The sequence below is a fragment of the Amborella trichopoda genome, chromosome 4 (genome assembly GCF_054954075.1).
Source record: "Amborella trichopoda isolate Santa Cruz 75 chromosome 4, AtrichopodaSantaCruz75HAP2 v2.0, whole genome shotgun sequence".
Lineage (NCBI taxonomy): Eukaryota > Viridiplantae > Streptophyta > Magnoliopsida > Amborellales > Amborellaceae > Amborella > Amborella trichopoda.
The window spans coordinates 57,646,171-57,718,259 of NC_142339.1; the positions used below are offsets into that span (position 1 = coordinate 57,646,171).

The 72,089-nt window shown below is 35.6% G+C and overlaps 3 protein-coding genes and 1 long non-coding RNA gene across 8 annotated transcripts in view; 3 read left to right on the forward strand and 1 right to left on the reverse strand.

The window, feature by feature from the left end:
* The window catches only part of LOC18422434 (tubulin alpha chain), a 3,145-nt gene extending 1,693 nt beyond the window's left edge, over window positions 1-1,452 (forward strand). Inside the window, exons 3-4 of the mRNA XM_006827106.4 lie at window positions 1-276; window positions 584-1,452. The exon at window positions 1-276 is cut by the window's left edge and continues 95 nt beyond it. Of these exons, the coding sequence (XP_006827169.1) occupies window positions 1-276; window positions 584-1,237 (930 nt within the window). The 3' untranslated portion in view covers window positions 1,238-1,452. The remainder of the gene's footprint in view (window positions 277-583) is intronic.
* A 16,810-nt stretch (window positions 1,453-18,262) lies between these two features.
* On the reverse strand, window positions 18,263-21,266 carry LOC148782634 (uncharacterized). Its single transcript, XR_016055051.1, has 2 exons — window positions 20,835-21,266; window positions 18,263-18,790 (listed from the first exon to the last, which is right to left on the reverse strand). It is a non-coding gene; the product is annotated as an uncharacterized LOC148782634 (long non-coding RNA).
* Window positions 21,267-30,009: 8,743 nt separating this feature from the next.
* On the forward strand, window positions 30,010-32,595 carry LOC18422435 (F-box/kelch-repeat protein At1g26930). Its single transcript, XM_006827107.4, has 2 exons — window positions 30,010-30,193; window positions 30,609-32,595. The coding sequence occupies exon 2, from the start codon at window positions 30,889-30,891 to the stop codon at window positions 32,215-32,217; it is 1,329 nt and encodes a 442-aa protein (XP_006827170.1). The 5' UTR covers window positions 30,010-30,193; window positions 30,609-30,888; the 3' UTR covers window positions 32,218-32,595.
* Window positions 32,596-43,757: 11,162 nt separating this feature from the next.
* On the forward strand, window positions 43,758-55,997 carry MAG2 (RINT-1 / TIP-1 family). Of its 5 annotated transcripts, none has more exons than XM_006827108.4 (4): window positions 43,783-44,566; window positions 45,112-45,219; window positions 53,643-53,746; window positions 53,827-55,997. In XM_006827108.4, the coding sequence occupies exons 1-4, from the start codon at window positions 44,272-44,274 to the stop codon at window positions 55,780-55,782; spliced, it is 2,463 nt and encodes an 820-aa protein (XP_006827171.1). In that variant the 5' UTR covers window positions 43,783-44,271; the 3' UTR covers window positions 55,783-55,997. The 5 variants fall into 5 exon arrangements, with proteins under 5 accessions (XP_020521561.1, XP_006827171.1, XP_020521563.1 ...); XM_020665904.2 differs by lacking the exon at window positions 45,112-45,219 and adding an exon at window positions 51,223-51,295 and having other exon boundaries at window positions 44,425-44,566; XM_020665909.2 differs by lacking the exon at window positions 43,783-44,566 and adding an exon at window positions 51,223-51,295.
* Window positions 55,998-72,089: the final 16,092 nt, after the last annotated feature.

Here is a 72,089-nt window from a genome sequence, read left to right on the forward strand (position 1 = left end):
GGTGGTGGAACTGGTTCTGGGCTTGGTTCCCTTTTGCTAGAAAGACTTTCTGTGGATTACGGAAAGAAATCAAAGCTCGGGTTCACTGTTTATCCATCTCCTCAGGTCTCAACTTCAGTTGTGGAGCCTTATAACAGTGTGCTCTCCACGCACTCTCTTCTTGAGCACACCGATGTTGCGGTGCTTCTGGACAATGAGGCCATTTATGACATTTGCAGAAGGTCTTTGGATATAGAGCGACCCACTTACACTAACCTTAACAGGCTAGTGTCTCAGGTAATCATTGTAACAAAAATATAGAAATGTGTCCCCTTATTTCTGTATTTCTTAGCTTTATATACTGTAATAAGTACCCATTTTATCATACTGGGTGATACACACGTACATTTTTAAACTATGTTTGTCTGCCAATTGTTGCTCCTGCAATTGCCTTGTCCCTCATTCTAAGTCATCTTTTTATTGTTACTGTCTCTCTTTCCTTCGTATGTCTGTTCTCTTTTCTTTATTACTAGATCTCTCTGTTTCATGTTCTCTTTTATTTGCTCCTAAATTCAATTTATAAAATTTGTATGTGCTCTTTCAGGTCATCTCTTCCCTTACTGCCTCTCTCCGATTTGATGGTGCTCTTAATGTTGATGTTACTGAGTTCCAAACCAACCTTGTCCCCTACCCTCGAATCCACTTCATGCTCTCCTCCTATGCCCCTGTTATCTCTGCTGAAAAGGCCTATCATGAACAACTCTCAGTTGCTGAGATCACCAACAGTGCTTTTGAGCCCTCTTCGATGATGGCCAAGTGTGACCCTCGCCATGGCAAATACATGGCCTGTTGCCTCATGTATCGTGGAGACGTTGTCCCCAAGGACGTCAATGCAGCTGTTGCCACCATCAAAACCAAGAGGACCATTCAATTTGTGGATTGGTGTCCTACTGGATTCAAGTGTGGGATAAACTACCAGCCACCCACTGTTGTTCCAGGTGGTGATTTGGCCAAGGTTCAGAGAGCTGTTTGCATGATCTCGAACTCAACTAGTGTTGCTGAAGTGTTTTCTAGGATTGATCACAAATTTGATCTGATGTATGCTAAGAGGGCATTTGTACACTGGTATGTTGGTGAGGGGATGGAAGAGGGGGAATTTTCTGAGGCTCGCGAGGATTTGGCAGCTTTGGAGAAGGATTATGAGGAGGTTGGGGCTGAGAGTGCAGAGGGTGAGGAAGATGAGGGTGATGAGTATTAAGTAATAGTGCTTGGTTTTGGACAGAGGTGTTGTGGCTTTAGAGAGATGGTAGTTTTTGTTTCTGCTTTGTTTGGTTTGTACTTGTTTTTTTTGCCAATAGTCTCATTGCTGATGGGCTATGGTTGAGAAATGGTTTGTTATGTGTTAGAGATAAATGGTGTTTCTTGGATTACTGGTAACAATACTTGAATATAACTTGATCTATTGTTATGTTATCTGTGTTTATGCCTTCTTGCCTTTTGTGCAAGTGCTATTTATGTGGTTTGGATTTTACTTTTGCACTGATTGTGCGAACCTGTGCTTCTGATCCATGTAAACTAACAAACTCTGCATACATATAAGTTGTGAGAAGATCATAAGCAATTTATTCATGTGCATGCTTTAAGCCTACATCTGTAATACATATGGTAATCTGCTTTTCTCACAGCCCTTCTTCGGTTCCTTTTTTTTTTCTTGGAGTAGGAGGGTGCTGCTGATTTTCTGGAGCATGACGCAATACTAGTTATCAAAGTTGCTTTATGGAACTTATGCTCTGCTTCTATATTACACACGTTAGGTTCAAACTTTTCCTCTGTAGCTTATTTTAAGTTTGAAAGTTTATATAAGGTTGCAACTTGAGCATGAGTTCCCAAGCTGGGAAAAGTTGGTTCAATTCTGAGTTTTGTGCTTGCATTGGTTTTATTGTGAAAGATAAATTGAGGTATACTCAATGGGATAAAAAGGACGTCTCCAAAACTCAGAGTGATTTTTTTTACCACTCATATGGTCTGAGCAACACCAGAGAAAACCTTGGCAAATATAGCACCATCCGTTTTAGGAGTTCATGATATGGGATGGCCAGCCCAACACGACAATGTTCTTATGAAAGGAATTTTGAATTTGCAAAGGTCTTCAAAATTCTTACAGTTGTACAATGCCTGTTGTGGAATAATGACTGTCAACACGACAATGTTCTTATGGAAGGAATTTTGAATTTGCAAAGGTCATCAAAATTCTTACAGTTGTACAATGTCTGTCATGGAATAAAACTATTTTACAGTTTTCTATGGTAATTATGTTGTTATTGAAAACTGTTATGGTTACGGTTAGGATAGGGACAAAAGATGGACGTACTTTTATGTCCATGTAAATCACATAATACTGATGCAGGAGGAATTGAATTAGGAGACCGGAAATTGTACTATCCCGAGGTTGATCAAATAGTGAAAGTATTGCTAGTGTGATGTGCAGTTATTGGCAACCATACTTAAGGGATTGGACGGGCCGGATGTTGAGCTATCCAGTCATCTGGTTAAAGATCCGGATAGCTGTTATTCGCCGAACATATGTAAAATGGAAAGCTTGCTTTGAATAACATATGATGACAATAACCTCTCGTGTGTCTTTCTTAGTGTGTTTCCTAAGCACCATCACCGCACATCACCTAAAAAAGGACAAAACAATGAGGTCTCTGTCTGGATCAGAATACCTAAAGGAAGGCCAAAAGATCTTACCCATTGTAAGAAAAGCCATTTTAAACTTCATAATTGGACATCCTGATTTTATGACCAGTTTTGAGTTCAGATAAATGCAGTCAAATGCATTTAGTTTTTCTCCATATCCACTAAAATGTGAAGACAGAAAATCTACAGGCCATGTAAACTAACAAACTCTGCATACATATAAGTTGTGAGAAGATCATAAGCAATTTATTCATGTGCATGCTTTAAGCCTACATCTGTAATACATATGGTAATCTGCTTTTCTCAAAGCCCTTCTTCGGTTCCTTTTTTTTTTCTTGGAGTAGGAGGGTGCTGCTGATTTTCTGGAGCATGACGCAATACTAGTTATCAAAGTTGCTTTATGGAACTTATGCTCTGCTTCTATGTTACACACGTTAGGTTCAAACTTTTCCTCTGTAGCTTATTTTAAGTTTGAAAGTTTATATAAGGTTGCAACCTTAAAATGTAGAATTAAAGATGCATCTCAAAAATCCATCGGAAAAAGGTGTTTTACTATTAAAAACCCTCTAATTGATCATCTCGACATCAAAATGTATGAATATGAAAAATAAGGATTTTGGGTCCTACAAATAGTGCATCTTGCAACACATTATCCACACCGTCCATTTTCGAGATTTTCATATATTTATAGATCTACTTGATTTTAAACATTTTTAGAGTTTAAATTTTATAATATGATATGAAAATGGATTTTGAGATAATCCTAACACCTAAAATACATATTATAATAAAATTTGGAGGTGCACCTTAATTGTATTGTTTACGGTTGCCACCTTATAGAAACCACACCCTTTAAGCTTTCCATTTTTTTTGAGGAATTTCTATTCCACTGATCACCATGAAAAAAGTTATTAATTACATGTTAGGGAACATATGACTTTAAAATCAAGTTTTCCACTTTTTTGAGAAATTTTTATTCCATTGATCACCATTAATGTAGTTACTAATTACATGTTAGGGAACATGTATCTTTTAAAACAAGTATTTCAAGGCATGGTACTCTTCTTAAATTCCTTTTCTATAAATCATTTAGGTGGATGTGCTAGTTTATATTATAGCTGATAATTTGCTTTTGATTCTCATGAAGCTCGATAAAATGAGCCAAATTATTCGAGCATATTTCCAAGACATCCTCTAATGATACCACCTACTAAGAAAGAGCTGATTAAATTAAACACATACTGCAAGGAAGGGCAATACTTTGTGCTTAGGATTGCCGAGCTGGCTGTTCTGGATTGGAATGGTTGGGTGGTTAAAATACTGGATCAAAGGGTTTTCCCCTTTCATGAGGGCTCTATTCTCTAACTTGAGCACTTTTCAAGCTTCAATTGATGGCCAACCAATCCCTATAGATAACACTTTTAATCAGCCGAAGAAGGAATATAAACAATGGAGACTTTGTACTCAGCAAATGCAGTAACAAGCTCGGATGCCTACAATCAGATGCCAACAAATAAACCTATCGTCCATTTAACCAACATCAGCAATGTACAATCCTCATTTTGAATTATTTGTTCGCAATCACATTTAGAAGTTACTGATCACATTTTATCTTTTTCACACCACAGTCTTTCTATTAGCGAACTACATCAGATCAAAGGAAAACAAGGCATATCCACTAACCAAAGGCCTCATTAAGAGAATTAATACTGCATACATCTAAGGGATAGTGATTAAACAAATTATAACATACTAATTATCGCAACCCAATTGATCAAACTGAAGATCCTATTTTATGAGGTTCAATGGTTTAAAACAAGTCATTTTGGTAGTTGGAGTAATGTATTAAGAAATTATATAACCTATCGCTAAGAATATAATTAATGGGAGTTCTCATGTAATGCGAAGAGGTTGAGTTCTTATAGATTTTAACGAGTTCATTACCTATTGTGCATCAAGGATTATAATACATAAAAACTCGTAATAATCTCACCTGTATAAGTGTGTATGTCAAGGACACTTCTATATCTATATCTGGAGAATTTATTAACCAAGGTATAGGAAAATAACCTAACAGAATGCAAAGTTAGTAGAAAATACAAAAGTGCTGAAAGATGTGAGAGCTATGCAATAGGTTCGTCAACGAAAAATTGGTCATTTTCTGATAGACATTGGCCATAATGCTAATAGTTTAAGTCTGAAAGACTCCTTTCGCCGTGCACAAACTTTTCCTAGTATACCCAGGTATACATATTTTTAATATTTAAAACTATTATGAAATAAGGAGGATTCTAGAAATTACTTCAAAACAATTAAAAATAATCAGACTAATTATTGTAAATGTTTCTGATAGACATTGGAGTTCAGAAAAAAAAACTTCTAAAAATTTTGGAGTTACTAAGAAGGAGACCTATTCGAAACTTTGGGTGTTGTTTCAGACTAGTAAAGAATTTTGTAAAAAGTCGAGAGTTTTTAAGTTTGGGAGTTTTTGGTGGTTCTTGTGTGAGTAAAGGTGTGTAGAACATGCCAAATATGTTTGATCTGTGCTGGTTAAAGTAGAACTGCAAAATATGTACATTAGACTATTGGGGAGAGAGGACATTGGGTAAATATGACAATTACTCATCCTAACTGGGGAAAGTTGAATGGTGCTTTCCAATGGTGCAAATTGTTGTATCAGTGTGTGCAAAGCGGCTGAGAGGACAACAGCATTATTTGCTCATAACCAGTGATTTAAATTTTGTACAGAATCTCCGGAATCAGATCGGAATCAAGAGGTGGGCAATTCGATTTACGAATCACCCCATTTTTTTTCTTTGAGCAATCCGATTTAAGAAGCATCAGAATCACCCCATTTTTTTTCTTTCTTTTGTTACTTGTTAGTTTTAGCTTGACCCTAGACCTGAGTTGGACCAAGTTAATCAGAATCGGACCCCTCACAATTACGGGCTTGATTCCAATTTTGCCCTGCCATAAGTATTCTACCCTTGTAAGTAGTTGAGTTATCATTTAGCCATTATCAATGCAAACTTAGACCAGAGTAATAAAATACTCTCTCTTTTACATGCAATGAACTTGTCTCAAAATCTCCTGCCATTCACTTTCATTTTTTCTTTTCAAATCCTTGTTTCAACCCTTTTTACAATATTCCTCTGAGTAAGGAATAAGAAGTATTTCATGATCATCTATTTTGAACATGGATTGTCAAAGTGATTTGAATAAATCTATTACGTATATTAGAATAAATCTATTACGTATTATTCCTTCCTCTTAGATCTCTTGAAGATGCAGCAGATTGCAAGCAATGTCTGCTTGGGGAAACAACTAGCCTATTTGTTTATAAAGTAGAGTTCATCCTCGCTGTGCAGTAGTCTAGCAGCCAGTGAAGATTCAAATCGCGTTTTCCCTAGATTTATGAGGATTTTTTGCATGAAACTTGGTAGAAACGTTCCTCATATGATCGCCTACAAGCTAAACATGACTTAAAGGGTTATCATTGCTTGGATTAAAAGCCATGAGACCTATGATAATCTGGTGAGCTGAAGAAAATAAAGAACAATAGTGGGTCAACTTGGATGCAGTATATTACGCTCATTAGTAATCCTTTTGACATGAATTTATGTAATTGGATTCCTATTTGAGTCCTTTAGAAGTGCACAAAATTTTAGCTCAAAAAAGGAACTGGCATCTAAAAGTTACATAATCTGCAGTGAAGTGTGTTCATATATGATGAGCTCGGCTACCAGTCTAGGCAGAAAACAACCAACCTGAGATACTCTCGGTATAACTCCCATCCTGGTAGATTTACTTATTTTAAAACTGAATTGAAACTTATCCTAACATGATCTAGTGTGATAAGGGTATGCTCACCAATTGATTTAAGATAAAATCCTCTTGAATCATGTTCATCATCTAGAGCCTCTATAGCTCTACATTTGTGAAAGTGTTGTAGGGGACTGAAATGAGAGACTGGAGTGAGTGAGAGGATTGTGTGTGGGATTCTAGAATTACTTTGACATCCTAAGTGGAGCCAAGAGTGATGATATCCCACTCTGAAACTCCAGGGATGTCAAAGGCATAATAGAGAGAATCTTGAAGTGAGATTTGACTTGAAGCCTAAACCAAAGAGAGGGAGATTGGACCATCGTCCCTGCATCATATACAGGCATAGGGCCATTATTCTCTAGATGTTCTTCTGTTTTTGTCTAAAGTTTGTAATGGTGTTCAAGATTTCATATAGGTTTGATGAACATAAAACGAGTAGCTTAAGCTTCTGGAACTCCTCTCATATCCATTGTTTAACAGAAACTTTTTCACCATTCATGTGGTTAAAGGATGAGTTTTGTTATCTATTTCTGATTCGTATTCTCTGGTTATCATTTCACAATATGAGTCATAATCTTAACATGAGCACACTTGGGGCAAACACATCCTATGCCTTTGTGAATAAACTTTAGATGATAAACAACTCGTATGTTTCCCCATGTGTGTATGTTTATACATATACACTCGTGTGGTACATAGTTAGATAACCAAGATAGAAAATTGCCATGCGCCGTAGTTCAAAGCTTATCAGCCCCTAAGCTCATCAGTGGTTCTGAACAGAACATTGCCCAAAAACTGGTTGCAAAAGTTGAATTCCAGTTCTACTTTCACATAATGTAACTAACAAGTGAAAAAAGAAAGTTGTATTAGTTTGTTGTCCTTAACCTCTCCCGCCCCAATTATGTCTACCACTAAGCGAAAGCCTAACGGAATCGATTGTGTTTGGATTGTAACAGGACACACATGAAAGGCGTAAATGGTTGAAATCAGTTACCCGGATCACTAGGTTGCCTGATAGAAACTGATCCATAACCCTGATATGAGTTACAAAGCTAGAAAAGCTGAACCAATTAAATAGCTAAAGAAAATTGTTTCATGCGGCGGGGACTGCATTTCTACATTTGCAATCCCCGAGGTATAAAGCATCCATCTTAAAGATGGATGCAAATAGGTGGTCTTAAAAATAATTGAAACTAACGGTGCAAATGTTTTTTTTAATAGAATTATTATTTTTAATTTTCAAAAATTATTTATTTTCATATTCATGATTTCCATGTAAGAGATTACATAGCTTTAAAAATTAGGTCCAAAAATCCTTCTTAGAAATAGATTTTTTTTTTTTTGGGTCATAGTAGGACCAGATTGGAACGCACTCAAGACATCAAGTCATCCCACGCCTTGAGCCCTTTCCTATTAATTGAAGCAGAGTTTTTGTATCTTCTTGTATGCCTAAAGATATTTATCAAAGGGTTTGTATAGAATCCACATCATGTAGGCACCCAAATGGTGAAAATGCACCTTCGAATGATTTAGATCAAAGGGAAAGAATTTGTGGTATTTTAGTTTTAAATTTTTTTACAATTAATATAAAATTTTGAGTTTTCACACTTTTCAATCAGGTCGATATTGTCATGGATGAGGAGCAAGACAAGAAATGAAAAAAATTGAAATGAATACATTCGATAGAACTTAAGTGTGGCTCCAATAGGCAATAAGATGAGCGAAAATAGACTTAAGTGGGCTGATCATATACAACACAAACCCAATACAACACATATTAGGATGTGCAAGTTAATTCAAGTGGAAGACTCAAAAAGTACAAGGGTGTATTTTCAAATTAATTAGGCTAAAAGCATACATTCTTGGATGAATTTTTAATTTTTTTTATTCATTGGAATGAAAAGAATGTAAGTTTAAAACTGGAAAAAATTTAGGAAAAATATCTCTTTATCCCCTATTTTTAACTTCCATATCTCAAGAGACCCAAGAATTTAAAATATTACGTGTAAGCAAAAAGTCTCCATATTTTCCATCTTACTACCCCCTTGACCTTTTTTACTATAAATTTTTTACTCAAACAAAAACTAAAATGGCACCCTATTCAAACTCCAACTCTCTCTCTTGAAAACTCCATCTCTCTCTCTCTCTTTCTCTCTGTCTCTTCGTTTCTCGGTGAGTTTACCAGCCAAGGGGTTTAGCTTGAGCTCAAACACGAGCACACCTTCTTATGTGTGTGAGAGACATAGAGTTTTAGAGAGAGAGATGGAGTTTGAGTTTTAAGGAGAGAGATAGAGTTTGGAGAGAGGAAAACGATGATGTGGGAGAGAGAGATGGAATTTGGGCTTTAGAAAGAAATGCAGTTTTGAGAGAGAGAGACAATGATGTAAGAGAGATGGAGTTTTAGAGAGAAAGAGATATAGAGTCATTTCATAAGTTGTTAAGGTCAATAATACATGGTCAAAAATGTTTAAGGGGTTGAAAGATAGAAAAGATGGAGTCATTTGGCTTACAAGTAATATTTTTATTTTTTAGGTCTAATGAGATATAGAAGTTAAAAATAAGGGATAATGATATTTTCTCAAAAATTTATACAAAGCCGAGGCTCTAAACAATCAAATTAGAGCCCACCTCAAATTTCAAGTTTTCATAGATATGATCGATCCATACTATTTTTGAAGCTTTAAATTTTATAATCAGATATGGAAATATATTTTAAGGCCATCACAAAGATTATTAGTATTGAAACCACATTTGATGACACTATTTTGAAGGTGGGTTCTAATTTGATTGTTTTGAGCCTCGGCTCTATACAAACCAAACCCTTTAAAAATTGGGATCAAACAAATAGTAATAACATAGTTTTTGAAGATTGTTTCATTACATTACTAAACAACTGATGCATGAAATCATTCCCCAATTTTATAAGGATAGTTTCACAATTTACTTATTATAAATTATTTTTTATAAGTGTATGATGATGAAAAGTATAGACATACTAAATTTGAGATTAATATGATATATTAAAAAAATGAAAAAATTAAAATAAACTTTATGCTCTAAAAAAAAAGACTTAAATGTAAAATATATAAAAAAATAAGATTATTTTTAAATAGAAAAATTAAAAAAAATATCTGTAAATTTCCTTATTAGAATACGATCAAGTAACTTTTACTTTGAATATATGACTCATCTAATGAGAACCAAAAAAGAGGTGTCATTCTCCTATTTAAAAGGACTATTGTGCCCCTCAATTCATTTTGAGATGATCATGAAGACAAAGAAACACGTAAGGAGCCATATTTGCAAATCTTTGCGGCCCTACACCTTTGATTGGACTAGTTTCATTTCAATTTAATTGGTTTAGAAGCCTTTAGATGTCTTAATATTAGAATCTATAATAGATAGGGAAAGCTTAGGAGACCCATTATTTCATATTTAGATTCATATTTTAGAACTAAAATATCAATATTGCACTTCCATTCTGGGAAAATTGGCTCCTTCTAATTATTTCTTCTTTCTTGTTTTTCTCTAATATTACTCCAAACCAAGATTTTTAATTGCTAGCTTTTATTTGGGTTTTTTGACCCTAAAGTTAGTCAAAGACAGTGTGGTAAATCTTCATGAAGTAAAAAATTTGACACAAAATGCCCTTGCCCACTATAGTCAGTCATTTATGGTGCATGATTACTTTTCGTCATTTGCTAGGAACACTAGCCAAAATGTTGTACCATAAAGTGGGAGTTGACAATGAACCAAATTTGCCTGAACAATTGCATTAACAATTGCATCCAGGTTGGATCTGATGTGCTAATATTAACTCAAAACCAAATAAACCTAATTTTTTTTTTTTTTTTTTAATGGTAACCAAGCGAACCTAATTATCCACCAAAACTTCCAGTTTCTCACCCAAAACCAGTACACAATATTCGTTTGTTCCAATTTAAACAAGTGTTTCAAAGAATCAGAATCAGGTTCTGACTCTGAAGGGGTCTAATACTGAGCGCCCGAACTCTATCCCCCCATCTGATTCGGGCGAGTCAGAGTCGGATCAGCCTATTTAGCTGATCACGAGAAAACAGATAAATTTGGTCCACTTCAGGTTTTTTCGGCCAGATATAGCTAGTTTCCCGATCCAATTCGACGTGATTCTCGAGCCGCAATTTTTGAAACACTAGTTCAAACACATGAAAAAATGGAATAGTAGTCTACCAAATTTTAGGGTCACTCTTTTGGCCGGCACACCGAATTTTGTGGATACCTACTCACCAAAAAAAAAAAAAAAAAAGTGAAATTGAAGACCTTGTTCCATACCATTAGCATTAGTCGTGGTGGCTGTTAGTGTTGCATTCATCTTTATGGCATCTTTAGTGTGAGGCTATCATTATCATTTACTGACGATCGCATCAAAGGTTTAGTCAAAAAGAGAAATTTTGATCAAAGTTGTCAAATATCGAATGTGACATTTCCCTAACATTTGAATTCTCTTTACTCATTTTACATTTTCCTAACGATTGATTAGACTTTCTTGTGAATGGCCTACAAGTGTCAAACTCCTTGGTGGTCAAATCTGGACCGTCCGTTGGTGTGTGGGATAAGGCTCTTTTTTCCCATGTAGAGTAGGGGGTTTTCTCTCTCTAAAGAGTGTGATGGAGCATGAGAATAGGATTAGAAGGCTAGATGGCCGCTTCCCTTACTGAATCCACCCGCCTTTTTCTCCTTTAACAATTCAATTCTCATATCCTGTCTCTTTCTTCGACTACCCAAAATGCTCTTTTGATTATTACATGCATTTACAAAATGACCAGGCCATCCTTTTTTCTCATTCGAACAGCTCTCTCTCTCTCTCTCTCACTAGGTACCTGCCTCACCACTCCTACCTTGGCTGCTATTAAGAATCTATACATGCCTTTTTAGATGTTACATGGCTACTCTCTCTCTCTCCTCCAATGGGTACCCCGACACTTTAGTCATCACATTGTGGTCTCCGTTCTCAATACAAGGGGGCAACTGGATGGGTTTAAAAATTGGATCCATATTCGTACACATCATGTCCTCAGTCTACTTGTCGAGTCTTGGGTTTGTTACAGTCTACTTGTCGAGTCTTGGGTTTGTTAGGGTCCATTGCTACTCTATAACTATGAGCTTCTTTTTGTTTTTATTTATTTATTTATTTATTTATCATTATATACCTATATTAACAAAATCACAATCACCCATCATTAAATTTCAAACCATTTAATTTGTCATTTAATAGCTAATGACGACTATGAATTCTTATGACGACTATGAATTCTTATTGTATATGATCCTTAATGCATCCAAACAAACAGGGTTTAAAATAAAATATTTTATCTCCAATGGTTTAACTGTACAGGTCGGATCCGGCCAGACACAGGTTCTAATAGTGTTTGGATCTAGGTTTTGAACTTGGACCCGACCCGACCTGTCTGTCGGTTAAAAATTGGACCCATACCTGGACTCAAGGTTAGGTCTACCTATCGGATCCCGGGACTAATCGAGTCTATTACCACCCTTAATTCCTACCGACACCACCCAACTAACACTTTAAAAAAACTAACTCCTAAACTATTTGAGAAAACCGGTAGGGCAAGTCTTACCCACTGAATTACCCAAAAAAAAAAATTCATTGCTAATCTGTTTGCATACTACATTTCTTCTCTATCTCTCTGTCTCAATGCATGTTTTTTTTTACACACTGCATAGCTACTCTCTCTCTCTTTTTTACAATACTTCTTCCAAGTTATCTCCATGGCCCTTTGCTTCTAAAATTGGCTAAACAGCCTTCCACCCTTGGCTTCATCTACAGTTTTGTTCATTCTCATTTATAATTTCGCATCCACTACTTTAGCTTTACTTCTTTTCACGTTGTACTTTTCTTTAAATCGAAAATTATGTTTGTTCTCATATTTCCTTTTCTCTTTTCTTTAGTATTTTTCTCTTTGCTTTTCCTTTACCCTTTTTTCTTTTTTCCCGTGTAAGGACGGCAAAATGTGTTTAAAAAATTAACTCCCTCGTGAATAAATTGGGCTCTTTTGCCATCTCTATAAAATGATTAACTTTTGTGTCTTTACTCCACCAAAAGTATGACACAACTGAATTAAACCGAGAGAGAGAGAGAGATTTCCTATTGGGGTGTTTGGCTCCTCTTTTAAACGTGTATATCATGTCTAATGCAATGGAGAGATAGAGTACCATTGGAGTGGGGGTGTAGGGGAAGGGGGGAAGAGAGAGATAATTATTTGGGTTTAAGTACACGCTCTATTTCAGGGTGGTGGGTGTCATAACATGATTTTTTATGAGCTTTACTCTAACCAGATTCGAAGTTAGTGTGGTTTTTACAAGGTACCTAGGTTTATTTATTTATTAGTATTATGTTTATAATGTGCTTATAACTTAAATAATTAGTATGACGTGTTGATTATTGATGTCTTGTATTCTGAGAAAACAGATCTATCAAGGTGGAGTAAAAAAGACGACTCGATATATATTGTTGTGATGGATTTTTTTTATAGTTAAGGGAAAAAATCATATCTCTTTATAATCAGAGAGAACAAAGATACGTGAAGAAGAGAGCTATTATAACCTATTTTTCATTGCCATTAAAGAAGCTTTCATTTCCCGTGGACGTAGACACGTTGCCGAACCACTTATATCTTTACATTGTGGTTGGTTGTTTTTTTCTTTTGTGTTTGTTTCTTCTTTTTTGTTTTCGTGGATTGCTTTTAGGCTTTTCTACATGATGTACGTCCAAATCCTGCCATAAGATTCAGTTTTGGAATTGTAAACTCTTAGGATGTCTTGAAATTGTATTTACATCCCTAATTAAGAAATTTAAAGCTCTAAAATGTTGAGAATCACGCAGATCTCTAAACACTTGAAAATCTCAAAATGGATGGTTCAAATAATGTGTTACGAGATGTACTCTTTTTAATATTTGAGTTCCTATTTTTTGTGTGACCATATGTCTCGAGGTCGTGATAATCAATTTGAGGGTTTTTCAACATCATAATAATATTTACCTATAGATTTTTGAAATGTGTATCAGTATATTTTTTCTAAATATTTAGGGTTTACTATACGAATCATAGTCTGTCATTCAATGCTATCAAGAGTCATATAGTCAATAAGGCCATAAGTCGCCATATATTGTTCTCACTACTTTCAACCATATCATTTTAGCCCTACACCTTATCCTTATTTAGCCTTCCACTTAAACCAACTCGCACTTACTAACAAGTGTTGTATTGGGTCTGCTCTACATATGACCAGTCTACCAAAATCTAGTTCCTCTCATCTTGTCACATTACATAAGATGCATATCTACATGATATAAGGTTGACACCTTATATAAACTTCCTCCTCTAAGTTAACATTCAAAAAAATGAAAATCCTAATTTGGGGTGTTTTCCTCTTGTTTGTTTTTTTTTTTTTTTTTTTTTAACTGCGTCGAATATGTCTAATGCAATGGAATTTCCCCATATGCGCATAGAGAGATGTCTTCTTCCTCAATTGTGGGCTTATGTGGAAACTAATGGAATATATCGAAGAAAAAGAGAGACTTCATGATGTAAATTGGTATTGGCTTCTCTCCCAAACCGACAAGAATATGTCCACATATCATAGAGAGAGAATGGGTCTTCCTCAAGACGATCAAATAATTCTAAATCATTGTCATTGTAGATCGGATCAAACGTATCGGTACTGGATATAAAAAGAAACTCTACATGAAAGGTTTTAGAGAGAGATGGCAAAACTAATGGTATTTGACTCTTGGCAATCTAGAGAGAGAGAGAGAGTGAGCCATGTAAAATGGTAGTGGCTTCTCTTGTAATTCAATGAGAATATGTTCCAAATTCCAGAGAAAGAGAAAGAGAGAGAAGAGAGAAGAGGAGGGTGTTTTCATTATAAGAATTGGTATTGGCTTCTCGTGTAAAACCAGTAGAATATGTCCGGATACCGTTATTAGAGAGAGAAAATATTGGAATGCTTTCGTCCAGATTGGTTTTGGCTTTCCTCCTTCTATGTGAACGTGGTACGCCCACGTTTCACAAACTTCTAGAAAGGAACAGAGAAAAATCGTTAATATTTTTTCTCTTACGCTTGAGGGAGAAGGATATAAAGATAGAGAGTCGTACAGGCCTTGCTCAGTACCAGTATTCTATGTTTTCTCGAATTGACCAGCGTACATTTGCCTATCTTAATATTCCTTATAGGAGAAAGAGAAAAGGTACTTTATAGAGAGAAAGGATAGAGAGACAAAACGGACACAGAGAGATAAGTTATACCTCAATGAGGAGGTAGAGAGGGGAAACCTTAGAGAGGGATATCCAGGGTCCAAGACATTGTAGTGTGAGAAAACCTACACTAGAGAGAGAAAACCTTCACTTTAGAGAGAGAAAGAAACTAACACCTAACAAAAGACAGATAATAGAGTTTTTGGAAGTTGGAAAAACTTTCCAATTAATCATCTCAACCTGGAGAGATAAGATTATAAAAGAAGACATGAATTTTAGGTCTTAAAAATAATATATTTTGTAATAAGTTATATGAATTATTTATCTTCAGGATTTTCAAGTATTTATAGATATACTCGCACTATATTGTTTTTAAAATTTTCAATTTCATTTTCGAATTGAACATGGATTTTCAGGTCATTGTAAGGTATTAACACCGAAACTAAATCTTCCAAGCAAAATTTTTGGTGCAACTTACTTGCAGTATATATAAGAGGAGCACTTTATACTTATTATCATCATCATTATAGCTTTTTTCCAATTAATTGAAGTTGGCTACATAAATCCCGGACTTTTATTATGCTCTATTAAAGGTTATACCTTCAAATTATACCATAAATCCCCATATCTTTTTAGGCTACGTCCAACCAAGTCTTTTCGGGCATACCCTTTGCCCTTTTTAGCCCTTCCACTTGAAGTAACTTGCTCTTCCTAACTATTGTTGTACTTGGTTGACGCCACACATGTCCAGTCAATCTAAATCTACTATCTCTCATATTATCGCCTATTGGTGTCACACCTAAATTATCCTGATTGGATTCATTTCAAATTCTATCCCTTCTTGTCTTGTCACTCATTCATCTCATCTCGACTATACTCATTCTATGGGTATATTGTTTTTTGTACGTCCAACATTCTACCCCATAGAGCAAAGCCGGTCTCATAGTTATCCTATGAACTTGTCTTTCAGCTTCATTGGTATGCGGCCGTCACATAAAGTTTCAATTGTACATCTCCACTTCGCCCGTCCAGCTCTAATTCGGTATACGACATCTTCCTCAATCTATTCGTTTTCCTGGACTATCGACACAAGATATCGAAAGTACGATCTTAACTACTTCATCATCTCTACTTCTATTATTATTAAAATTATATTTCATGTACTCTATGTGAATCTGGCTAATTTTTTTTAAAAAAATAGATTTTAGGGCATCCCTCCAAATTTCTAACTTTGTGATGATGTTGTTTTGGGTCTCATAGATCAAAACTAAGTCATCTGCGAATAATATGCACCACGGTACGTCATTTTTTAGGTGCCTAGTTAAGTCGTCCATAATTAAGACAAAGATGTACATGCTTAATGTTGACCCTTGATATAGACCTATTGTTACTGAAAACACATTTGTCTTTTCACTAGTTGTTCGTACACTAGTTTGTGTTTCATCGTACATATCTCTCACTAAGTCGATGTAGTGTCTAGAGACTCATTTTTTTTCCAACACCTGTCAAATCAAATCTCGAGCCACTCTATCATAAGCTTTCTCTAAATCAATAAAGACCATATGGAGGTTTTTTCCGTTCGCCCAAACTTCTCAATCAGTTGTCTAAATAGAAAAATAGCTTCAGTTGTTGATTTCTCTGACATAAAACCAAATTGGTTTTCAAATACACTTGTTTCATGCCTTAATCGTTGTTCAATCACTCTCTCCCAGAGCTTGATCACTCGATAGTTTGCACATTTTGTTTTGTTTCTTTTATTCTTGTAAATAAATATTACAATACTTTTCTTCCACTCGTCCAACATTTTCTTTGTTCTCAACACTTTCTACTTATTTTACCCTTTAACAAAAAAGGGGAAAAAAAAAACTTACTATAAAGAGAGAGGGCGAGGGATGAGTGAGGAGAGAGAAGATCCATACATTATAGGAATGTTTAAAACTCTAGATGGACATGGTGAATCGGCCATCCAAGAAACTGGTTTGGTTATGCAAAGCACCCATTTTCGGCAATCCAGGCGAGAAAATCAGCTAATAAAAAGTACAAAAATTGAGGATATAAAAAATTAAAAAAATAAAATAAAATGTAGGGTAAGATAGGGATGCAAAACTGGACTAGATCCGTTAGAGAATTGGGCATCCTATTTTCAATAAAAATGTAGGGTTTGATAGGATCATTACTCTATTTAAAAAAGCAAAACCAAAACAGCAACACCTATTCAAGTTAGATGAGGCGATTCATGGTATAAGACCATAGAGGAAGAGAGAGAAACGTATATCGTAGAGAGAGAGAGAGAGAGAGAGAGAGAGTGTGTTTGTCTTCATGATTGCAGCAAAGGAAAGGAGAGGAAATTGGTATTGGTTGGGCCCCGTTTCTCACTCCTCCTCATCATCCTCCAATAATTGGGTGCCTTTCTCGCTCATCGCCCAACCCCGCTCTCTCGCCGTCCCCCAAATCGCCCCGTGTCGCACACTAGATCCCCTCAATGAGTACCCCCACGTCAATGTCAAATACAACCCAACTCAAAACCCCAAAATACGCCCCTACCCCTCAAAGCAAACCAGGGTTAAAACTTGTAAGTCAAAATGACGTCCCTACCCTAACCAAGGTTGAAAATCACACCCCTACCCTTCACCCGAAGTCAAAATGACGATTCTACCCTTCCTCCCACTCTTGATTACCTTTCTTGAAGGATTTTGCCCCTCCTCCTCCCACTCTTGACTCTCGACACCTTTCTCCCACTTCAATAACCGGCCACATGAAGGGACAGCTTTTGGACACGTGTCCTCCATCGGATGGCCCAAAAACCTCCAATTATTTGTTTTTTAAGGCTTAGTGCACGCCAGAATCTTTCCTGGTGGGGTGGGGTGGCGTTGCTTCGTTTTGAAGCTCCATTCGTTGCTTAATTAAAGGGGGTTACTCTAGCCACCCATTGTCTTAGTAATAAAAATAAAAAAGAAAATGGTGTGATAGAGCTGCAGCTCTATCAAAATAAGTGAAGCTTCACTTCATAACTCATCAAAAATTGTATTTCAAGCATTGGAAGACCTTTACGTGGATCATCTCGACTTGAACGTTATGGTTGTGAAGAAAAATTAAGATTTCAAACTCTAAAAATTATGTATAATGTAATAAATTATTTAAAACACTAAAATAGATGTTAACAAATATATAAGATACGTACTCTTTTTTCTTTCTTTTTATTTTTATTTTTATTTTTATTTTTATTTTTATTTTTATTTTTTTGACAATGTTAAGAACTTTTATTAAATATGTAGTTATAAAGCATCATGTTATAAAGAGGATATTAAAGCACTAGAAATGAGCAAGGTGCCCAATTTTGCAAGACTATCAGCATCGTCATTGGCTTCACGATGATATGGGAGAAGGATATCTGAAGCCCTAGTGTAGCACAGTGATAGAATATTTTTTACCCAAAAACATGGAGAGATTAAGGTATTATTTGTTCATATTTACACCATTTGATAACGTTAAAGGAATCCCCCTCAACAAAAACATCTCATATTGTTTATTTGCAGACAATGATTTCCAATCCTTGCAAGAGAGAGAAAATTTCAGCCTGATTAGCCGAAATGTTACACAAGGTCCCACATAAGAAAAGATAACCGTCCCTTCATGGTTTCGAATCAGTCTGCCCACTCTTGCAAGACCTAGATTGCCTAAGGAACTTCTATCAAAATTAATAGGCAATTTCCAAATAGAGTAAGGATGACAAATGTGGAGAAGGAAAATATTAGGTTCCTCAGATTAACATAAATGCGAGCTCATGAAGCTCCTTGACCTTCACAAGTAGAAGAAAACCAATCCCATAAAGATGGTAAAATTCGATCTTTAACACCATCCATGTCCAAAGAAATCCCATCAAAAGCTCTCTTGTTGTGCTCCCACCAAATCTGCCGAATGATAAATAACACCGTTCTTCGGAAAGCCAGCAGGATTTGGACGATTTATAATGCCCTCATATAGCATAATAAATAGTCTCAATTTACTGAATGCCCAAAGCCAAATACTTGCTGCAAAATGGCAATGCAAAAAAAGTGATTGCCAGATTCTTCATCATTCTTGCATATCAGGCAAATATTAAGCAAAACATTATCCCTCTTTTGAATATCATCTATCGTGAGGTATTTATCTTTTAAATTTTATTGTCAGTGTTGAAAATTGATTTTAAAGCCATCGAGAAGATTTTTATTGTTGAAAGTGCTTTCTGGACGAGGATTCGAAGTGCAGCCTTATTTTGTTTTCATAAAACTTAGGCTTTATAAAAACTTCATAAAAAAAAATACATGATTGACGGACTTCCCTAATAATTCCACCCCTATTGCGTCCTGGGTCCATCTAGGTCGGCTACAATCCATTTGGAAATGAGTTACAATTACACCTGAGCTATGAGCTAGACCTAAATCAGTCCGGCCGGGGTCAAGATCTAAGTTGGGTTGGGACCTGACCTAACCCAAATTTGTCTATGATGGAAAGGACCTGACCCGGGTGAGGTTCATGTCAAATAGACCTGAATCTGTCCTCTAGGGTCCATTTTATGGGTCTCAACCAACCCCTTTGACACCCCTACCCCAATGTGACTGGAGTTGGCCCACAACTTGACTTGACCCAAATTTGTCCAAGATGGAAAAGGACCTGAACCCGTTGAGGTTCATGTCAAATGAACCTAAACCCGATCTCTAAGTTCCATTTTATGGGTTGATCAGACCCATTTGACACCCCTACTACAATGCAACTAAAGTTGGGTGTATTACAGAAAGGACGATTTTTGTTGCCAAACTACGAAACTCACCTTGTTCTTAAACTAATGGGCTCAATTTAGTAACTTGTTTTTAGCAGCGGTTTATGTTTTAGATCATTTGCTTTTTAGTATAGGGCAAGCTTTTTATGTTTCCCCTAAAGCATAAAACTTATATACTTCCTCTTATCCTACCGTCCATTTTGAATGGAGGGTTAAGATTGTCTCAATCACAATGTTGCATCTCTACACTATTTTTTTTTTAATTTTTTTTAGAAACTATTTTGACACAAAATTTTGGACATCCATCCCTCTATTAAACTTGTACTAGAGAGAAAATATATACAAAAAATATTTTCAATAAAATAAAATAAACAAAATACCCTTGAAAGTTTCAAAGGGTATTTGGTCATTACATTTTATAGGTGTGCCCCAATGAGAAAATGGCAGGTACCAAATTTCATAGTCATACAATTTGTATAAAAAAACAAAAAATAAAATACTTTGAGACGTCGGATCTAAGATCAAACGGTGAGTGGCCCTCTTGATCAAAATTGGTCGGCTGGATGGTAGGGGAAACATAGAACTTCTATACTGTATGAGAAGTATAGAAACCTTTCCCTTTAGTACAAGCGGGTGCCAATTACTTTAGCCATCGGATATGAACTCCAACAGCTTGGGTATGTCACACAATTTAAGAAATTTTAATTTGAGTTTTGTGCCTAATAAATCAAACAACCATCTGCCCAATTTTGCATCTAACAATCACTAATGATTATGACATTTTTGTAATAAAAATTAAAGTCATATTATTTTTTATGCTAATAATATCCACCCAAAATTATGACAGCATGGGGGAGGCTAAATAGTTGAAGATTATATTGTTACCCCCATTTTGGGGCTGAATTAAAAAATTCTGGGTGAAATGCTAAGAACATGGATAGTGAAAATCACCCATTTCATTTAAGGAAAAAGTTTATATAAGGTCGATGCTCTAAACGACGAAAATAAGATGCACTTCCAAAATTCACTAAAAGAAGTGGTTTGGATGCCGAAAAAATCTCAAATCCAAGCATCTTGACCATGATATACATACATGATTATATAAAAAAAATGAACTTCAAATCTTGAAAATAATATATCTTGTGATGCATTATTTAGGCTGTCAATTTTCAAGTGTTCATATATCTGGTTGGTCTACACTATTTTTTAAGTTTCAAATTTCATAAATATAAAATAAAAATAAATTTTCAGGCTACCGTAGATACTATTAGTACCTAAACGACATCGTTTTGACACTATTTGCAGTTTCGCCTTACCTTGATTGTTTAGGGCCGCAGCCTTACACAAATTATAGCCCTCCTAGTAAACTTATTTATTACGTAGGCTTTGAAGAGGGACGATCCTGGCCGCACGTTTAGCACTTGGCGTATCCAGCTGTTTTAAATCCAACATCCTCTTTTTTCCTTCTCTTTCTTCAATTTAATATATTTTTTCTATTAGGGGGGAAAGCATCGTGGCTTTTCGGAGGGGCGGTTCGCATTAGCGCGCACGTGCGCCGACACCTGGCGCACATTCCTAAGGCGGTGTCGCATTAAAAAAGAGGGTCACGCACATACGCCCCATGATAGCCATTGGTGCGCATCAGTGACGGTGTCAGGTCTCTCGTTCTAGAGAGAGAAAGAGGGGTTCTAGAGAGAGAGAGAGGGAGAATTATATCGATGGAGAGAGAGAGAGAGAGAAAGGTGACGTGTCGCTGGTTGTGATGCTTAGTTCGCAACAGTGTTGATGCTGAGTTCCCAATGGCTTTGTGATGCTTAAGTTTTGCTTTATAAAGAAAGACTTTTAGAGAGAGAAAGAGGGGCGCGTGTGATTTGGTTTGATGGAGAGAGGCGGGGTGGTGGGAACGAGATGACGTGCTAATTCAAATTGCAGTATTGTTTAGGTTTTTCCTGATGGGGAAACGTCTTTAAGAGAGAGAGTGCGAATTTATTGATGGGGAGATGTAGAGAGAGAGAGGGGAGCGATGTTTCGTGTCAATGTTTTTCGCTTGCTCAGTTCCCTACTTCTCTCTTAATTTCAAAAAAGAAAGAGAAAAAGAAAGATCATTAAAGAGAGAAAAGGGATCTTAAAACTTTATGGTGGATGATGCATTTCATTGTATTTTTTAGAGAGAGAAAGAGGACTTTCATTGTAGAGAAATGTGAGGGGTGGGTATATGACGTGCCAATGCTTGTGGTGGTTAGTTTTATATAATAAAGAAGGAAATGCCATTGAGACTTTGGAATGAGAAGAGAGGCCTTTAGTGTGAGAAAGGGAAGTGTGATTTCAATGGGTAGAGAGAGATGGTGTGATCTCATGGGTTTAAGAGAGAGCGTGCGTAAATTTCATTTCGGAATGTCATAAATAAAGAGAGAAGAGAGACGTGCATGGCTTCTTTTCGTGGGGAAAGAGAGGGATAGGACGAGGTGATTTATGTGAGAAAAAAGATAAAGAGCGAGAAGACGTGCTAAATTTAGAGTGAGAAAAGACGTGGGTGACTACTGACTAGTCTGGAGAGAGTAAGGAAGATGTGCTTGACTCGCTTTAGAGAGAGAAATAGAACACGTGCGGGACTCGTTTTAGAGAGAAGACGTGCGTGACTAATATTTAAGGGGGGGGCGACTTTTTCCATCAATAACCAAAAGCGGGTCCTCGAGGCAAAGTGGCTTCGCTCTCGAGACCACTGTTATCGAAACGGCTAAATAACGATCCACTAACGCCGTTATTTATTGTTTTATTTTTATTTTATTTTAACCTTTTTCCTCTTTTTGGGTCAATCCGTCGTTATGAGTTTTCCGAGGCCTGTTTGGAATCCGGTTTCGGTTTAAGAAAGAGTACGAATTCGAATTCCTCGTTTTGGCTTAACTCTCCAACATTCAACCTTGTTTTTTTTCGAATTATCGAAACTGCCCCTCACCAGAGCCGTATTTAATTTAATTCGGCTATTTATGGGCATTTTTCTGAGCAGTGAGACGTGTTTGACCAGCTGGATGGACAAGACAAATGTCAGATGAACGGCTATGATTTGCATTAAGAGATTGATGGACGGTTCAGAGATAAAAGGACAAATTTGACTTTGGAGAATCTGGGCCGTCCAACACGGTTAAGCGTTACTATACGGCAACTTAATCGTATATCAACAGTCAGACCACCTCTGTTTGATTGGACGTTTCCGATTTTGTTTCATACGAGTAAATGGCTCGGATCTTAAGTTAATTGGTTTATTAAGTTGTTAATTATTGTACTCACAGTGTTAATTTTTTTTTTTTGCTTAGTACGTGCTCCCGCGAGGACCAAAAAATCCATTTACTCCTTGCACTAATGTCATACGGTGATTTTTTTCTTTGAAATTCTGAATCGCACCCTGTGAATCTTCTCACGAGTGTCTTTTTTTTTTTTTTTTCCCAGAGAGAAGGGATTTTCATAATTGAACACCTGACAATCCAAAATTTGGACACTTTGTGTCAATGTTTTAAAGCCCAAATCAGTCCCTCCCTTGGATATCGATCAGCTAAATGAAAACAACTTTGAAGGAAAAAGTTCATACAGAGCCGAGGCTCAAAATAATCAAATTAGAGCCCACCTCAAAAGTTTCACTAGAGTAGGTTATTTTGATATCTAAATATATTAAAATTGATCATCTCGACATCAAGATACATAGACATGAAAACAATGGATATCAAGTTTTAGAAATATTACAATTTGTAGCGTATTTTTTAACCTTTAATTTTCAAGATTTTTAAGTTTTCATATATCTGCTCGATCTGTACTATTTTTTAAGTTTTAAATTTTATAATTAAACTATCACAAAGATTTCCAATATTGAAACCACATTTATTGATACTATTTGAAAGTGTGCTTTACTTTGATTGTTTAGAGCCTCGGCTCTATACATACCAAACCCAAATTTAAATAATAAAAAAAAAAAAAAATGGTAAAACAATAAAAACTTGCATGGCTCCATGAAAAATATTTGGATTTTATGATTTAGAGTTTAAATAATAATAAAAATATTAAACAAGGGCATTCGAGTTAAATTGAAAAATTAGACGCACTTCATGACACTTAGAACGGAATTAGCCCAATCAGCATTCAATTGAATCGAGAAGGACGATTTTTAAAACACAGCTCCACGAGCAATTCAGAGCGTGATCTTCAAACTAATTGAGGAAGCTCATTCGAGTTTTTCTATATTTCTAGGCATTACGACTAGATAGATCGAGTAGGTTTGCCCAAGGGAACAAATATACAATTAGGCCGAGGGATCACATAATTTTTCATAATTATTTTTTCTAGTAGAGAGACAAATACGACATTCAACCAAACTGACATACGTTACATGTGGAAAACACAAATAAGGCAGGGAGAATTGCAGAGAAGACTGTAGTTGTGTACTATTGTGGCCTGTATAAATAAAATGTTTAAAGTACAGGTGTAATAGTAAAGTATGGGATAAAAAATTGAGCTTATGGACAAATCCCATAGCATAATGTATCACAAGCAAGACAAATGGTTGGGAATATTTAAAGGCTAAGAGGTTGTAGAATGATTATAATGCGAGCGTGGGCATGCGTGCTTTAGAGAGAGAAAGAGTCATAGAGAGAGAATTCTACAAAAAAAACATTGTGAGAGAGAAAGAAAGGGGTAGGGCTATTTCTACATAAATGATCCGGCTATTTTAAGCAATTGTTCTAGCTTTCTATACTGCCGTTTTTAAGAGAGAAAGAGGGGGAGGGAGTGTTAAATTGGCGCATTTACTATGCTCCCCCCAGGAGCATATACTGTTCATTTACACCCTCGGCAGAAAACCTACTTGGGAGGATTTTTTGGATATAAAATTTTGATAACTACTCAAGAATCACTAGCTGATTAAAGAGAAAATTTGAATATTCATTTTTTTAGTTCTAACACTTGGATCTCAACCTCAAAAAAGTAGATGGTCCTGGTTCAATATTGGGACATCATCTTCTTCTTTTTTTAAGTGCACAGACATTTTCTGTTTTTGAGGTTAGTCTATGTGTTGATAATGTTATTTACCTAAATTTTCATATCTTAAAATTACTCCTAAATTAGATTAGAGAAAGTATAGAATAAAACCATTTACTTTAGTACAAGGTGGTCACACTAATTTTGACCATCGGATGTGAAATTGGGTAGCACAATTATTCCACTAAACAAGCTCAAACTTCAAAATAAATTTCTCAGAGTTTTATGCAATATTCAAGCTGTCAAATTTCATATAGGGCGATTGTAAGTAATTGCGACCACCTTTTTTACAAGAAAAAACCAGCAATAATTACTAATTATGAACACCCTATATCAAAGAAATATGATCTCATTGAATACAATCCAATTAGATTTTTACCCGAGAAGTAGATGGGCATATGCTATCGGGAGCATTTGGCTTACGAGAGAGAAAGGAGGGGGAGAAAGAAAGCCCCCTCGGAGGTCGGGGGGAGGGACTATTTTCTATGAGAGTGAGAGGGCATAGCGGTCCATGGAATGGCTAATCCCGAGGGACCATGAGACAAGAATGTATCATAGAGATCATAAATTTCAAATCTAGCGACATAGAAGGATTCAATATCTCTCTGTTAAAATGCAACTAAGGAATTTAATAACTTTGCATCATATATAAAATTAGGTATTGGCCACTTGGGCTTAGTGGTTTGGGCATAAGGGACCCAGCACTAACATACTAAAGTTAAATCCGGGTTTACCCACCCAAAAAATCATAGAAAAGAAGAAAAGGAGGAAGAATATGAAGTGTACCCTCCATTTCATACAACAAAAAAGAAGGATGCTTAAAGCCTAAACCTTAGGAATGAATACTTCATGGTTCTAAACCAAAAGCAAAAAATAAAATGCCCCCATCGCTATCAAGATTATTCGAAATTAACAACTATGCACTCAATTTTGCAAAATTGACAAACCCTGATATGACTTGAAAATTGGTTCTGTAGAACTTTTTACAAAGTGCACCTTAGTTTGGCGGTGGAAAATATCACTAGGGCATAATGGATATTTTTTCGAGTGTTTAAAAAGAGAAACTTGGGCTCGAACCACCACGGACCGGGGTCCGAGTCCCCTCGGTAAGAAGTTGGGTGAGATTGAATTAAGTAAGACTGATTTAAGTTTAAAAGGGTAACTTGAACTATTTAATATCTTACTCATATATTTTGATCTAATTTTGCTCGTCATTCTTTCAATCATATTTTAAATAGCTCGTCAAATGACACGCCATATAAGTTTTGAAATTTATCAAAATTCACCTCGACTAAAATGTTAAATAATAGGAAAGTTATCAATTTACCCTTGAGAGGTCAACAATTCAAGGCTTTACCTATGCCATTTGATTTAATTTCAAAATAATGTTTGATTTAATTTCAAAATAATGTAAAAAAATAGATGAGCTTGTGTTGAAATAGTTGTAAATGGGTAAATTGTTAATTAATTTCATATCTTATGGGAATTCTGTTAAATTCCCTTAAATAATTCAAATATTATTTATATTTTGATAAGTTTCCTGCTTAAAAATTTGAGATACATTATTTTGATATTTTATACATCTAAAACTATTCCAACTCATTATCATGTGTATTTTAATGGATATTTTGAAATAAAATCAAATAATATGGGTAAAGTGATAAATTGTCTCTCTCTCATGGATATTTTGAGAAATTGCTTTACAATTTATAAAATAAGGTTCTTCAAAAGATTTGAGGATCTTTTTCAAAATTATTTGACTTCTAATTCTGATTCATTAAACGATTATTGAGTAAGCTCGATGATTTTTTAACATTGCTTAGAATTATAACCTCTCTCCCCGAGAACAAAGGCCAGTTATAGTGTCACACGGTGTGAAATGGCGTTGGAGATATGCTGTACAAAATGCGTTTAGCTTTTCATTAGTTGCGCATAACGTGATAATTCATATTGGCTCAAAGGCTTCTTAACCAATAAACCCTAACTGATCATATCACACCACCGCCTTTTACACTTTAACTAGCACACGTGTCCCTCAGTTGTAAACTTCCAAAAAGGCGAAGGAATTTGAGCCGTCCATTCACGATTTTGAAGCTCTCATATCATATGGAGCACGTGCCTGACTGGAGTTTAATATAAAACCCTATTATTTACTTTTAATTAATTACTTCTAATTAACTGAACACCAACCTTTCTCAACCGCTTTTGAGATCTGTCTTTTACCCAAAAAGAGGAGGCTAAACCTGTCATTTGAGAACAATCCAATGTATTTAATCCTTGATAGCTTGTGAAAGAAGCAAAGCAATCTTAAGCCATCAATTCACCGGATGTCAACACAATGGCACTTTAGATAAGAGAAGTAGGGGGCATTGAAGAGGGGACTAAGACTCTAGGGATCCCTATCAAATTTTCAAAATGCCTATTCATCGTTATCTTTTTAACATGTGTGTTCACCTCAAAATATATTTTTTTTAAAAATTGTTATTGTTGTTTTTTTTTTTATTTTTGGTATTTAAGGTCTAGTGAAGAGGAACTAGCCATGAATCTTTAGGGCAAGGGTTAAACCCAATCTTAAATTGACATGCCATAGGCTAGGGTTTAAAAGTTCAAAACTGAAGGAGCCGCTTGACTTTATAAATCCACGATTAAAATACTTTTTAAATCCACGATTAAAATACTATAGAGAAAATGAAATACCATTGTAATCTGTCTTCCTCGGCTTCACACCCATGTCGACTATTCAACTGAGCTCTCGTTGGATGCTAAGCCACCAGAACCAAAAGAACATGCGAAAAGGAGACCCCTCTTTGCTCCTCCCACCCTTCTATCTCTCTCATTTAACCACCCCTCCATGCCAAGGCTGGCAATGGGTATCGCAGCCCGGCTAGGCCCGGATCTAAAAAACTAGTGCATAGGACACAAATTGTAGCCTAAGCCCAGTTTGGTCTGCCCGGTCCTGCCCTAAAAGAATAAGGGATGGGTCAGGCGCCCAACCTGGCCGTTGCCAGCCCTAGGAAAGCATGGAAGGTTGTAATCTTGGCAATGGGTATCGCAGCCCGGCTAGGCCCGGATCTAAAAAAAACTAGTACATTGGACACAAATTGCACCCTAAGCCGAGTTTGGCCTGCCCGATCCTTCCCTGTAGGCCAGCCCTATAAGAAAAAGGGCTGGTTCAGGCCCCGAACCTGGCCTTTGCCAGTGCAATCCGTGAGCAGGAAAGCATCGAAGGTTGAGATTACAACGACATTAATGATGGTTAAAAGGAAAACAGGACAAAGCGGTTAATTCTCGAGACTCAGCTTGTGTATTCTCGAAACTTTACTGTACTTCCCTTGGATATATCAGTAATTCTCATATTCAAATGGATATGCATCACGTCTTGAGGGTATGTCGGTAATTAATGCTATGTTACTATGTATTGGTACTTCACTCTAGGGGGAAAGTACGATGACTTCGAGTAAAGAATGATGTTCTTTCTCTCCATCTCTTCCTCATGAATCCAAAAACACAACAAATCTTATTTTATTTCAGAACTTTAAAAATAATATATTTTTTTTAAAAAAATTATCTTATTGAAATATAGATGATAGATGAATTGTTTGAATATTTTTTATATCTTTTTTTGAATTTCTGAATACCATTAAAATACAGTGACCATGAGGTGAAACAGTTGAAAGGGGTAAATTACTAAATTGTTGAAAAATTAGATATCTATTAATAATATTTTATTTATATATTAATTAAACAAATATATATTGTATTTTAATTTTAGTTTTTTTTCCTTTCCATCATATTAACCTTGATTTTGAGGCCTTTATATTTCTCACCATTGCATTCTTGCAAAAATATAAAAAAGTACTTTTTAAAATAAGAGCTGAAAGAAACCATAGGCACGGGATACCCATTTAGTTGTTGCTTTCGATTGACTTATTCTTTATATTTTTTTTATAAGTACATGATGTCGAGAAGTATAGACACTCGAAATTTAAATCAAGTCCAATGAATAGAAAAGCTAAAATTAAAAGACTCAAGCATAAAATATCAACTACAAAGAACTACATAGAAATGCCGATAACTGAATGGAACTTTTTATAAATTTCTACGATAAACGGTATTGAAGGCCCCGGTTTAATGATAAGTATAAAACTCTTATTTTAGATAAAAAAATGAGAATTGATTCTGTAGGACTCTCTCACACTTATATAAGTAAGACTCAAAAGATCACCATTAAATATGACACGGTTCTATAGAAAAGTCAAATCTCGATAATTTTTTAAAAATTTATACGAATTTTAATGATAATCCGTTAGGATCCTACACACACAAGTGGAAGGGCCCTATAGGATATCTATTTTCTTGGTTTACCTTTGTTTTTTAGTTTTACTACGAGGCTATAAAGCATAAATTAACGCCAAAGGTGAGGACAAATATAGCCAAATTTCCTGTCGTTTTACTAAAGCATGGGTAAATCCGTCTTTGACTAAGATATTACAAGTAAAAAAGAGGTTTTAATTCTCTCTAACCTCGTGCGGTCTTCTTAACCTGTCACCGCTCAGCCTTCAAAAAGACTTAAATACCCCACCATCAGACACCGTTCCATTGGACAGACTGTGTAAGTGCTTAAAACCCAACAAGTTCCCATTTGATAGCTGGATTAAACTAATTTCGGGATAGCATACATAAGTCCTAGGCTCGTTCTGCTATAAAACCTTATTTTATGTATACATATATTTATGTTTATTTAATATTTAGGGCTAGATCCTCACCCTAGAAGTATCCCATTGTAATTTTTATTTTATTTAATATTTTTGAATTACCAATCGATCCAAACCTAATCTAAATTGTCAATCTAGCAATCCAATCGTGATTTATGGCTTAACGATATGTCCCACCCAATAATTTTAAAAATGGATCATTGACCAGGATCAAATATTGTAAAAACCAGTCCAAATTGCCATTTTATCGTGTGGAGAAAAGAGCGAACCGGTGAAAAAGCAAGTGCAAAAACAATGAACCGATAAAAAAACGGTTGGGATCGGTGAATCGATATTTTGCTGTAGCAAAACGATGTTTTTATTATAGAAAAACACCATTTTACAGTAGCAAATTACCGGTTCTCTTTCAAACCCAGACGATTTCTTATATATTAATTGAATCGACATGGTGTGATTGATTTTTGAGTTGGACCGATCGATTCCGAACGAACCCGACATTTTTTAAATCACTGGTCTCACCGATTGAAACACTCACAGGTCGACGATAATGCAGGGCAAAAGCGTCACTTGGTCGGGTTTCGTGGGGTAAAATTGTCCGAGAGTTTGGTGTTCTGTTGAGTCTCGGCCAAGCTAGCCCCTAGCGGTCGTGGTTTCCGGTTCTTGCCGGTTAACGGTGACGGAAAGGGCTGTACACCGGTGGGGTCCACGGCCCCAAGGGATAAAGGCCGCTTCCTCAAAGCGCAAAAGCTCCGGCTTTGGGCTTGGTTTTTTTTTTTTTCTCTTTCTTCGTAGAGGCGGAGAAGACGCAGGAGCGAAAGACTTCCTCCCACCCTCTCCCTCTCTCTCTAAAAAAAATTCTCCTTCTCTCTCAAGAATCCTATCTCATTTTTCTCTCCTCTTTCTCTCTCAACCATCAAGGGACTGAAAAAAGACCAGTAAGTTTCTCTCTCGCTCTGTTTTAACTATCTCTTGGAGCATTTATTTTCTTGAGATCTCTCTCCCTCTCTGTTTCAGTCGCTATTGTTTTTTTGATGATTCTCGCATGAAATCTTCAATGGAGTTGCAAAATCGCGCCTAATTTTTGAAAGTCCCATGCCCTAGATTATCTTCGTTCACTCTGTTTGTCTCTTTAAATCTCCATTTTGTTGTATAAATACTGAGGATTAAGTATTGTGTCTGGCTCTGGCTATGGATCTTGGGGCCCTGATCATTGGGCGATTCTCTGTGTATTTTTAGGTTTTTTTTTTTTTTTTGGTTCGATAAGGATTGGATTGGTTTTTTCCTGTACTGTTTATGGTTTTGGTTCGCTGTTCATCTTTACCGGATCGATTGATTTCTGTGGTGAATCAGAAGCTTGGTTCATGTGACGTTGCAGAGGATTGAGTTGGATCAGTGTCAAGATTGGGAGATCTGCCTTTGATTGGAAGCTCTGGTTTGATATTTCGAAGAATTAGGGTTTTTTCTGGGGAAGGTGGTGAGTCTATGACTCGTGTAGTTGGGGTTTCCATTTCCTGTGTTTGAGAGATTGTCAACTTTTGTTCTGGATATAGGTTCTTCGTGGGTATCTCTTAAGATAGATTGCTCCTCAGTTGTTCTTCATACTGCCTTTTAGAGAGAGAGATTTGGAGTCATGTTAGAGGGTCAGTCCTGCTTAGTTTCTAGGGTTTTGCCAGGATCTTGTGAGCAAGAGTCCAAGTGGTATTACATGTACCCAATCGAGGTCCAAAAGGGCAACAAGCGTTCTCTCTCTATGGAGGAGTCTAATGGAACAAACAAGAGATCAAACAGTAGCAACTTGTCTCCACGTAAAATCCCTAGAGAGAGAAACTCTCTTTTTGATGAGACCCCAAGCGATCAGGATGATCATCAGGGCCAAGGGGAAGACTCAAATTACCGGGGCTTAGGTCGAGACATGGTGATCGATTGCTTTATCCGGTGCTCTCGATCCGACTATGGCTCAATTGCCTTGCTTAATAGGGCCTTTCGCTTGCTGGTGCAAAGTGGTAAGCTTTACCAGCTGAGACGAAAGATGGGTGTCATGGAGCACTGGATCTACTTCTCTTGTAGCTTAGCAGAATGGGAAGCGTATGACCCAAATAGCACAAGGTGGATGCATCTCCCTCCTATGCCATCTAATGAATGTTTTAAGCTCTCTGATAAGGAATCTTTAGCAGTGGGCACTGAGCTTCTAGTTTTTGGCAAAGACATACTCTCCTTCACAACGTGGAGGTATAGTATATTGAGAAATAATTGGACCCCAGCTGTTCCAATGGAGTCCCCAAGGTGTCTTTTTGGCTCAGCAAGCCAAGGCGTGATAGCCATTGTTGCAGGGGGTTGTGATATTCAAGGTAAGATCTTGGATTCAGCTGAGCTTTACAATTCAGAGAATGGGTCATGGGAAACTTTACCCAAGATGAATTCTCCAAGGAAAATGTGCAGTGGATTTTTCATGGATGATAAATTCTATGTAATTGGGGGTAGAAAGGTTCAAGGAGAGAATCAAGTGGCTCATTCTAGTGCAAACCCCCAAGCTCAACAGCATCTCACTTCAGGTGAAGAGTTCAATTTAGAGACTAGAACATGGAGGACTATACCCAATATGTTTCCAAGAAGAGGTGAATTCGCCCATGCTCCACCCCTTGTTGCAGTGGTCCACAATGAGCTTTATGCGGCAGACCATGAAGCGAATGAGGTTATGAAATATGATAAGGAGAATAATACTTGGAGTGTCTTGGGGAAATTGCCTGAAAGGGCAGCCTCAGTTAATGGTTGGGGTTTGGCTTTCAAGGCCTGTGGTGGTCAAGTAATTGTTATTGGGGGTTATAAGGGAACAGCAGGTGGGACTGTAGAACTATATTCTTGGGTTCCAAAAGAGGGGCCTCCGACTTGGAGATTGCTTGCAAGTAAGCAGCTTAATGCCGGGACCTTTGTTTATAACTGTGCAGTGATGGGTTGCTGAGCTCTCTCTTTCAAAGGTTCGATAATGGGTGGTAAAGCCTCGAGGCTTGCATGAGGGATTTGAAGCTGCTCTGGAATTGGATGTACAGAGCAAAAGGGGTGTAGAGTCTGAGGAGAATGGGTAACCTCTTTTTTTCTTTCTTTTTTTTTTTTTTTTGGAATTTTCCCATTTGGGGTGCTCAAGATTTGATGGAATGTTTTTTTCTTCTGAGGAAATCTTGAGCCAAAAGGTTTCTTTCTTGGGATGTAAGTTGTGAACATAAAGAATTTCTACTGGGCCTTGTGTTTGGCTTTGTTTATTCGGTGCATTACAGGATAGTAGATTAGAAATGCCTGAATGCTTCTTAGTACATCAATAAGATTTTTTGGGGTATGGATCTATGGGTTGCTTTCAGTATGTTTTGCTCTCATTGTACTCAACTGCACCAATTGTTTTGGATGGCATATGTGCACTCAGTGTTACTTTTTTATGTTATATTTAAACTGTGACTCTCTGTTGAAGATTATCATTTTTTGCACTTTCTTTGTGACATTTTTTACGGAAAGCATATTTGCCCCTTACTAAATTTTGTTTCAAATGGGAACTATGATAATGCAGATCTGATTGCAATCAGATAAAAAAATATCCCAAATCAAGGAAGCTCCTATGTCTATAGCTAGTATTCGTCTGGTCGATAGTTAGTAGAAATGCTATATTATGATTCACATTATGAGTAGCTAACTGCCCAGAGAGTAAAGGAATTTGCACCAAAATTGTGCAGGCATCTGGGCTCCTGAGATACCCAAAAATTCCCCGTGTAACTTAAGATTTATGATGAGTACTTTTGCAACATGCATATTCTGTATGGTCTTGAAAGCATGGAGCTGTGGCATGTTGATCGTCTGTATAATTGTATTGCTTTGGCGGATTTATTCCTATAAGATATATAAAAGGAGAGAACTGGATTTAATATCATGCCGGATTGTTATGATTGGAATCAAATCTGTTTTTGGAATCATAAGTTTAGGTTGGTAATTCTGATGATTTGGCCCTAGTTTTAACTTCTGCAACTGGTCTTGGGTTTTTAGGACGGAAGCTATCTAGTAAGAATTACTAGAAACTTAGAGTTGAAAATGTTAGGAGTAATTATTGAGTATTGCTTGAATCTTGTGTTATCACCTTTAAATCTATCATTAAACTCTTGTCAACGATGTCGGTGGCGAAAGGAAACAGATAACGTAAATTTCATTGAACGAACTGAAGTAGTTGTGGGTTACAGGCAAGTGTAAAACAATAAGAGAGGCCAATTTTTAGGAAACACCGAACTCCTCTTCGGCAGAAAGCCATGTTTTATTGATTCAGAAGTTTTGAATCGCGGGAAGGGTCCATAGATGATAGTAAAAGATGAGTAAAATCCTCAGTTATCACCTGCTTTTTCTACCCTAACAACAATGATCACAGAGACCCATGTCATGAATTTGATATGGGAGTTACTTTTATGATTTCATAAACCCCATAAGTCATAGAAATGAAATTACAGTTCTATATAACAAATTTACTGGAGTTAAATCCTGAGTGTTTAATCATATGCTTCTTCTAATCTTAAACAGCTAGGAATTTCAGGGTATTAAAGTTAGATGGATCCATATCATGAAATTTTACCTTGAAGTTTCTCTTTGGGCCCCTATAAGAACCTGTGCTTTATTTGGAGTTTATTTTTGGGCCTCTTTAGAGCCTCTAAGTCTATGTTGCCAACTGTGTTGACTCTTGGCCGGTGCCTGCACGTTTAATATGGCTTTCTGAGTGGGTTGGAAGACCCATTTAGATATAGAGCACTATTTTAAAACACGGTTTGGCCCGTCACTTTTTACTTAATTTTCTTTGTTGATGTGATCAAGGATTAAGTCAAGCAAGGCGTGCCACTTGGTGTCAACTTAGGCTGTCTTTTTGCCCTGAAATCCGCCTTTAGTTTCCATAAGATTGGCTTATCTACTGTGTTTTCCCATGGATTTGTCTTTCCCAACTTGTCATTGTCTGATCTAATTGTTAAAGTATAACTTAATAGCTTTATATTCTGTAAGTAGGTGGGTCAAACCAAGAAGGTGGGTCGTATTGGTTTTATCTTATCAATTTATAATTGACTTCTACAGTGTAGCCCAAGGTCCTTTTCAGGGGCAAGCTGGCTGGATATATGTGTATTTTGACAGCTATCTCATTTGTCATAAGTTTGCAATAAGATAAAATCTTTCATAAGTCTGCCGGCACTTGCATCTGCCCTGGTTTTCAAGGGTTTGAGGGTCCAATTCCCATCCCTAATATCTGCAGATCCATATATGTGAATTTGGAGTTCCGAAAATAGTGCAGATCCGATGATTTGAAAATTAAAATAAACGGGCCATGAAAGCGGGTACAAAATGAATTTTGTGTGGACCCACCCCTCAATGTTGCTTTTGTTTCTTTCTTTTCCCTCCTGATTCATGATGGATGAAGCTTCTCTCTACAATAGGTCCGTCCCAGGACGAGCTTGAACCCTACCTTCTAGAAAATCTATATCACTAATTGTTTTTTAAATTGATCTCATTTAAGGGAAAAAATCTTCATAACTGTGAGGATTACGTATTCATTGTAGTGCATCAGTGTGGTGGTTGAATTTGGAATCTCCACTTCTAGTGATCGTCTTTTTGTCTTAGGGAAAGTGGAATTAGTGGATTATTTTTTAATGAAATCGATTCCTTTTCGTGATATACTATACCTCCGCTTGGCTTTAGTCTGTACCCACAATAATGATGAAGCTTACAGTTTGGTGGTTGGATTTAGCTAATTTTGGCACGAGTGCATCTTATTGTTTCTCGAGAAATGTGGTTTGCATTTTATCTATTGATCTGAATTTTTTGAGCTATTAGAGAGCGAGATTTTTTTGGAGGAGAAATTACTATGCTTCTTGGCAAACCATATAAGGCGATGGAAGTTGACGGCATTAGAGCTTGGTAAATTTACTAATTTGTCATTTAGTTTTCAATATGAATATAGGAAGATAATCAACCGTGAGTTTTTTGCTTATGCATTATTGAGCGAGATCTGAATCATCATTCATGTTTTCAAAAACACTTACTCCACCGAGAAGTATGATATTTTGCCTACTAAAAATTTGCTAGTCGACTCTGAATCCCCCTGGTAAAGCTCAGAATAGAGGGCCTGATTGATCCGATTATCTAGAATCGGGCCTTTCAAATGTTTACCAAAAGGTTCTCGAGTCCTGCAAGTGATTTTTTGTTTTCTCAAAGGGCGATTCCTAAGGCCCGGAATCGGTGAGACTACTCGGGGATTCACAGTCCGACCGAGGAATCGTTGGGACTGCCCGTGCCTATTAAATTACCATTATAATTTTATGAAGAATGCGAAATTTCAACCTCGTTATTTGTCCAAATTTTCGGTCATTTTAGCCGAAACATCCTAATAAACGTTCAAGATTTCGGTTTCGCTCGGTTGTTAAGTGTCATTAACTTTATCCATTTAACGGGACTTATTAATGTGGGTGCATCACGCGTGACCTCAGCCGTCTGATTTCTTATCAGCTTAAAACCTGGCGTTCATTCCATTAATTACTCATTAAATTTACCAACGTCAATTATGGCGTTCAATGCCCCAGTCAAGAGTTTTGACAGATTCCCAAATCAGTTATACGGATGAATCTGATTACTAGCATTTGCAGCGTGTGAGAAATAAATAGTAACATTGGAGTTATAGCTCGTATGAATGAAAGTAAAGTAATATCGGTTTACTTGAATTTTTAAATAAATGTGGTTCGTCTGAGTACGAGCTGGTTCGTTGAGGGAACAGGCCAGCTCCTGATGGGAATGAACTGGTCCATTGATTTTTGTTTCGAATCCAAATCAACATTTTTTAAAACCTTGATCCGGCAATGTTGTTTTATTATTTTAGATTGTGAATATTCAAAGTTAAGCCTTGATGTGTCCCTTTTCTCTATTTTATCTTGTAAAATCGTCACTATTTTGGATTTTCAAATTTCGAAATCATATTTTGAATTTAAATTTTTATTTTTTTGACAAAATTTCAAGGCTTTATTGATAATTTAGGATCTCGAATGTCAAAAGTCACATTGATTTTGTAATTAGGACTTGACTTCATATATTAAAGATTCAAAGTCGAATGAGACTTCAGATCAAGATCTGAAGTCATAACATGTATTTGTTACTTGAGAACTTTCAAGTCTTGAATATCCAAAATGGTGGTAAATTAAGAAGAGAAGTGATCCTATAGGACCCTCCCCCACTTATGTGTGTAGGACCCTAAAGGATCGCCATTAAATTTGATATGGATCTATAGAAAAGTCAAATCCTATACCCATGTGATAATTTTTTTAGAGATCCGCACCAATTTTAATGGTGATCTTTTGGAGTCCTATACACATGGGTAGAAAATGGTCTTATAGGATCATTACTCAATTGAGAATAAGGAATAAGAAATGAAGATACACACATGGGTGGGGAAGGGTCTTATAGGATCATTACTCAATTGAAAATAAAGAATAAGAAATGAAAAAAAAAAATGCTGCTTAAATAGAAGTTTTTTTTTTTTTTTGTAACTTATTCTTTTTCATTTTTGGTTGAATCACCGACTTGGCCGATCTTCATCTGGAGGGCCGATCCACTCGTAGATGCATTTTTTAAACACTAATACTAGCAAACATGCATTAAAAAGCCACAAGATTAAAGGCGAAATATTTAATTGCATTCACAATTTCATTTAGGGATTGATGCCCTATCATATATATTGACTATTGATGGTTCATCATGATGCGGTAAGCATGGGATAAGAAAATCCAATTTTTATCATAACATGTAATTTTGGCATGAATAGTTTTTAAGATTATCTGAAAGTCTATTTTTATATCTAATTATAAAATTTTAAACTTCAAAAATAGTTAAAATCCAATAGATCTATAAACATATGAAAATCTTGAAAATGGGTGGTCTAGATAATGTGTTGTAAGATGCACTATTTATGGGATTCAAAATATATATATTTTATATATATATATTCATACATCTCGATGTCGAAATGCTTCAGGGGTTTCCAACATTAAAACAACCTTTTCCGACGGATTTTTGAGGTGCATCTTTCACTCTACATTTTGATATTGCAACATTATATAATTTTTTTTCTTTCTTATATTCAACAATCTCACTTGTCTTTTAAAGCAGAAAACATGTAAAACGTTATAAGAAGTGCAAAATAGATAGTACTTGGTCATTTGCGGGACATAGATAAGAGGTGGAAATTTATTCCAAATTAAAGCTGAAAAGATTCACTACTGATATTAGTTTTGTAATTGATGAAAAAAATGATGAAGGCCCTATCCTCAGTATCTTTATCTACTATTTATTGGCTTTTTCTCCCTTCTCTCTATTTTTTTCCCCCAAATTTCTAGCAGATTTTCAGCCTGATTTTTCACAGTTCTTATGCTGCTTTTGAGCCTAAAAATGGAGATATCCAAAGTTGCAAAATGCAAACCCTAGATTTGTTACATATATATTTCTATTTATGATTTTCGATAGTTTTTAATGAACTTTTTGATTTTATATACAAATGTCAAAAACATATTATAACCAGTCGAACCACCGAGTCATGTGGTTTTTATGAGACCGCCCCCTCACCAATTCGGATCCTCATAAATTTGGTCTTTAATCACTTTACGTTTCCTGCGGACATTTGCTAATACAGCTTAATTGCAGGCAAAAGTCATAAGCTATAGTTTATCAGAGGCCAAAATGAGAAAAAATTGTAAATCAAGGCAAAAGCAATGAGACTATTAGTTTATTGAAGGGGAGGTGTCATGTCTGAGTAAACCTACACCAAAACAGTGACTGTTAGCTTAATCGCAACCGAAACGAATGCGATCTTTTAAGCTTCGAATATTAAGAAGTTTTAGTGCCAATCCTGGGAAACAGACTCCTGGTTTCTTTGGAAGTTCGAAGTTAGTATAAATCCTTAATTGTCCGAGAGCTAAATCTTGCTTTTACCATAGTAAGTAATCGCTTTCTCAACCACAGTTTGAGCAACAACTCTATGGTTGAGAAAGTTGCAGCAAAGACGAATATTTACTGAGTGCAAACTTTGCTCGTATACGCAACGTGAACACTGCAACGACCAGATCATTGAACTCGAGCATCTCTACAAACAAAACAACAAACAAAGAGGTTTTCAAGCTTTATCTTCCATAAACAAAATTGACCGTGCCTCAAATGTGGACTCTAAGACATGTAAAGCTTGTGTTGTTATCAAGGTATTAATGTGTATCGACTTAGTTTCTCTAAGTTGCAAGTTATCACAAATGGATGGTCTAGTTCACATACAAATGCTATAATTCACCAGTAAACATTATTTGATATCTCGTCTTGATTGGATAGTTTGAGAGAATTTGTAAGATTTTAGTTTGATTTCTTTATATGCATTCTCATCCTCACCAACCTACAAAAAATATTTAGAGACAATCAATGTTTAAAAGAATTAAACAATAAAATAACTAGGGGTGGCAATGGACTTGACCAAACCTCTGACCCAACAAGTGGACCCGACCTCAGGTCCGGGTATGGGTCCAAATTTTGAACCGAATAGGTTGGGTCCGGTCCGGCCGGACCTGATCTGAATAATATGGGTATGTATTATGTAGGTATTCATAAATGTTGCCAATTCGTTTGTTTTTTAGGAATTTCCAGCCATTACGTGAAACAGTAAGGAATGTCGGTATTTATAAATGTTGTGCAATACTGTAAATGTTGCCAATAATTGGGTATATGATGGTAAGAAAAAAGGAAAAAAAGAAAAAAAAAAAAAGAAATGCTCATAGTCATAGGGTGGCAATGGACATGACTAGACCTAGGACCTGACAGATCTGGGTATGGGTCCAAATTTTAGACCCAAAAGGTTGGGTCTAGGTCCAACACCTGGACCCAAATACTATTCGGGTCCGAATCCAACCGAACCTGACCTGTACCATACCCGATACCACCCTAAAAATAACCACCTCATAAACTTTGAGGGGTATTTTGCTTATTTTAAAATTTTACTAATTATACTTTTATGATGCTCCCCAATACAATGAAAGTAGCCTCAACCTTTCATCTCTATCTGGTATTTCTAAGAAAAAAAATTAGGCAAATGAAAAGGGGTGAGAGCAAATGAGAAATTTGGGTTTCTCATTCTTGAGAAATTTATAGCTCTATGGGGAATTGGGATGGAGGGTGAAAGTCGAAATTTCTCTTGTCTAGAAATGTAGACTTCTAGTTCCCCTCTTTCACTAAGGTCTTTAGTTGCCAAACTACGAATTTCTACAATGATCTAGAAATTTCAATTTTTGGTGTTGGATTTTTTTGTTGCAAAATAACCTTAAAATAATAATAAGAGTATTTATTTATGATATAAGAATGTCATAATCACCCTTAGCTATTAGATGAGAAACTTAAAGATAAAGTAATAAATAATGACGAAGCTCATAGTCAAAACAAATTTTCTCGAACACAACCCTAAGGGTCAAATTTCAAATTTGATTGCCATTGGTTAATTGTGGCCTTCTCGTACACCTAAGTCTAAAAACGGGGACATGACATTGAAGGAGCCTGCCTTGAGTCAAACCAAATCCTGCTCTATGGTACACAAGAAATATAACTTAGGGCCCGTTTGGCTCATTGGATTCACATCTCCCGGAGTCATTTTTTCTGGAAAAGCTAGGCCAATCGTGTTTGGTTCGTTTAAAATTGACATTTCCGTTGGAATTGAGATTTTCATAAGATTTCTGAATGTTCATTTTAAGCCTAAACTTATATTATATTATTACATCAACATTACATATTTTGTTGTTAACACACGACCAATAAAATAGATTCCATTTATATTATTATTTAAAATAATATTTATTCAAATAAATATTAAATGATTATTATTTCAATAATAAATACTTTAAATAGTAATAAAAATAAGAATATAATAAATACTATAATAATACAATATTATAATTTTAGAAAGTTAACAAATATTATAACAAAATACACATCATGTTAATGCTGACGAGATAATATAATATAATAGTAATATAATGACACTACATGCTATTAGTATAGTATAATATTAATATATGCCAAAAAGTATAATGCTTCTATGGAAGTATGCTATCTATTTACTCCGTCATATAACACCAAATCTAGAAGTAATTGTAGGATCCCAAAATTTGAAGATGTATCCTTTTCGATTTCGTAGACTAAACTCAATAAATTTTTGTTTACAAAAAGTTTCTAAATAGCACTCTCTACGCAAAAAAATAATGTCTCAAACTTGAACAGAGACCGTCCAATTTTATGACAAGGAGCCTAATAACTAGAATGAAAAACATATCATGAGACCATTTATCTTTAGTACAAGATGGTCATAATTAATTTTGACCATTGGATGTGAAATCAGATGGTTGCATTTATTCCATTGACCAAGTTCAAACTTCAAAAGAAACTTTCTTGAATTTTGTGACACACACAAGCTATTGGATTTCACATCGGATGGTTGTAAGTCATTGTGACCTCCGTGTATTAAAGATAAATGGTCTGATGTATATACTCCTTAATTAGAACACTTAAAATTCAAAAATTCTCTTTTCAAATAGAAAAAAATCCTCCTAAGTAGGTCATCTAGCCGAGGGAATAGATGTATAGTACACTCCTACATGGAGTATAATATTATAGTATTATAATATCATATTATAATATTATGATACTAATATTGAGGATGATCATGATATTTTATAGTAAGTATTTATTAAATTAAATATTTAAATGATATTTTTCCAATATAAATACTAGTAATAATAATAATATAATAATAGCACAATAATAATAATAATAACGACAACATCAATACAATATGAATACTATAGTCATATAATATTATCATTAATGTAATAATTATAGAATATTATAATATCATAATTTCAGTATTAATATAATATTATGATATTAATATAATATAATATTCTTCTTTTTTTTTTATTTCCTAAAAGATGATAGAAATTGTGACCCGATAGAACCTCTCTTTTCTCAATAAATAACTAGATCTTTGGTTAGAATAAAATTCAATTTAATTAAAATAAATATTAGTAGTATATTTTAATTAAAAGACATACAAACACCTGTACACACTTGCATATCGATTAATTAATTATTATTAATAAAATAATTACAGTCTTATTAATATATACCCATACAACTATAGTTATAATTTGATTAAATTACAACAATATTGTATTGCATTATTATAAGGAAAATTGTTTTATACGGGCTGGACCTCATTTTTACAATATGCGATCTAGAGGTACAAATAGGTAGTCCATTTAAAAACAAGCGTAACTAACGGTCCAAATGTTTTCTTAATATAGTTATTATTTCTAGTTTTCAATTATTTTTTTTTCCATAGTCGTGATCTCCAAGTTAAAGATTATATCTTATCTAAAAATTAAGATCAAATAATATTTTAAAAAATATTTATTGCCAAGCCCGCATTTCTACAATATGCAGGCTGGATGCATAGAAATTGTGTCATTATAATTAGATTAAATCATTATGATACTTTTATAATTATTATATAATACTTATTATGATATTATCATCATCATTAGAGCCGTTTGCCAACTATTTAGGGTCGGCTACGCGAATCTTATGATGTAATTTTGTTTTATCAAGGGCCATACCCTCAGGAAGGCCATAAGTCGTTATAACTTTTCTTACTACTTCCGACCATGTTCTTTTGAGCTTATTTCCTGTCTTTTTTTAGCCTTCCACTCGAACCAACTTGTACATCCTAATAAGTATTGTGCTGGGTCTCACTCCACATGGGTAGCCTACCTAAGTCTCTTTTCTTTCATCTATCGCCTATTAAAATCAAACGAAAATTATTGTATCATAGTATTTTATTATGATATAATAATGATAATGCATACAATTGAAATATAATATTAAGAAATCTAAATTATAATTACAAATTTTATAACTATACAAGTAATTATAATTGTATTAGTTTATTTATATTATATAATAACATAATGGATTTTGCTAAGGTATTCCTGGAGTATTTTTTTAATGTATTCAAAATTTTTAGATACTCATTACCTTTGTTTTATAATACAAAATCTTACATGTAAGGGCATTTTTTATTGTTAAGAAATGTATGATATTTTTTATTGTTAAGAAATGTATGATAGATATTTATATAAGAAACTAGTGACATTTTATTAGAGGTTAAAAAATAATTAATATTCCATGTGGGTGATTTCACACCTTAGATAGATGATGTCATTATTTACTATAGTTAATAAATATTTTTATTTCTATAAAAAAATTTTAATTTATCATTGATTAATTATCTAAAATACCTTAGATAAAAAAAACTGCTACATTTTGGAGTAAGGATATCAATTGTCAAAAATATTAAGTATAGTAAGAAATTACTCTATGTGTAAAAGTAACATAACAAAACCCTAATATAATTATCACGGAACTGTTATTTTACAACAATGATAACTTTGTATAGTTGTGTATTAAAAATTGTATAATAATTTAGTACTAAATAGATTGGTCCTTATCTTTTGTAATATTTTTGAATGTTTCACTCTAGTAGTCTCCTTCTTTAATTCCCCCTAATGAAATATGCCATTTTTTTTTTCGAAATTTAGAAGTAAATATGCTTTAGACAAATTGATCTACTACGCGGAACATATGTAAATATGTTGGTTATACAAAATCATGAGGTGCCCTTTGGTTATTATAGGAATAATGCCAAATAACTCCATTTATTTTGTGTACAATGGGACCGCAATCATTTTTAAGTAAAATCAAGCAGCAAGAGATGCACCACAGGATCAGTTTGAGAATCTAAAAGAATATCTCGAGTTTTGTAACATACTTTTAGCAACACAATTTGACATATGATGGTTAGAGGTGATTGAAATCTTCTTGCACCATAAATAATTTGCCTCATGTCACACATTCTCTCGTAGCAAACCATTTCAAAATAGAAATGACTTATAGAAGGCATTAAACTTACACTATAAAAGTAAGACATCTCAAAACCCACCAAAACAGTTGTTCCTCCATTCGGAAACTCATCCTGAACTCGAGATGAATGGATATGAAAAAGAGAAAGTATAAAAAGAGACCACCTACTTTTAGCATAAGGATATTACAACCACTCATGTTCATCATATTGCAAATTGGATGGTTGTGAGCATGTCTTTCATTAGTATCAAAGTTTAAAGAATTTTTTTTTTAACTTTATGATATACACCAAATCATCTAACTTGACATCGAATGGTTAGAAACAATTGTGGCCGTCTTGTAATAAAGATAAACAATCTAAAAAAACAAATTTAAAAATCCTATAAAATTGGACTATCTCTTTTTAATATTATTAAATACTTTAAAAATTTGCTCAATCCACGTCATGCGTTGTACTTTAATTTTCATAATTAGTCATTATTGGAAAAAAATAAATTTATAATTAGTGCTGAAGTTTAATCGTCATCTTAACTCTCAGCTCTCAGCTCTCAACATTTGCATAAACCGCACTCTAACATTTGCATAAACCGCACTCTATAAATTTCAAAAATTTGGAATGTTACGTTCATTTTCAGCAAAGAGAAATAAACTGCACATGAATATGGCAGGTCGAATCTTTCCCACATTATGCGCTATTTAGTCAAGTTTTATAGCTGTGCATTAGCAGAAGAGGCTAGCAAATTTGGCCCTAATTTCCTCGTATTTTAGGGTTTATCCAAATCAAGGTAATAGTGTCAAACTTCAAGTGAATCTAAGGTCTTCAATGGAGGTGTATAGCCCTTGAAGTTGCCAGATTTAGCCATAGCTTGGTCATTTTAGGGCTTTTTAGTGGAGTCCATTTTGTAGTGGATCAATAATCAGTTAATTCAACGGAATCAGTTAGGGAATTTCAGAGTTTCCCATTTGATTCTTCAAATCCTTGATCTCCAGGCCTTTTTTGAGATTTAATGGCTTAAATATGGAAGAAAATGTTCGTTCGCCTGGATCATTGGACCTGTCTCCTTCTCTGATCAAGTTCTTAGACAAGAATTTTAAGAAGAAAGAGGATTTGTTAAAAGCTGGGGAATTAGCTCTAAAATTGACCGAAGAGTGCTCGGATTTGGATAAAGTTTTAGCAGATTTGGAGCAGAGGTTTATAACAAGTATAGAGTCTTGGATTTCTCATTATGATCGAACTCAAATTGCTTGTAGTGAAATTAAGCTCAAACTTTACGAGATTGGAGCATCAAATTGTGTCCCTAGCCCTTCTTCAGGTAAGGAAAATCATCCATTTATGAATTGAAGCATAATTTGAGCTCAGCTTAAAGATTTAGATTGCATGAAAGTAGACAGTGAACTAGTGATTATCAATGTCAAGACATTTTTTTATGAGATATCTCTGTAGAGATCCCTTTAGTGCAAATTGTGAAGAATGTACTGGTAAATTTGTCAATGAAGAGAAATGATGTTTGTTACAGAGGCATTGAATTGTGTTTAAACCAGATGGAAAGAAAAAGTTCAAAATTTAGATCATAGTATAGATAACCTTCTAAAATAATTTGTAAAACGTTACCAGGATTCATACTTCATTTGTGATAAAATGAAATGAATTCCATTGAACATTTTATTATTCTCATAATCTCACAAATGTGGCTATCCCATTAATTTCAAGAGATATCATCAGTCAATTGTTCAACTTCTTGTTGCAATAAAATAAGTTTTTTGCTGTTGATTCCAACCAAATTGTGTGAATTAGAAAGGAATGAATTTCCTGTTTGTTTTTGCTATGAGGAACTCTTTACTTGAAATTATCGTGTAGATGGAAAGGAAACCAAGTCACTTCGAAAAACTGAACAAATTCTTGCAAAAGAGTTGCCTATGCTTGCGAAGGAAGTGACCAGAGTAGAGGCAGTTCGTGTTTATGCAGGTGTGCATTAATTTGCTCTTGATTCTATCGCCCCAATGTTTCTATTATTTATTTATTTTGCTAATATTTTATTTTGTGACTCAATGTATCCCAGTGTTTTAAAATGAGTTACTATGGATTGGCCTTGCCCGGGTCACCAGACCCTGCATAACCTAAGACTTAGGCAAGTCTGACCCGATTCACTGATTTCAACGTACTTTCTTTTAAAGAGAGATGGCTGAGTCAGCCTCTGACTTGGGCTCGAGAGCCTGGCACCTCTAGAGTTCTGGATTTTAATCACTGATGCATCCTTATATGCTGGTCTTAACTGTGTGCTCAACTTGTAAAAATAAATGATGCCATTGATTCTCGAGTTAGCTCTGGGCCAATTTTAATATTGGGACTTCTTATTTTGGTGTATGAGTAGAGTTTTTCTTTTCGTAGGTCTTGTTGGAGTTTAGAATTGAGTCCGTAACACTGCATTTAAGGCTTTAGGGTGTTTCGGTAAAGCAAATGACTTTCCCATATCCTTGTTAGGCAGCTTAAAAATATTGCTAGGACTTGTCCTTCATCAAGCCCGAAAGTGGCATTGATGGATTGTGACACTTACAATATATAGATGATACTGGAAGGATCCATGAAACATGGTTTGCCTCTCAAGTTTGGCTCCATGATTTGAATAATTTTTTGACTTAAATTTAGTTTGAGAAAGACTAGTGTGGTTGGGTTGTAGGGTGTGGTGCAGAGGGGGAGTGGCTTGTGGCACTGGTGATTAGATCAGAAATTTTAAATCGTCCTAGTTAGTGCATCCTCTTCCTGTTGGACCTTCCACTGATATCCGTTGGGAGGTGCTATTGGAAAGAAATGCTAGTGCATTGGCTAGGTTAGATTGGAGTTTTTTATTGGAGAGGTTGAATCCTGAATACATTTGACAAAATCGACATTATCTGATCCCCTCTTGTACTTCATGTCTTGTCAATTTGGATCACCTTGTTCTGTGGTCAGAAAGCCCAAAAGCTCCAAAGGGATTTTTGATGGAGTGAGGAAGAGAAGGATAAGAACATCCATTTAGTTCAGTGGAAGTGCTCAAAGAGAGGATTAGTGCTTCGATCAATTTCACGGCCAACAACCAAGTGTGGGTTTAGTGGCATTGCAGTTGATTCGTCTGAGGATACAGGGCAGTTTTACCATTTGAACCTATGAGGTGCAAGCCCAAAATTTGCAGTGTAATTCACCAATTGTGGTACTAAGTCTTGAAATGGCAGATTCCTCAACAAGCTGAGCCTCAGGGAGTGATTAGTTTTATAACGATTAACATAGACTTACTAATGGTGTTTTGGATAGCTTGACGGTTTTTGAACCTAATGCTCGAGGTTCAAACCCCTCAAAATCCATCCCATAGCTTCTCGTAATTTCAACCTCTTTCCTTTTTTTTGGGTAAAGCAGGACAAAAAAATAGCAGATGCCGTGGTTCGAACCCCTGAGCTTGTGTAAAGCGACCACGGCATCCAAACAAAGCGACCTGTTAATGTTAATTTTGAGCTTTGGTTCGATCCCCCGAGCTTGTAAAAGGGCTCGGCATCCAACCAAAGAAATCTGTTAACCTAGCTGTTAATTTTGAGCATGACATATAATTATCTCTTATTTTTTTCATTTTTATTTTGTTTTTTGGCTTGGGCTGGACTCAGGCGAGTTTCTCGGACTTGCCCGAGGAACTCACGTCGGCCAAGGGGCGAGGACCTTGGCCAAGGCAAGTCCCGGAACCTTGGGTAGGACAAAATTACATTTGAGGCTCTAATTGAGTTAGGAACAAGAGGCCCTTTGATTGAGCTATGGATGCCACCCTATCCACTTTTGCATCCTCTTGCAACTTGAGAGCAGGTTTCCCTATGCTATGGACCTCAGTGCAGCCGCATCACTGTATATGTGGGCAATAAGTATAAAACTTCCAAGAAATTATAAAATTGATAGGAGTACAAAGAATAACATGAATTTGTAACTTATGTAATGGTAGGCATTTATATACACTGTCTGTAGCGCTGGTAGAATAATGGAGGCATTTTAGGAGAATGATTTGAGGTTTGACTTGTTGAAGGTGAGATGGGTGAGACATGAGGCAAGTGCTTCATGGAGGATGAACATATTGGAGGAGATCCTTGAGATAAAAATTAATTACTGGATTTGTCATTTTAATGTGTTTTGAGAGATGCCAGTGCGATTGCTGATTCCTTGTGAGAGGAGGTGCTAAGGATGAGCAAACTATTAGGAATACCATCCCTCTCCTTTGATAGTTGTACTGATTGCATATGCATAGTAATTCGCTGTGCTTTATATATTTTTATAAATGGATAACCCCCATTTTGGATACTGATGTATGTTTTTGTAAATATGTGGTCGTGGCGCCAATAAAACCTGTCAATTTGTAGTAGGTTGAAAAATTGTATTAGTGGCAGCATTTTGTGGGTGGGCAGGAACCTAATTGGGTAATTAAATGGAACTCAATGTTGCTGCTTCATCCATGAATGAGACGTCACCTAAAATGCTACCTCAACGGACCTGATCCAAGTTTGGGGCGACGTACAAAAGAACCCCAAGTCTTGCTTATTGAGAAAGAAATCACTATATAATACAAATACTTAGAAGATATCCCTAACTTAAGGTGTATTATTGGGCTGCAGCTTATTAAAGTTGCCCCTCAAATATCACCGGAAAAATGCAGTTTCCGCATTGGAAACCCTCAAATTGATCATCTTGAGTTCGACAATTTGGATCTGAATAAAAGGGCATCAATCCCAAAAAATATGCATCTTGTAGGCTGTCTATTTCAAGAGTTCACATAACGGCCAAATCTTATTTTTGGAGCTTCAAATTTCATATTTAGGGACATTTAACGCCATCGCAAGAATTTTTGGTACCAAAAGTGCATTTTCTATTGGAGTTTCTTATGTAGTGGGATATCACAAGAAGAGATCATGAACTGAAAATTTGAGTGAAAATAGCAATGGAAGCTTACAAGCCAAGCTTTAGTGATATCTCTGGTTTAACCAGAACAATCAAAACAAATAATATGCAACTCTTCAACTAAAACCCTAAACCAAACTCTATTTATAGAGTAAATTCACCATAGATGCCCTTAAACGCGATTATAATATAACTTGACTTGCTAATTAGATTATTCAAGTTTAGTTGAATTCCTAATTAAATTGGACATAGAATTACACTTTTACCCCTACGTAAAAGAAAGACGATTTTTACATTCTAGTTATTATTCCAAAACTAACCTGAAATTCCCTAAAAAACTCTTAAAAGAAACCCTAAAGGCCCATAATACATTCCTGAAATGTAATAGGAAAATTGAAAAATTCGAGGCATCTTGTCCAGCATTGAACTTCCCTGGTTAGAGAAAACTTGTCGCCAAGTTTTGAAGTTTTACTTGTATAAATTCTTCATCGAAGCCAGAATTTTCTTTAACCTTTTTCTTTTTTTTTTCCTTTTTGGCTTCAAGAGTATGGGTGATCAGGAGAATTCCTCAAGAAATGCCTCTTGATATGTATGTTGAAGAGTTGATATCTACACTACATATTAAGCCACAGTTAAGGGATGGATACGTGTTGCAAAAATAAAGAGGATTAGAGAAAAAATATGCTATGAAGTCCTAGAGTTAGGCTATATTAAATAGGGACTAGAGTACAAGGATGTTCACATATGGAAATAGACAACTAAGGTACGAGACAATTCTATGTGCAATGCACGTAAATTCACTAGTAAATATTAACTCAAACTGAAATGGCAATGGATACTTTTGAACTCAAAATTTTGGGCCTTTAGAGGGCTTTTTGTGATGAAATCGACAGGGAAAAACCAACTGAGTAGTCCTAATGCAATAGAGCTATGAAATAACTTTCCAACAAGTACGAATAATAGTGATTCTAAGTTATGAGTGACAATTTATTATTCAGAGCCTTTTTCCAACTATTGGGGGCGACTACATGAATCTTGGTCCGCCATTATGCTCTATGAAGGGATATATCTTAGTGAGGTTATAAGTCCCCGTATCTTTTCTCACTACTTCTAACCATGTTCTGAGTGACAATTTATGCTTTATCTAATATAAAAAGCTCAAAATCATCTCATGTACTGCTTTAATCTCAGTATCAAGGGAAATATCATCAACTACTTAGCAGACACCCTTTATGGCATCCTCACTAGCTGAGAGTCTAGAGATTTCGAGATTCTTGGCGCTCCATCATCATCTTTCTCTTTCTCCTGTGCAAAGAGTTCTACTTTGATCTGAATTCTCTTCCCTCTCCGGATTATCAATCTCTTTCGGTTGGCTATCCTGCTGAACCATCTCATCTGCACAAGCTTCATCCACAAAATCAGTGTCACCAATTGAAACTCCTTTCTCACAATCAACCCTTGCAAGTTTAGGAATCCTGACCAAGCTCGAAAATTTCTCATTTTAGTCCTTGCCAAACACCTCAATGATTGGCTATTGGCATAGAAAACTTCGGATTTTTGCCCATAGCTTCCATGATAGATGGCGACCCTAGAGTTCCTAGTTCCCCTTGCCATCTGCCACGCCTTCTTCACCTTGGGTTTTCTCATTCCCCTGACGATCACCGACTCCTTCATCTGGGCACTTGTCAAAGATTGGTGGGCGAATTCCAATCTATGGTTTGCTGATTTTTGAACAACTTGATGATAATAAGGTTTCTCCATGGTTTATCTCTTCAAGATCATGAACCAAACTATCCTCACATGGAGGGAGATCACCTATCCCCTCATTGTGGTTTGGATTAAAATCCATTGAATTAGACCAATCACTGCGATTGGATTCAATTGATTGCATCATTGTCATGGACAATTGTACATCGATCAGAGCAGGGTAGGTACACGTTGTGCACTTCCTTGAACCTTCTTCGGGGTTTTAATGTATCTCATACGCTAGTTCCTCAATTCTCCTATTCAAATTGTTGAATTCTTCCCTTGTGAGTTGGACACCACCACAACATACTTGATCTCTTTAGCAGCGATTGCGCACGCTTTCAGTAGATATTTGGGCACTTTGGGAATGGGCCTACTCTGATACCAATGAATGTAGTGGGATATTCACAGAGAGATCAATGAACTGAAAATTTGATTGAAAAGAGTAATGAGATCTTATAAGCCATGCTTCATAGCTATCTCTGGTTTGACTGGAACTCTCAAAACAAATAATGACCATTTCTTCAACTAAAACCCTAAACCAGCCTCTATTATAGACTAAGATGTCCTTACACCCAAAATTTAGTAGAACTTGGACCCCTAATTAAGTAATTCAAATTAAGTTGGACTCCTAACTAAAATTGGACATAAAAATGACACTTTACCACTATGTCAAAGAAAGACATTTTTGCCCCCTAATTGATTTTTCTGAATAATCCTGAAATCCCTAAAAAAACTTGAAAGACTTTAAAAATAAACGCTAGAAGATCCGAGAAACACATCCTTGGAATTCAATTGGACAATTGAAACATACAAAGTTTCGTGTCCTACATCAGTTTTGAGGTGCCCCCTTATGAAATATTGCAAAGTGTGGCCTTACACTAACGACACACATCTTAAAAGGGGGATGATAACTAGCAAACTGAGAGAAAGGCATGATAAACTATGTAAATATTGAAGTTGGATGCCGGTTTGTATACCTGCATGCCTTCTTACAATGTGATACAGCCATGTAAGGTTTGAATCTTTTGTATCTTGGTGGGAGAACAACATTGAATGAAGTGCCTTAAGCATTATTCTCGTATTTAAAAAAAATAAACTCTTGTTCTTTACATGTAATGATCAATACAAATTTCTTTTGTAGGCGTAACCTTTAAAACTCATATAACGTAAAATGGGAAATGGATCACATATACTTACTTTTACATCTAAAGAAATGTGATAGGAAATAGAAATTCGCCTGTATAATAGATTCAGAGAGTGTGATCTTACCCAAATATTTTACATCTCACAATATTTCTCATTATCTTTTTGCAGTACCCTGATAATTAACCAGAGGCTAGAAACAACATGCAACATAAGCAGTGGCTGATTATTTACCTTCCACAAGGTCTCTAAGTCTTGGACCTTCTTTCGATTGGCAAGACTGATGAAATCCTGCCAGTGTTTTCAAAATCGAAGTGCACTTTATGGGTCTGACCTAAAGAAAGTTTTCTTTTCTAATGGTTAATGCGACCAGAAGGTTTTACTTCTTTAGATACTTCATTTGATCAATGTTGAAAGTGACACTGAAAGAATTTGGCTAGTTAGAAAAATCTTCGTCTCAACAGCTTGCGATGGGATGGTACTGGAAAATATACTCCACTTTTCGTGTAACATTCATCACGGAGCAGGATAGAGACTCTGGTGTACCACAAATAATATTGCATGTGTATCTGTTCGAGCAATACCAAACGATAATGTGCACGCATATCAATAAACATTTAAAGTGTTTTGTGAGGCTCTCAGTATATAACAGAATAAGTTGATCTTGTATAGATCTTTGGTTTATAGTCTTGACTAGGTATCATGATATGTTGTAATATCTCTCATAACATGAGTTTCCTTACATGGTTATATCATTTAGAACACGATTCATAGCAATTTGCAGGACATTAAGTTATGTGAAGGGCCTCTTTAGTATTCATATTGATATTGTTCATCATCAACTACAAAGAAATTGCTACTGGCTGCTGGAACTTGTTCAATGTTCTGGGTACTCTTCAAGGCGCAAACTAGATTTCGATTGGGGATCAAGTTTGATTGACTCAACTTTAAGATTTGCTTGCAGATGCCGGCTAAGATATACCCAAGGAGATCAGCATTTCTTATTGCAAAATTTATTTTATATTTGTGGTCACACTTGTTCACCACAAATTGTGAGGATTCACACATGTGACACTCTAGATACTTCCTAAAGTATAAGTCTTTTGTGTCATTACAACAATCATTGCAAACATTCATTTAATTTTGATACATCCGAGGGAACTTAGGGGTAGCTCTAGTAGGAGATAAGATGAGAGAAAATAGACTTGGTGGTCTGGCCATGTGCAATGTTGACCTAGAACAGTACCAGTTAGGAGGGGTGATTTGGTCTATTATAAGGCTCTAAAAGAGAAAGTGGTAGGCCCTAAAGGACATGGATGGAAGTAGTAAGAAGAGATATGGTGACCTATAGTTTGACTGAGGGTATAGCCCTAAAGTTGAGTCAAGTTTGATTGACTCAACTTTAAGATTTGCTTGCAGATGCTAAGCTAAGATACCCAAGGAGATCAATATTTCTTATTCCAAAATTTATTTTATATTTTTGGTCACACTTGTTCACCACAAATTGTGAGGATTCACACATGTGACACTCTAGATACTTCCTAACGTATAAGGCTTTTGTGTCATTACAACAATCATTGCAAACTTTCATTTAATTTTGATACATCCGAGGGAACTTAGAGGTAGCTCCAGTAGGCGATAAGATGAGAAAAAATAGACTTGGTGGTCTGGCCATGTGCAACGTTGACCTAGAACAACACCAGTTAGGAGTGGCGATTTGGTTCATTGCAAGGCTCTAAAAGGGAAAGTGGTAGCCCCAAAACGATATGGATGGAAGTAGTAAGAAGAGATATGGTGACCTATAGTTTGACTGAGGGTATAGCCCTTGATAGGGTAGAATGGCGGAACAAGATTTGTGTAACCAAATAGTTGAGATAAGACTCAGACGGTAGTTATGGTGATCTCCATATTTTATTGAAACTATACTGTTCAAGCATGCATTAAGACAAGATGTATTGCTTAAATTTACATCAAAAGCTCATAGGCATTGACATGTCTGTGTCCAAGATACGAATTTGGTAACAACTCTATACGAAATAACTTAAGGGACATAGGGACATAGGGTCACAGATTAACCCCCAGTGTTTGTGTTGAACAATTCAAATTGAAGATATTGGTGTTTCAAGATTATATTTATGTGAGGTTTTCCACAAAAGAAAAGAAATTTAATTGGACCATATTAAAGAATCCCCAATATTAATAATTTATAGTTAATGCCCTCGAGGTTCATGGTTTTGAATTTAGATTTTTTCTTTCATGTAAGCTTTGATTAAAAGATCTGATTTCCTAAAGCCTAAGCTAGTTTTCAGGCTTACAGTGGAAACAACTTGTCAAGTATTGATTCAGAAATTCGACTGCTCATATTCCTCATTGTGAGCTTTTCCTTTGCACACTATTAAAGAATCTCTGTGGGTTGTTTTCCATCTGTGTTGGAAGACAGATATGAAATTAAGAATTTTCCTAGAGCATTGATATATTCAACTTCAACAACACACCAGAATTATTTGGTTTTACCTAAGTACTCTCATAGCTAGAATTATTTTAAGAAAATGCATTTCCAAGATTAAACTGAGTTGATTATTTTATTTCAGAGACTGCATTAAAGCTTGATTCTCTGATTGGTGACATCGAAGATGCAGTCTCCACTACTGTCAGTGGACTTTTAAGAAAGTCTTCCTCCTCTGCCAATTATGAAGTAAGGCTCGTAACAAATACCACAATTGTAACTTTTTGTGACATCATAGCTCTCTATCTAAATCTCAACATTAAATGCAGGAAACTCGACTGTTTGCTACAGAACCTCTCAAATGTGTGGAGGACATCTTGATTTCCATCACAAAGTCACACCCGCAATGGATCCGTCTCATCTCAGCTGTCGATCAAAGGATTGATCGGGCCTTGGCAATCCTGAGGCCTCAAGTTATTGCAGATCACAGGGCTCTTCTAACCTCGCTTGGATGGCCACCCCCTCTCTCTGGCCCCACAAAACAAGATCTAGAGAAAGGCTCTTCTCTCTCTAACCCCCTCTTCTTGATGCAGGGAGACCTTAAATACAAATATTTCAGCAGCTTTCTCGCTCTCTGTAATTTACAGGAGCTTCAAACACGAAGAAGGGCTCGACAGCTTGTGCAACGGGACCAAAATTTCTCTCTCCACCATCTAAAGGACCAGAGTTTCTCACACCACCATCTGCAGGACCAGAGTTTCTCTCTCTACCAACCTCAGGACCAGGTTTTCCTTCTTCGTCAGCCGCTTTGGACAATCGAGGAGCTGGTGACTCCAATTGCCTTAGCATCAAGACCTCACTTCTTGAAGTGGGTCGAGAAGCCAGAGTTCATATTTGCTCTGGTTTACAAGATCACTCGAGATTTTGTTGAATCAGTGGACGAGATATTGCAACCACTTGTTGACAAGGCGAGACTTAGTGGTTACAGTTGCAGAGAGGAGTGGGTGTCATCAATGGCCACTTCTCTCACTACCCATCTTGCAAAAGAGATCTTCCCCGTCTATGTAGGCCACTTAGAGGATGAGAGAGAAACATTCCAAGTGAGGCTCTCATGGCTACGCCTGGTCGACCTCATGATATCATTTGACAGAAAGATGCAAGGCCTAATAGCAAGCTCGAGACTCTCTCTCTCTCTAGACGAGGAGATTTTGCAAAGAGTTTCATGCATGTCAGTTTTTTGTGATCGCCCAGATTGGCTCGAGATATGGGGAGAGATTGAGCTCAAAGAAGCACAAGATAAACTGAAACCAGAGATTGAGGCTGAGAAATCATGGAAGGGTAGAATTCAAGGCGCAATTCTCTTGTCTGACCCAATTGATTACAAGGCTCCTGCTATAGCTGAATTTGTCCTGAGGTGCTTATCCTCTGTGATAGAGCGTTCCAGGTCATTGCCTAGAATTCACTTAAGGGCTAGATTTATCAGGTTATCTGGAGTCCCTACTGTTAGACAATTTCTGGACTCTTTGCTTCAAAGATGTCAAGAAGCAGAAGGGCTAACCGCTTTAACTGATGAGACTGCCATGAAAAAGGTTGCGGTCTCTGTGAATTCAGCAAGGTATTGTGTGTCAGTGCTAAAAGAGTGGTGTGAGGACGTGTGCTTTCTAGAGATGGCAGCTTCGGAGAGAGAAGAACTCCAAAGTTTAGAGAGAGGAGGTAGAAAGAGTTTAGAGAGAGAGTACAGGGACTCGGTTTTTGGCGAGGAGATTGAGAAATTGGAGGAGTTTAGAGAGGAGTGGGTGGCAAAGCTTTGGACTGTGGTTTTGCGTGGTTTTGATGCTCGTTGCCGCAATTATTTGAAGAATAGGAAGCAATGGTTGGAGAAGGGCCAACTTGGGGTAGTGAACCCTGGGCTTTTAGAGGGGTTGGACTATATTCAAGGGAGGATTGTCAAAATGCAAGGTGAGCTGAATGAGGTCGATTTTGTGGGGTTTTGGAGGGGTTTAGCAGGTGGGTTAGACCAAACCATCTTTGGTAGTATTTTGGCAAATGACGCAGTGAGATTTAGTGAAGAAGGGTCAAAGAGGTTTATTGGGGACATGGAGGCTTTGTTTAGCCTTTTTGGGGTGTGGTGTGTGAGGGGTGAGGCCTTCTTTCCAAGGGTTAGTGAGGGTTTGAGGGTGATGAGACTGGGGAAGGAGGACAAAGAGAGATGGTTGAGAGAGAAAAGTGGGATGAGGCATTTGAATGTGGGGCAAGTGGAGAGGCTATTGAGGCGTTGTCCATAATGCTTTGTCCATTAATAAGGGAAGGTAGGTACATTGGATTTGTGTTGGATATGGTAGAGGGAGAAGCATGGGACTGAGGCATTTGGGTGTGGGAGAAGTGAAATGGTTGCTGAAGCATTTTCCATGTCCATAAAGGAGATGCTAGATTCATTGAATTGGTGTTTTTTCTTATTGTCTCAATTTGAGGAATTATCATTGAGATTTGCTTGATTTAATTGTCCCTCCCGTCAAACGTTTTTCCAGAAACATCATTTCTCTCACTAGCACCATGAAGGTTCAAAAACAACTCAGGCTTGGACTCGAACCCAACCCAAATCGAGGTACTGGTGAGTAGTGGACCCACTTTAATAGTGTAATGGTAAAAAAAAAGTTTACAAATTAAAGAATGTGGGTTATGTTAGGGTGCTGAGCATTTTATAATTGTATACAATTAATTTTGGATTTTTATATATCTTTGTTTTGTAATGCAATATTTTTTAGTAAGAGTCTTTTTATTATTAGGAAGGGTGTGATATCATCCACATGGAGTTTAACTCACCCACACAGTGTATGTGAGTGATATCACTTCATATAGATGATGTTACACATTTCTTAATGACAAAAAATACTCTTAATGATAAAAAATACTCTTACTAAAAAATGCTCTATGTATAAAATAATGATATATAACTGTCCAAAATTTGGAGGCGATATAGTTATTAAAAAAAAAAAAATACCTTACATAATTTACAGTACAAATAAAATAATAAATAAAATATAAGATTTAGCTATCAATATATAATTATTAATATTATAATAAATATGATTAAAAACTTATTAAAAATACTTCCATGTCATATGATTAAAAACAAAAATAAAACCCTTAATAAATTTTAATGTAATTATATTCACATGATTATACTATCATAAGTTTGACAAGTTATTAAGATAAATAAACAATAATAATTTTAATATAATTATACTATTTTTTGCAAATTAATTGAATAGAATTTTTTTTTGTAATTATATGTAATTAAAACTTAACTATATATACTTTTATTTTTTTATATTATAAAAAGTTATTAATCTAAAAAAGAAACAAATTTTGTTGATTATTTAGACGAATATAAGTACAAGCGGACGTGTAACAATCCTAAAATTTCAAAAAAAAAGAAAAAAAAGAAAAAAAAAGGGGAGAAAAAATGCTTTTAAATAGGTGATGGTCTGTTTCAGTATGATGGTCTTTGGGGACCATCACTATTTTCAAAAGTTTTTACTTTGGTTTAAACTTTTGCTTTTGCCTGCTGCTTTTGCCTGTTGCTGCTTGCTGCTTGCCACATCCTTTAGTGGACGTGGTTTTCGTATGTTAAAAGCAGACTCTTAACGCGACACCTCAGGTATGAGGTAGAGCGTAATAAAATAATATAATAATACGTTATAAGAATTTAAATAGGGGAGGTGAGCACTCCCACCCTAAAAAATTTTGAGATCTCTCTCTCTGGTCGAAACACAGTGAACTCCTCTCTCGAACCGAATTTTTATCGGAAGCTCCCTCTCAAATATTTGTGAGTAAGTGACATCGTCTTCCTGAAAAATAGTCTATTTTTAATAAATAGTGATATTTTCGTCTATGATCTTTATTTTATCAGTTTTGTGTGTAAGTGACCTCATTGTCTCGAAAAATAATCCATTCTTTTTAAAAATAAAATGAAATAATTATTTCTACTTATTATCATGAATTTTAGGTGCGATAAATTTTATGCGCACACGACCTCATTATCTTGAAAAATAATCTTTTTAATAAAAATTGTGATATTTTATCTATGTTAGAAATTTTGAATGCTGTAAATTAGAAAAATAAATTTATTTATTTTTCTTGTTTTTTGTTAGAAATAAATGTGATATTTCTGCTTTTAGTAAAATTGTGAGATTTCTTTCTACTGTTTTTAAATATTTAGACATTGTAAATTTCATATGCGAATGACTACCTTATTAACTGAAAATTGATATTTTTGCATTTGATTATAGCATTGTTGTGAAATGTTTATTTGCAAATTAACATCCCATAAATTGTGATAATTCCGTATTCTTGAATTTCTATAAGAGTTTTCCTATGCATGTTAGATTGGCAATTATGCTAGAATGTCTTTACGAATTGCTACCTTTCTAAATTTGAGCCCAAAATATTTGATTGGTTGAAATGTTATTGAAAGTGACTGTTATTAATGGTTTTTAGTGAAATTCATATTAGTGATTTCAATGATATGTTGAGTACATGATATTTGCTGCTTTCGAATGTTTAAAGAGATTTTGAAATAATTTAAGTATGCAACTGGACTCATCCGGTTCGTCGGTGAGGTATAAGTGGACCTATCCGGGACGCCGGTAGGGATTAAGTGGACTCATCCGGTACGCCGGTGAGGTATAAGTGGACCTGCAGGGATTAAGTGGACTTATCTGGGACGCCGATAGGGATTAAGTGGACCTATCTGGGACGCCGATAGGTATTAAGTGGACCCATCAGGACGTTGATGGGGTATATAGGTGACTTACTTGGGACGCCAGTAGAGTATTTTGTGAAATCCTTTGAATTATGTACTGCCGTTAAAAGTGTTATAAGCATTTCAATTACTCGGATTATACTTAATTATGTATTTATTGAAAGTGAAACTGTTGATGCATTTCTGTTAATAGATCTCATTTTGAAAAATATTGATATTTTTCAATCATGATTATTTTTAGGATTATGATGATCACTTACTGAGTAGCCAAACTCATCAAACTATGGTAAACATTTTTTTCAAGATAACTACGGATTCATTTTGAGTGCTAGTCAAGATCAATCTTGGAAGATACTGTTGTTGTGCTAGCTTTCTTTATTTATTTTGTAAGACCCCGCCACTGTAAATTTGTCCTATCAATAGATATATATATGTTTTGTCTGTCACATCTTAAGAATAACAATACTATAAATTCTTAGAGTGTGACAAGACGCGTATGTGAAAGCTATTCATTCATATATGGCATACTTGTTTTGGAAATGTAGAAGGCTAGAATTGTCCCCAATCCAAGGATTTGACACAAAGAATCCAAGTATAAAAAGGTGACCCCAACTCCATGACCAACGTGACACATTGCATGTGAGGTAAGCATGGCGTGAGAGTAGGGGTGGATAGCTGAGATGGTAATAATTTTTTTTACGAAAATCAAATCGTTTTGTTCAAACTTCCGATTCATACTGTATTGTGACGTCACACTATATCGAGTCCTTACAAGGGTTTTCGGCCCTAGATTTTCATTTTATAGCCGGATTTAGAGTGTGCCTTAGTTGATTATTTAATGTTGACATCTCATACAAAGCACACCCTTAGTTAATTAACAATTGATTATTTAATGTTGACATCTCATACAAAGCACACCCTTAGTTAATGAACAAAAGCTAACGTAAACCAGAAGAGCAAAAAAAAAAAAACAATTGATTATTTAATGTTGACATCTCATACAAAGCACACCCTTAGTTAATGAACAAATGCTAACGTAAACCAGAGGAGGAAAAAAAAAAAAAAAAAAAACAAAGTCATAGCCGGATTTAGAGTGTGCCTTACTTTGATTATTTAATGTCGACACCTCATACAAAGCACACCTTTAGTTAATGAACAATGCTAACGTAAACCAGAGGAGCAACAAAAAAAAAAAAAACAACGTAATTGCCAAATGATTAATAACATGGCATAAAATTTTGGAAGAGTTTATATAAAGCTGAGACCTTAAACTTTAAAAATAAAGAGCATCTCAAAATCCATCGGAAGTGGCTATTTTGATGTTGAAAAACCTTTTAATGAATCATCTCAACATCAAGATGTTGAAAAAGCTTCTAATCTTTTTAATTTTTGTATATTTATATATCTATTAAAGTTTTTCATGGTTTTTGTATATTTATAAATCTACTTAGTATTAAAGTTTGGATAATGTTATTAGATTTATAAAAAAATTAGGTGCGAGTCATATTGTTGTAAGCCCCGTTAAGTTAGCCCGCAATGAGCCAAGCGAATAACTGTAAACAACGGCCAGCCATTTCACCGGAAACCACCGAAGGCTCTCCACACTTGTCTCTGCCCCCTCTGCTGAGGAAAGCGGTTTCCGATTACTGAGTCCTCTTTAATATGAATTGGCATCGCTGCCACGTGGGCCCGGTGACTTTCCCAAGAGTTTACCCAAAATGGGGAAAGCGATCAGTACACTTCAACAACGTTACCACACCAGCGTTTATTGGATAAAAGATTGTAATTTATATTAGCGTTTTGCCTTAAAATTATTTGATGTGGGACTATGTTAGGCCCACTTTTTAAACCCACCAAATTCAAGTTGCCCGAGGTTGAACAAGTATTCCACTTTTTAAACCCACCAAATTCAAGTTGCCCGAGGTTGAACAAGTATTATTTAGGTTAAATGATTATATTCCCTCCCAATAATTATTTAGGTTAAATGATTATATTCCCTCCCTCCCCCCTCTCTCTCTCTCTCTCTAGAATTATTTAGGTTAAATGATTATATTCTCTCTCTTAAATGGTTATATCCCCCTCTCTCTCTCTCTTAAATGGTTTAATTCTTTCTCACTTGAATTTAAAGCAAAATATCGTAATAATTGTTGTAGCCCACCAGCATGACATAACAAATCCTCATGGAAATAGAATTTTGTTAACAGACAAGATATAAAAACAATTATCCTTCCCTCGGCAAAACAAAATCAAAAGTACAGATCTCACTTCTAAACAAAAATCTGTGAAAATGAGGTTGGTCATGTTTGTTGAATATGTGAAAATGAAGCTGGTCATGTGTTGAATGGTGATATAAAATCACCTAAAATGTATTTTGTCTTTTTCTATTTTGTTGGGAGTTATTTTTCACTACAATTAGGGGACTTGTATAAAGGCCAAAAAAAAAAAAAGAAATTTGAGACATACTATCCTTCTTGGTTAAAACCATTGTTAGCAAGTCTGGGATTATCAATAAATCGGCTCACCATAAAATCCAGAAACAAATCGTTTTTATTTTTAAAAGTCGGATGAAAAATGAGGTAAAAAATACGGATTGGCAAAAATACTTCATGTAAAGATATCGCCAATACATCGGACTAGACTAAAAAATTCCGAGTCAAAAAATCGAATAAATATATGTTTAATTTGTATTATAATTTTCTAGCATAGTAGCTTAATAATAATCCCAATAACATAAAATAGCCTGATAGCTTAACAATAATCTCAATAATGTTTTCTAATTAAGTGTAGAAGTACATTATGATCATTAGGGCATATAATTTTTTTGTCTTCATTTTTGTGAAATGAGTAATATTAAATGCTCATATCCTCTCATACAATGCCTTGAAGAAGCTTAAAACAGGGCTTAGGCAGGGCAACAATTAGGACTTCATTGCTCTGTACTTAGAGAGAGAAAGAAACCTAACCAGGATCGAGCAAAATTTTGGATCATTGTTTTTGTAGAGAGAAGGAAACCCTAGAGCTCGGGCAATATTTAGAAAGGCAAGAGGAGTTGGAGGAGTTGATTTTAGAGATTTTAGATAGAGAAAGAAACCCTAACCATGTATGTACTATTGGTAGAGATTTGGGTACTCATTTTTAGGGCTTGAGCAAGATTTGGAAAGGCAAGAAGAGATGGTGAGCTGATTTTAAAGATTTTAGATGGAGAAAGAAACCCTAAACATGCTCTATTTGTAGATATTTAGGTACTCCTTTTTTGGACTCAGGTAAGATTTGGAAAGGCAAGAAGAGATGGTGGAGCCGATTTTACAGGGAAAAAAAGAAGAGGAGATTTTTTTTATTTGTAATCCCTATTTTTTCTTCTTAACCATATGTTTTTTTAGAAAGCATGAAAATAAAAATACACAAAACATGAAAAAAAATTTATCTTACAAAGAAAGAAAAATTATAGGATATGATTTTTTCGTCCTGTATAATTCGTTTTTTCATAAACTCGCTTTTTTAACATTTTTCTTATAAAAATGCGTTTTTTTTTTTTACTTTTCAAAAAGTCGTTGTTTTAAATGTTTTTCATAAAAGCTCCGTTTTTTTAAAAAAATCAACGTTTAGTCACCAATTTGCTAACTATGGTTAGAACTCTTTTCTCTCTCTCTCTAGAAAGGGGCCAGGGCTTCCTTAGATTATGTTGAGAAAGGGAATGAGGTGAAAAATAATTTTATTGTCCTATTTTTTGTGGAAGTTGTATGAGCTTGTATTGTTTATGTTCTTGGATCATCTAAAGTAAAGTGGGGTAAATCGCGGTTTTTGGGCGATCACAAGGAGGTATTTTTTATGATGTTTTTTACCGATGTTTTTTACCAATTTTTTCCTTTGAGGTAATATTGTATCTTCTTGCAAATTTCTCTTTGGATAATAGAATTACTTGCCAACTTGCTCATGAATGTAGCCCTACGTAGTGAATCGCGTTAAAATCGTGTTGTGGTTTGTCGCTCTAATTTTCTCTCATGACTATATTTTCCATCTATAATATAATTTCTTAAATGGTTGCACACGATCCTTGAGTTTATCATTGGATTATTGAGTTTATAAATTCGGTATTGAGTGTGTGACATTCGATGATCGATTAAATTGGGGTTTCGGGTATTTGAATCTCTAACAAGTGGTGTCAGTGTATTAGGTTTTGCGCAATATATTTGAGAGAATGATGAGTAATCGGTTTGAGGTGGGAGAATTTGATGGACAAAATGATTTTGAGATATGAAAAATTCAAGTTCATGATCTTTTGGTCCAACAAGGACTATACAAAAGTAAAAAAAAATATTACTCGGAAAGGAAAAAAAACCAAAGTCTATGAGTAATGAGGATTGAGAGGAAATTGAACTTAAGGCTATAGCTACAATTCGATTGTGCGTAGCATTCAATATAGTGGGAGAAAGTAGATAGTATTTATCAAAACAAATCTCTTATAAACTGTATTATATTAAGAGAAAATTGTTTAGTTTAAGGATGAAAGTGGGGACAAAAGTTTCTGATCATTTGAACACTTTCAATAACATTATTTATGAACTTGATAGTGTTGGTGAAAAAATTAAATATGAGGATAAAGTGATAATGTTGTTATGTACTTTACCGGAATCTTTTGATAATTTAATGGCAACATTAAGTTGCACTAAAGAAGATTCACTTGACTTGAGTACGGTGACTAGTACTTTGCTTGCCCATGAAGTCTGAACTTTGAACCGAAATCGGAATCGAAAATGCACTTTTCAAGTGGTCGTCGTTTAAGTGAGAGAGGTGATTCCTCTCGAAATTCTTCAAGATCTAAGTCGAAAGGCTGATCTAAATCTAAAGGCCGAGAAAAAATTTTGTTTGTTGGGGATGTGGTAAAGCTAGATATATGAAGAAAAATTGTACAAAAAGAAAATGACAAAAGTTTGAAAAAACAAGGGAAACCAAAGAGTTAAAAAATGAGATTAATCAAGTGAAGAAATTTACATCCAGTTTTATTGAATAAGAGGTTTATGCAGTGGGTAGCAATCTCGACTTCCATCAAAATTGGATTTTGGATACCATATGTGCCCACACAAGACATGGTTTAGTTCATATGAACTATGTGATGGTGGTTCCTTGTTGATGGAAAACAATTCAAGTAGTAGAATGGTTGGGATTGACATGGTAAAATTAAAGATGTCTGATTGAAGTATCCACACACTTGAGCATGTTCGACATGTGGCCGACTTGAAGAAAAATTTAATTTCTCTTTTGTTGTTGGATTCCTATGGTTATAAATTTACCAGACAAGGGGGAGTTCTCAAAGTATCTAGGGTGCTCTTGTTACGATCAAGGGTGTTAGAGTTAGGAACTTGTATAAGTTATTGAGTAGCTCCATTGTTGATGATGCAGTAAATTCGATAGTGGAGAGTATCTTCTACTACGCTTAAGACATAGGAGGTTAGACCATTTGAGTAAAAAGGTATGGAGATTTTGATGAAGAGGAAGTTAATTCCCACCATAAAATTAGGGAATCCAAATTTTGTGAGCATTGTGTTTATAGAAAATGTCATAGACAGATTTTCAAAGCCGGAAGCCATACAAGCAAAGGAATGCTTGATTATGTTCACTCGGATTTATGAGATCCCTCACCCGCAATGTCATATGGTGGTGCATTGTATTTTATTTCTTTTATAGCCGACTTCTTAAGAAAGGTATGGCTGTTCACTCCTAAATCAAAGAGTGATGCATGTTTTAAGTATTTTAAGGCTTTGAGAAGAGTATGGGGCGCCACATCAAGACACTTTGCACCGACAATGGGAATGAGTATAATACCGACGAGTTTACAAAATTTTGTAAAGATGGAAGACTCAATAGGCATTTTACCACGGTTTACACTCCCCAATGAAATAATGTTTCGGAAAGGATCAATCACATTTTAATGGAGCGAGCAAGAAGTATGTTGAGAAATGCCGGATTGGAGCAAGAACTATGAGTCGAAGCTGTGACGACGGCTTGTTATTTCATTAATTAATCACCTTCGACGGCTTTTAGGGATAAAACACTACAAGAGGTATGGTCTCCTTGTGATTATTCCGATTTAAAGATTTTGTATTATGATGCTTATGCTTTAATTCCTAGTTGCCAAAGAAATAAGCTTGAACTAAAATCAAAGAAATGCATTTTTGTTGGGTATGGAAAATATGTGAAAGGATATCGGTTACGGGATCCAAGTGCTCGAAGAATAATTAAAAGCCGAGATATGCATCTTGAAAAGAGGTGTAGGAAATGATATTAAAGAAAGAGAAAAATCTCCTAATGACACCCAAGAAATTGATTTTCAACCTTATGTCCCATCATCTAGTAAGGGCCATATATTGAAAGAAGCACCAACAATTATCAATGACGAAGCCATTGATGAAGAAATGCAAGTTGGTGAACCAAATGATTCCCATGAAGAAGTTGCATCATCCATGACCAGAAGATTTACATGGGTAATTTATCCACCCTAACGTTTTAGGGACTATGTGGATCTCGAAGTACTATATGCTTTGGTTGTTATAAACGAAGAGTCAAACACTTACTAAGACGCTATGGAAGGGGATGATTCTATATTTTGGAAGAAGGTCTAGGAAGATGAAATGTTGGCTCTTCGAAAGAACAAGACTTGGGATTTGGTCGAATTGCCAAAAGGTAGAAAAGCGGTTAGTTGCAAGTGCCTGTTCAAAATTAAGAAAGGGATTGATGGAAGTTTGAAAGGTATAGGGTAAGGCTAGTTGCGAAGGGATTTGCACAAAAGGAAGGTATCAACTTTCTTGAAATTTTCGCACCGGTTGTCAAGTTAAACTCCATAAGGTTGGTGCTTGGACTTGTTGCATTGCATGATTTAGAATTTAAATAAATGGATGTAAAAATGACTTGTTTACATGGTGAATTTGAAGATGAGGTGTATATACAACAACCAGAAGGATTTCTTGAAAAAAAAAAAAGAGGCTAGTGTGCAATTTGAAGAAATCCAAATGGACTCAAACAAGCATCAAGACAATGGTACAAGACTTTTGACATGTTCATGATTGGTCTTGGATACCATAGGAGTGATTATGACCATTGTATTTATATGAAGTTTTTTTATGATGGGTTTTATTTAATCTTAATTTTATATGTTGATGATATGCTTTTGACATATAAGGTTAAAGCTAGGATTGATGAGCTCAAGGCATATTTGAGCAAGGTTTTTTAAATAAAAGATCTCGGGCCGGCAAAACAAATACTTGGAATTGAAATCCAAATATATCAACGGAGTGAGACTTTGTCACTTTCACAAAATAGCTTTGTAGAAAAGATGCTTGATAAGTTCGGCATGAGCAAGGCAAAGCCGGTGAAGACTCTATTAGCTCCTCATTTCAAGTTGTCTTCCAAGCAACGTCCGAAGACTCCATTAGCTCCTCATTGATAAGTTCGGCATGAGCAAGGCAAAGCTAAGGTGCCATATGCAAGTGATGTGGGAAGCCTAATGTTTGCTATGGTACGTATTAGACCGGACGTAGCATATTCGGTTAGTGTCTTGAGTTACTTTATGGCGAATCCCAAAAAAGCTCAGTCGGAAGGTGCAAACTGGGTATTTCGTTATTTGAGAGGCACAAGTAATTATTCCATGACATTTAACACAAGGCTCGGGGCACATTCAAGGCTATGTTGATGCAAATCACACTGGTGATCTTGATCGATGAAGCTTAACTACCGGCTATTTTTTCATGTTTGCAAATGGACCGGTAAGTTGGATGTCTAAGCTTCAATCAACGATGGCATTATCTACCGCCAAGGTCGAGTACATAGTGACAACCGAAGTGGTTTGGCTTCAAGGCCTTATGGGAGAATTGGGTATCAATTCTATGCCCATAGAAATACTTTGTGATAATATGAGTGCTATTAATTTGACTAAGAATCTCGTTTATCACAAGAGGACGAATCACATATTAGTCCGATAACGTTATATTCGACAAGTTATTGAAGATGGTTTTGTTCGGTTGATGAAAGTTGAAACCAAAAAAAATGTGGTGGATATGCTCACGAAGACGATTTTGATAGAGAAGTTGAAATGAAGCCGAACTTCTCTAAGCTTCATGAAAAAGCAAAAAATCGATTACAAGAAAGCAAGTAGGTGATTTGCTATCAAGATGGAGATTGTTGAATGGTGCTAGAAAATCATCTAAAATGTATTTGCCTTTTTCCATTATATTAGGCGTCTTTTTTGTCACTATAATTAGGTGGCTTGCATAAAAGCAAAAAAAATGGGTTTTTTTTTAAGATATACGATTCTTCTTGGTTAGAACTCTTCTCTCTTTAAAAAGGAGTTAGGGCTTCTTTGGGTTATGTTGAGAAAGTGAATGAAGTGAAGAAGGATTTATTATCCTATTTTTTAAAGAAATTGTATGAGCTTGTAGGCTCATGTTCTTAGATCATCTGAAGTGAAGCGGGGTAAATCGTGGTTTTTGGGTGATCACAAGAAGGTATTTTTGGTGATATTTTTCACCAATTTTCTCTTTTGAAGTAACATTGTATCCCTTTGTAAATTTCTCTTTTTATTGTGGAATCAATCGCCGGCTTTCCCATGAATGTAGCGCTACGGGAAGAACCACGTTATAATCATGTTGCGGTTTGTCTCTCCAATTTTCTCTCATGACTATGTTTTCCATCTCTAATTTATTTTCTTAAATTCTTGCACACGATCTTTGAGCTCATTATTGGAATATCAATTTTACATATTCAGTATTGAGCATGTGATATTCGGTGATTAATTAAATTGGGGTTTCGAGTATTTGGATCTCCAACAATGTAGAAGACCAATTTGGGTTTTAACACCGATTATATAGGGTTCACACGAGTCACTTACAAAAATATCAACGAATATTTTTGAATGAAAATCTTGAATTTTAGTTTTTGATACTTTCAGCCATTTTTTCTATCTTTTTCCTTTCTTTTTTTTTTTTTTTTACCGATTTGTAGTTTTTGGTTTCAATGTTAATTTGTGCTTCCTATACAATGAGATCAATTTTTTAAATGTATTTCTCTTTTTGCCCTTTTTTTTTATTTTGTTTCTTTTTTTGCTATTTTTAATAAAAATAAAATATAAACCTAATACTTTTTTTTCCATGTTTTCATTTTGTGGTTATTTTATGAATTTTTCAATTTTTCAAATATTTTATTCAATGCAGTTTTTAAATTTATGGTATTTGGTTACTCAACAAATAAATATTTTTTCATTATTTGTAATTATAAATATTATGCATTTGCCAAAATATATAATATAAAAAATTATTGTATTTTTGTCGTAAAATGACTCTGTTCTACTCATACTGGAACCAAACTCTCACCATTCATACCCTTTTGATAGTTTCATCAAAATATGAAATATATGTATTAATTTTTTATTTACAAATTAATTTATTTTTATTTTCTTTAAGTTTTTTATCAACTTGATGTTGCCAAACAAGGCGAACTGGTCTGAGTTGGCTAGTTCACCTGGTCGAATAGGAACCGATGATTGAATAGTTCAGCCACCCGATCCAATTTTTAAACACTGATGAGGACTATATTCTTTCAGTTCGCATGAAAGAACTGAAAATCTAAACGGTCAAACTATGTGGGTGTGTTCTTTTTAAAAATCAAATCGTGCGATCCCATATCTATCTTTATACATATGCAATTTGTACATGTTTAGAGACAACTTGTTATCCAAATTTGATTGGACAGCTACAAGTAATTCGACAAAAATGTTTTTATTAATTATGGCCTAACAAACTGCGAGATGGTTGCATTGTTCAGGGTTCACCCCTAGCAATCCATCAGATATTCGCCATGGGTCTTCAGACATATACAATAAGCCTTAGTGGTAGCATCTCATAACTCATTAGTCTATGACATAATTAAACTCTCTCTTTTTTTTTTGGACAAATGTTATCATCTTTATTAATGAAGGAAAAGAAAAAAAAAATACAATAAACTTACATCACTCACAACGAAAAGAGAAGGTAAATATATTCCCCGTTTTGCTAGAGAATCTGCCAAAGTATTAACCTCCCTATAGACATGGGAATATGAAATGACCAAATAGGCCGGCAGATCAAAAATCTCACTCCAGGCCGATCTCGGTTCCCAAGGAATTCGTTGTTTCTTATCACACCACTTAATCACATTCATAGAATCACCTTCCACTATGTAAAAGGAACCCAAATCCCTGGTCAAGTTTTAAACCTTGAAGTAAAGTTGTAATTTCTGCATAATTAACTGTAGCGACACCTATCAACCCAGCAAAGAATAAGATCACTTCCCCATTCCAATCCCTAGTCACACCCCTTCCTCGAGCTTCACTTCGATTACCCAAAGAACTCCCATCAAAGTTTAATCTAGAACATCTTCCTCTCTACCTGCACCAACATGTCCATATACACGCCACACTAAGTATGCAGACTGGTTGGCCAACCAATGTCCAAAGCGAAAATCAAATTTAAAAGAAAGTCATTCAAAATTAGCGTTTGGCCAATTTGGATTGAATAGTCTAGCAGATTTTTGTTGAGAATTGATTTCTTGTATTATGAGAAAATAGATATATCAAGGTAGAGTCAAAAGGATGACTCCAGAGGGCCGAAGGCCCGAAGGGCCATACATGGGGATTCGATATATCTAGGATTCGATATATATTTGTACTTTACGTATTTCGATAATTTGTACAATCTATTTGGGACTCGAAATATATCCGTACATGAGTATTTTGGTAATTTGTATGGGACTTTATATATTGTAGCGATGGGGGTTCTTTTTAGGGTTAAAAAAAGGGAAAACATGTTGATTTCTTTATAATCAGATAGAACAGAGAGGCGTGAGGAAAAGAGAGTTATTGTAACCCTAATCTCCATTGCTAATAAAGAAGCTCTCATCTCCCGTGGACGTAGGCACGTTACCGAACCACATATATCTTTACGTTGTGGTTGGTTATCTCTTTCTTTTGTATTTGTTTCTTCTTTCTTGTTTATATGGATTGCTTTTCATTTCTACAAATTGGTATCAGAGCTTACCAGGTTATGCCACGTTTTGGGGTTTGCTACTACGATGACAGGAAAGGGCTCAAGCATAAAGTATGACATTGAGAGGTTCAATGGAAAGAACAACTTCACTCTTTGGTGATGAAGGATGAAGGATCTTCTGATACCACAAGGTCAAGGAAATCGAAGAAACCAGCAAAGATAGACGATGAAGAGTGGCAAGAGATGGAGGAAAATACGGTAAGCGTTATTTATCTGAATCTATCAGATGACGCCTTGCATTATGTGGTGGACCTCAAAACTGCTCCTGAGGTTTGGACAAAACTCGAGAGTATCTACATGACAAAATCTCTAACGAACAAATTGTTCTTGAAGAAGCAGTTGTATTCTCTTCAGATGAAAGAAGACATGGATTTGCTTAAACATCTCAATGAGTTCAACAAGATCATAAGCTAGTGAGCATGCCTTGAGGTCGAAATCAAGGATGAAGACGAGGCCCTACTTCTGTTGGCTTCGCTTCCATGATCATACGATCACCTGGTTACGACTCTACTGTATGAGAAGGAGACTCTTGAGACGGGTGAAGTCACTGCTACTCTTATGTCAAATGAGACAAGGAAGAAGACTAGCAGTATTAAATCTCAAAGAGAATGTTTTTTGGAAACAAAAAGAGAGTCATGAAAGGGACATATCAAATCAAAGGAGGTCTGGAAATAGAAGTCCTTAAAAATGGAAGGGGAATGACAAGTTTATTTGCTATTACTGCAAAAAGGAAGTTTATCCGAAGAGAGACTGCACGAACAAAAAGGAGGATATAAAGATGATAAAAATAGCAAAAATATTTGATGAAGCTAGTGTGGCTGATAGCTCTGACATAAATGATGTAGATCTACTCTCTATATCTTCAGGTAAGAATCAATTTACTGATTCTTGGATTTTTGATTCTAGATTTTAGATGTTCTTTTCATATGTGTCCAAATAAAAATTGGTTCGAAACCCCTAGTAGGGGGTCTGTTCTAATGGGAAACGATGCGGTATGCATGACCATTGGAATAAGAACTATCAAAATCAAGATGTTTGATGGAATAGTACAAATTTATCAGATGTCAGGCATGTCTCACAATTAAAGAAAAACTTAATATCCTTGGGGGCCCTTAACTCGAATGGTCGTAAGTGTACAGCAACAGGTGAAGTCCTTAGGGTTAGTAAGGGATCTATGGTTGTCATGAAAGATCAGATGGCTGTGAACATATACAGGTTGATAGGGAATACAGTTACAGTTGGAGCTTCTGTAACTACAGATGTAGAGTCTAGCACAGATGACAAAAATTATGGCATATGCGTTTAGGGCATATGAATGAACGATGTATGATAGAACTTCATAAAAAGAAATTGATAAAGGGTGTCAGAGCCTGTAAATTGGATTTCTGTAAGTACTGTGTTTCGAAAAATAGTGCAAGATTAGATTCAAAACTACAGTTCATACGAGCAAGGATATACTAGACTATGTACACACTGATGTATGAGGGCCTTCACCAATCAAATCTAAGGGTGGGCCAGAATACGTTATTACCTTCATTGACGATTACTCAAGAAAGGTCTGGGTCTACTTTATGAAACACAAAAGTGAAACATTCACGAAGTTTAAATAATGGAAACAGAGGTAGAAAGGAAGACATGAAAGAAACTGAAATGCTTGAAATCAGATAATGGTGAAGAGTACAAGTCGAGAGAATTTCAAGAATTTTGTAACAAAGATGGGATTGTACGTCACTTTACCACACCATAAACTCCTCAGCAAAATGGTGTGGCTTAGATGATGAACAAGACTCTTCTAGAAAGAGCTCACAGTATGAGATTGAATGCAGATTTGAAGAAAAGTTTCTGAGCAGAAGCAGTTAACATGACCTGTTTTATTATTAATATGTCACCATCTACAGCTATTGATTGCAAAATTTTAGAGGAGGTGTGGACAGGAAAGCCGGTAGACTACTCTATGCTGAGGATCTTTGGATGTCCAGCCTATGTCCATGTGTAGAGTGGGCAACGTTCCAAATTAGACTCTAAGCCTAAGCAGTACATCTGTCTCGATTTTGAGAAGGGAGTGAAGGGATTCAAGCTTTACGATTCTACTTCACATAAGGTTGTGCTTAGCAGGGATGTTGTATTTGATGAATCTCACATGATGAAGTCAATCAACATGCAAGATGACAGAGTGCAAGTAGATGAAAGTGATGGAGAAATATTGACAGTCCAGGTGGAGCTAAAAGATTATGAAATATCAAAAGAGAAAGAATCATCTAGCAACATACCAGAACAGTAGTAACTATATGGGGAACCCTACAGTCTAGAAAAAGGTAGAAAGAAGCGTGTTCACAAAGCCTCTGTGAGATACGGCTTTGAGGACATGGTAGCCTTTGCTCTAACTGTTGGCACTGGGGAAGTTGACTCTTTCGAAGATGCTCTAAGTAATACACAGAGCTATGAATGGATGATAGCCATGATGGAGGAGATGAAGTCTCTAAAAAAGAAAAAGACTTGAGAGCTTGTCAAGAGGCCCAAGGGAAGAAAGTGATTGGGTGCAAGTGAATTTTTTGGAAGAAGGAGGCAGCAACAGAAAAAGAATGTGAGAGATTCAAGGCTAGACTCGTAGCAAAGGGTTACGCTCAAAAGGAGGGAGTTGACTACAATGAAATATTATCTCCAGTTGTCAAGCACACTTCAATAAGATTATTACTTGCTTGAGTAGCCATGTTTGATTAGGAGCTAGAACAACTTGATGTGTATATAGCATTTC

Bases quoted from the DNA above. Each gene is read 5' to 3' on its own strand.
- LOC18422435 (XM_006827107.4), top strand. From the start codon at position 30,889: ATGTTAGAGGGTCAGTCCTGCTTAGTTTCTAGGGTTTTGCCAGGATCT.
- MAG2 (XM_006827108.4), top strand. From the start codon at position 44,272: ATGGAAGAAAATGTTCGTTCGCCTGGATCATTGGACCTGTCTCCTTCT. The intron at 45,220-53,642 runs GTGTGCATTAAT...ATTTTATTTCAG, and splicing joins GGCAGTTCGTGTTTATGCAG to AGACTGCATTAAAGCTTGAT. The intron at 53,747-53,826 runs GTAAGGCTCGTA...CATTAAATGCAG, and splicing joins CCTCCTCTGCCAATTATGAA to GAAACTCGACTGTTTGCTAC.